This window comes from Astyanax mexicanus, chromosome 7 (genome assembly GCF_023375975.1).
Source record: "Astyanax mexicanus isolate ESR-SI-001 chromosome 7, AstMex3_surface, whole genome shotgun sequence".
NCBI classification, from domain to species: Eukaryota; Metazoa; Chordata; class Actinopteri; order Characiformes; family Acestrorhamphidae; genus Astyanax; species Astyanax mexicanus.
This window is the reverse complement of record NC_064414.1, coordinates 46,804,549-46,876,637: the sequence shown is the minus strand read 5'-3', so window position 1 is coordinate 46,876,637 and position 72,089 is coordinate 46,804,549. Positions and strand designations below refer to the sequence as shown.

Sequence of the window (72,089 nt, the reverse complement as noted above, 5' to 3'; positions counted from 1 at the left end):
CTAACAAAAATGTATGTTTCTTACATGTAGGTCTGTAATAATAATTATCAACTTATTGCACAATATATGGCTGTATTCTCAATGCTGCCTCAATAGAACCTCAGTATTTCTCATTGTGTTAGCAAGTAGAGTCCATTGATAAACCAGTAAGATGACTGTGGATTTGATTTATTTAATACATATATATTAAATAGCATACATAATATTAGAATAATTATATTATATTAACATTATATTAGTGGAATAAAATGGTTTTAATTGACAATAATATTCTTTATCCCAATTGTTTCTAGGACAATATATTTTCCATAAAAATGTGTATACTATTATTTAATTGCTGACCGTTTTAATCCAAGATATTTCATATTTTATCTACTTATTTGATTTAATTTATTGACATACATGCTTTTTTGCATTTTAGCAACACATGTTGTTTATTTGTGAGTTCTTTATGTGCTGTTAATTAACACTGATAATTAATTAGCTAGGTTGTTACTGGAACACCATCTCACTAGGCCTGTCACAATAATAACAGACCTACATCTCACTCTAACTCTTAAGACTTGCTTTTGGAAAAAAGAAATACTGGAAATGAGTAATATATGATGATATATACTGTGCATAATATCATTTAACCCAATTAAAAATTGGAGAAATGTCAGTGCATAACGGACAGAAGCACAAGCCTTCCTCCACTCCCTCAGCTGGCATTGCACCAAGATCTGTCCTTTAGCACTACAATGCAGAGTCAAACCTACTTAAAACTTTATTTTAACTGCTTCCAAAAGCAGTGTCAGGTTTGTTGGGCTCATAGGCATTCGGGATAGACCATCACACAGTGAAAATGTGTGTTGTGGGTGGAAGATTCAGTATTCCACACCTTTTTTGAAAGAAACGGACGATGAAGAGGACCATCCAGACTGTTCTCAGCAAACAAGCCCAAAAGCCAGGGTCTGTCATGGAATGGTATGGTACACAGAGTTTTTACAGTAACATATATGCTGTCTTAAGACAATGTTTTGCATAGATGTTCATGCATTTTTTAACAAGACAGTGCACAGCCACATGCTGCACGCATTACAAAGACATGACTGTGGAAGAAGCGAGTTTGAGTACTGGGCTGACCAAACATCAGTCCTGACCTGTCCCCTGTAGAGAATGTGTGGAGAAATTTGAAACTAAAAATGTGACAACATGGACTTGTGTATTTGAAGAATGGGACAAAATAGCATCTAAATCACTTCCATGCTTTGTATTCTCAGTGCCAAAATATCTTTTGAGTTTTGTGAATTTACTCTATGCTGTCAATACACTACACCACTGTGAAAAGACTCTGAAAAGACTTTTAATAGACTAAAATCAGACACCCTCTCACATCTTAAGACAAGTCACAGACTTTTTACTCACATACTTTTTAATCACTGGCCTTTTACTCACAGACTTTTTCCTTACAGACTTTTTACTCGCAGACTTTTTACTCACAGATGTTTTACTCACAGACTTTTTACTCACATATTTATACTCGCAGAATTTTTACTCACAGACTTTTTACTCACATATTTATACTCGCAGAATTTTTACTCACAGACTTTTTACTGGCAGAACTTTTTCCTTATAGACTTTTTACTCACAGACTTTTTACTCACAGACTTTTTACTCACAGACTTTTTACTCACAGACTTTTTGCTCACAGACTTTTTACTCACAGACTTTTTACTCAGATTTTTTACTCAGATTTTTTACTCACAGACTTTTTAATCAAAGGCTTTTTACTAGGGCTGGGGCGACGCGTCGACATAATCGACGTCATCGATTACAAAAATACATCGATTTGCATAACGTGCGTCGGCGCGTCGTAAACATGGCGGCGCCTGTGGAGAGCATTAGAGGTTAGATCGGGCCCAAAAATTCCAACTGGCTGTTTTCGGGCTGTTTTAATGAGCGAAATATGATCAGAATTATGTTAATTAACACGGTAACATAGAAGCATAGAACTATTATTTAATTAAAATGATTTTTAAGAACAGCTAAACACAGTTCTGCAAGTCAAACGCGGAGGAGTTCACGTGCGAGAGACACAGAGAGAGAGACACAGAGAGAGAGAGAGAGAGAGAGAGAGAGAGAGAGAGAGAAAGAGAGAGAGAGCTACTCACAGGTGAAGGTTCTCTTTGATCTCCTCGTGCTCATATTCTAGTCCCATTCATAATTCTGCAGCTCCCTCAGTGTTTTCTGCCGTATTTTGCGGCTAGCGCGAGCGCTTACAACTGACACCGCGGACCGCGAGGTGCCGCCGCGTTTGTGCCGAATCCGACTCTCTGCTGAATCTGACTCCCGCTTCGCGGACAGAATCGGCACAACACCCCCGCTGTAGAACTGCGGTAGTGAAAACAGCGCTTATAAATAAATTAGTTTAGTTTCACTTTCAGTTTTCGTTATTTTTTAAAAAACAGACGCCTACATCTCGGACTATTTTCTGGAGCCCGGGTCGGATTTACGGGCGGGCCTCGGGTCATGTCGGGTTCGGGCAGAGAATCTAAGCTCTAGAGAGCTTGGACTCCGGAGAGCAATCTCCAGCTACAAAAAAACGCCAGCGGGCATCTAAAGTTTGGGAGCATTTCACGCAAAAGGGCAACAATGTGGTCCTCTGCCATATGTGCAAAAGGAGCACTTGAAGCGCAAACATCCAGGAGCACTATGTCAACAGGGTCACACAGTAAGTTACCTTTTACATCAGGGTCTCCGCGGGTGTCCTTAAAAAGACTTAAGGCTGTCTACCAAAGGTTTTAAACCTGCCACAGGCAGAAATTATACATTTTTGGTTTATATTTGTGCATGGCATTTCGCAGTTTCCAGAAATGTAGCATTATTCATAAGTTCAGGTGTTTAGCTAAGCTAGCTGCCTTAAGTTATTTTAGCTAGCGCCGTCGGCGCTGCGGTGTCACACCGTTTTCTGTCACCGTCGGAATTTTGTGACCAGTGCTCACGGTTATGAGCGTTCATTGGCAAAACGGAAGCTTTCTATACCTACACCTCACCCTCAGCCCTAAGCTTAACCGTTTTGGCCAGTTGGGGTAAACATTAGAAACGAACACGTTTCGAATCGGCCAGTGCACCGGTCTGCTGAGAACTACTTGCCAGTGGTCACAAAATCTAGCGGTCACAGAAAACAGTGCAACACACGGTTGTGGTGTATGGGAGCTTATCCATTTTTAGCGTTATAGATCTAAACAACGTGCTGTACATGTAAGTGATTATAAGTGTGGGGTTTGGTTTAGTAGGCTTGTGTTGTTGTTGTTGTTATTATATATAAATATAGTAATTTATCGTTTGCTTTAAAACGTAAAATAATAATTATTTAAATATGTTTCTCAATGAATAGATTAGTCGACTAATCGAAAAAAATAATCGTTAGAATAATCGTTTAAAAAATAATCGTTAGGGACAGCCCTACTTTTTACTCACAGATATTTTACTCACAGACTTTTTACTCACAGACATTTTACTCACAGACATTTTACTCACAGACATTTTAATCACAGACTTTTTACTCACAGACTTTTTGCTCACATATTTATACTCGCAGAATTTTTACTCACAGATTTTTTACTGGCAGAACTTTTTCCTTATAGACTTTTTACTCACAGACTTTTTACTCACAGGCCTTTAGTCATAGACTTTTAACTTGCAGACTATTTACTCGCAGACTTTTTACTCACATTCTTTTTACTCACAGACTTTTTACTCACAGACTTTTTGCTCACAGACTTTTTACTCACAGACTTTTTACTCAGATTTTTTACTCAGATTTTTTACTCACAGACTTTTTAATCAAAGGCTTTTTACTCACAGATATTTTACTCACAGCTTTTTTACTCACAGGCCTTTTACCCACATACTTTTTACTCACAGACATTTTACTCACAGACATTTTACTCACAGACATTTTAATCACAGACTTTTTACTCACAGACTTTTTGCTCACATACTTTTTACTCACATATTTATACTCGCAGAATTTTTACTCACAGACTTTTTACTGGCAGAACTTTTTCCTTATAGACTTTTTACTCACAGACTTTTTACTCACAGACTTTTTACTCACAGGCCTTTAGTCATAGACTTTTAACTTGCAGACTATTTACTCGCAGACTTTTTACTCACATTCTTTTTACTCACAGACTTTTTACTCACAGACATTTTACTCACATTCTTTTTACTCACAGACATTTTACTCACAGACATTTTACTCACAGACTTTTTACTCACAGACTTTTTAATCACAGATTTTTTACTCACAGACATTTTAGTCCAAGCTAAGATTTTGCAAAGACTAGGGATCACTAACTGCAAGACTGCAACTACATTCTTTCTGAGATTATTTCCCATCATGCTTCTGGTGAAGTTTGCATACAATACATTGGCTGTTGTCATTGTTCACATCACTATTTGCGTGAGCCAAGTCTAAAGACTTACAATAATATTAAACACCGTTTATTTTATCTGAATGCCAGGACGCAAAAAAATGCTGACTAAAACCCACCCTACACGGAACGATTGAGATGATGCGACGCTTGAAAATCGTAAGGTGTAAGGTTGGCATTGGAATGGAATGTTAATAAATAAAATTTAAGTTAAATTTAAAATAAGTTGACCAAATAAAACATGAAATAGTTGGAATTAATTCTGTTTGCAATCAAATAAAAGTCAAAGTAAATGTAAGAAACACTGTCTTTTCATCCATTACACTCTCACTGTTCACACTGTCCCAATCTTTTTTTATATTTGGGGCTGTTGATGTGAAATGGTTGAGTATAATTTTCTTATAGCTGTATGCTTAGTTTTTACTTGAGCAAGATTTTTTGCTGTTTTCTGACTTTATCACATTAGTATATTTTATACTATACTATTCTATATTTATACTATTCTGAGTGGACTTTAAACCTTCTTTATTTCTTCATTTGAAAAAAGAAAAGAATGATTATGGATGGAAAAGGAGTGCCTGGATTCTTTAGAAAGTAAGCGGATAGCCATGATTTGAATACTGCAGTGCATTTGAAATGTTAAATAAGTTTCTCTGTTTTAGATTTGGTGGACTTTGCATTGGCCAGCGTACTGCGTGCATGCTTTTCTGTATTAGGACTAAGTCATCCCAGTAATCGAAACCAATACACCAGTGGATTTATATCCAGCATGGTTTTATTTAGCAACTTGTAGTAATAGAAACTTTTAGAGATCTCATATATTAGTAGTTTCAGTGCATTCAGTGTGGCTTTCTTGTAAACCTTGGCAGCTTGCTCAGTGCTGGAGTGCTCATGCACAACTAGCAGCTTGCTTGTGAATGGCAATGCGGCAGTGACATTAAGAACTTTTCCAGGGAGGTTCATGCATTTTTCATCAAGACTGTGCAAAAGCACATGCTGCACATGTTACAAAGGCATGGCTTTAGAATAGTATGATATGGGCACTGGACCTGTTCCACCTGCATTCCTGAACTGTGCCCAATAAAGATTGTGTGTAGAAATCTGAAATTACTGTACTGTTGCACACATGCTTAACCTGTGTTTGCAGAAAGAATTTGATGCAGTGAGCACTGAACCAAGTACAAAAAGGACCATGCGGACTGTTATCAGCCACGAGTCCAAAAACCATGGTCTGTCATGGTATTGGATTGTGTTGGAATGCTTCTGTGATTGAGAGCTTTGAGGAACGTGTGATACGTTCAAGATTACCCTATTTTTTACACTATACGGCACATTTTGTTATAGGGCGCACTATCAATGAAAGTCTATTTTCTGCTTTATATTTATACATAAGGCACACCGAATTATAAGGCGCATTTAAGAGACATTATAAGGAACTATAGAGACACTAATTCAGCAGTGGTGGGGATAGCTAACTAAATTAAGTAAAAAAAAAAAATAGATATTTTTTTTAAGTCAAACGAGTGCTGCATGTAAATCTGCACTTTTTTTCTTCTGAAAACTGTTTATTTGGCTGAATAAAGTGCTTCCATTTATTTACAGTAAGCTCAGATTTTCAATTTTTTTTAAACCACCAGTGGTTAGCGGTTAATGCCGCCTGACAGAGCTACACTGTGGAACCCTGAGTGTTTAGGAAAGCCAGGACGAAATTAGCTAGTGGTTCGGCCCACATAGCTTGTTTTAACACTGTAAACATGTAGACTACAGTCTGATATACTCAACTCTAAACAGTGAAAGAGCTAGCACAGTTACCAGGTAATGCTAACGCTATTACAGCAGTACTAGCTGGGGTTAGAAGCAGGCTATAGGCAGATAATACTCACCTTTGAATGGGGAAGTAGCGGTTAGCAGCTAACGCTAATGCTACTCCAGCCCTGGGGCTGGAGAACTAAACTGAAACTCCTGTATACCAGTGCACTTCAGCTAGCATTTTCTGCTACTTACAACCTGACTGGTAAAATGCATACATAAAGCCCACTGGATTAAAAGCCACACTGGCGATTTTTGGGAAAATGAAAGGATTTTAAGTATGACATATAGTGCGAAAATACGGTACAGCTTTTCCTGGGATGTGCATTCATTTTTAACAAGACAATGCACAGCCACATGCTACACACATTAAATAGGCATGTCCCCAATGCATTTTGTGTGGAGAATTTTAAAGATAAAAATGGAGCTTTTCAGGGATGTCCATTTATTGCATTTCTGTTCAGAAACTTGCAGTACTAGAAACTCTTAAGAAACCCATAAATGAGTAGTTTCAGTCTGTTCGGTGTGGTTTTCTTTTTTTATCCTGGCTTCAGCAGTGTTACAGCATGTTAGATGCTGGAGTAGTCACGCACAGCTCGCGAATGGGCAATGTGGCGGTGTCCGTTTCCGAGCTGCCTCCGCTGAGGTGAGCAGAGGTGTCAGTTTAAAGGAAAGTGACGGGACCACATCCCTCTCTCTGCTTCTCTCTCTCTTTCTCTCTCATTCCCTTTCTCTTTCTCACTCACTCTCTCTCTCTGTGCTCCAGGCTCTCTCGGCCTGTGTCAGCCTTTGCGAGATCCCATTTCCCCAGCCAGCCTCTCCGCCAGACGCTCAAATCAGTCACAGATTGGCATGAAGAAGAGCAGAAAGAGGGAAAGAGAGAGGGAGACGCAAAAAAAAGAGGAAAGGGGAGGGAGGAGTGTGGAGTGAATGAGAGGAGATCCTAATGAATAGCACTTGGCCGTCCACACCTTGCTTGTCCAAACCCCCCCTCAGCCGGACGGCCTCTTTAGCTTTGATCACGGCTTCAATTTGTAAATGTTACCAATGACCTTTATCCCTTTTTATTTCCCTCCGTCTCTCTGTACCTCTTTTCTCCTGCCCCCGTTTGCCCACGCTCTGCCCTCGGGCCATCGAGTCAGTTTCAAAGTGTTGATCACCATCTGAAGTCTGCTGCTGTTATTAAGTAGAGGAGTCAGCGTACGTCCCCGCTCATGTCATTTACAATCTGTGATTGGCCGGCTGTTGGAATACGATAGCTCTGGGTTGCACTCTGTGGCATCCTATATACTATATATGGCTGTACCTGCCAGCTTTTCCAGAACATACTCAAGGCCATTCGTTTTGTCTTTGAATTGTGGTTTTGAGAAAGAAACGAAAACTTAAGATGTAAAGTGACCCTAATTGTAGTCAAAGCAGCTTAGCAAGTCTGTCTCTCAACTAAATGGTCATGTATACCCTGTACTCAGATAGCATATAGAATTTGACTGAGCTCAGCTGATGTATGACTGTGTCAGCTGAGACTTCGTCCATGCAGAATTGGGCCAAATGTAGCTTATACGCAACAATTTCTATACTATACTCAGTAACCGGGGTGTTGGCACAGGCATCACTCAGCCTTATGGTGCATTTGGGCCAGAATTGGACCAGGATTCAAACCAAAGTACTGGGCAGATGTAGCTTAGACTCGACATGTGGCATTTGAATAAAAAAAAAAAGATATCTGGCTGCTGTTTGGCTTTTAGGATAAAAGTATTGTACTCGAACTGAATTGGAAAACAGCATTTTTATCAGTTTTCCCAAAATTCAAAATCATTATTTTTGCCTTTCAAATATTGTTTTGAAAAAAAAAAAACAAAAGAACAAATTTATATGTATAGTGACCCTAATTGTAGTCAAAGCTGCTTCATCACATCTGTCAAATGTCTGGTCATTTAGACCAAAATGTTATGTTCTGATTTGGGTATTAAGTTTTGAGTGACGCACTGGCACTGCATTTTTTTAGCATTATTGTTGTTTTTATATTAAAGTTGATGACTCTGGTGAGCCTCTTTAGAATTAAGGAAGCTCACATTTGGAATAAAATAGGATTTAAGATTTGGGACAATGGGAAAGTCCTCTTCTTTTACACTTCTTTTAAAGTTTCACCAAAGTTTAAAGTATGGCTTCCTAGTTTGTTGTTTTAACATCATCATTGCAATCACGATAGTCACATTGCTGGACAATTTTTTTTTTTTATATTTATAAAACATTTTTTAGCATTTTCAGTAACATCGATTGCATCTGCCCAGTTTGATTAATTTCACAATAGTCTTGGATATACAGATTAAGTTAATTTTTTGTATCATTGGAAATATATGGAAAAGTCATTTTTTCCAGTGTCATGAAGCCTTACTTTGAAGTGCTGATGGTATATGGAAGTGCTGAGAGCGTTAAAGAACCTCATTATAGGCTACAGTAGGTTTGAAATATTAAAAGTATTACATAAAATTACCAAGAATGTTAATTAACCTTATTACAGCCAACAAAAAGCTCAGTTTGTATTCTGCTTTTAGGAGAAAATTTAGGAATTTTGGATTTTGGAATGGTGAAAAGTCTTTTTGCTCTGGTATTGGACCTCATGATATGCTTTTTTCTTAACTTTGAAGTATTGTAGTATTTGAGGCTGTAATGATGAAATTGAGTTTGAGAATTGATGAATCAATGAGAAGATGGTCATTTTTCTCTTCTATTATAGAAGATGTATGTTATCTGTGTGTGCGGTGGCTGAGTCCTGCTCACTGATATGAGTGTAATTTGGGCTGTGGGAGAACACAGGCCATGTTGAGGATCTTCTTCATGTTCCAGCGGCACAAAAGGCCGATAACAGGAATATTACCGTCATCCCTCGACACTTCCAATAGAGAAATTCCTGAGTAATTGTCGGAGCGGGGCCGCTGTGATTTTCACTTGATTACGCCTTCCTGCTTATCCCCATTTAGATATTCTTTCATGAATTTAGTTATTTCCAAGTGCTGACACAAAGCGTGGATGTTGTCAGTATGGTATTAAGAGTTTAGCTCATGTTCTTTATGATTCTTCTGCTCTTTTGTAAAATTCATCCATGTTTCTCAATAATGCTGAAGATTTATTTAATAAGAAATCAGTTTTTCATAACATGAAAATATAATCAGCATATTATTTAATTAATATAATAGGAGGTATATAGATGTAGAGTATATTTATGTAGGTATAATTGTATCTGTGCGTTTGAGTTAAGTCTGATCGGTGTATAAACTTGCTCAGTGCCGGCTTTGACTCTGTCAGGACTGCGATCACGTCGCCGAGTGCTGAAAGAGAAGCAGAGACGCGGGTTTGTACCGGCTTTATCTTCATCTGACCTCTGACCTCTACCATATTTCAGCCCCACAGAGCAGCTCACATATTTCAGCAGTGGAGCTGCATGGGAAATCCAGCGCTTTCCCATTCGCCTGGAAGAATGCTGCATTTCAGGAGCTTTACAGTGGGTTAAAAATGTAATGGTGCAAAAATGTTTTAAATGTATGAATTAATGAGAATTGGTCATTGATAATAGTGAAATTTGTATAATATATAGTATTAATCACTTAAATAACAAAATGTGTTTTTTCCACTATGACAAAGTTTAACTGCAAAACTAAATTAATTTAAATTAATGTAGAGAAGACTTTTGGCCACCCCTAGTATCTCAACCTCAATATTTTCCCACTCTAAAGCTGCCTGATGTTAAAAATGCTTTTCAAATAAATCTGAATTGAATAAAAATATTTTTTAGAGCACACAGATAAGAAGTAAACCCCAAATAAGGCATTTGCTATTTTTTAAACCTCAATATTTTTGTTATATCTTATTTTTACTGATAAACAAAAGGACCTCCTGCTAATATAGGAATACAATTTTGAAATAATTTATATTGTCATATGTAGATATTTTGTTACTTGTAAGTAAAAAGAGAAACATATTATGTGTAGTATTAAAATGCAGAAATAGAAATGTGGTAGTATTTGATTTTATTTTAAGTTTTTATCATTTATTTGTATTTTCTATCCAAGAAATAAAACTAAAAACTAAAAAAGCATTGCATTGTTTTTATAAAAATAGGAGATGATTACAACTAAGCCAATTGCTTTTACCACTTATAAGTGTGTTAGTTTTCAAAATATAGGGTGTTTAAAGTATGGAGTATAAACTGGAGGGTGAATTAATGTACACATGGATCACTAACATTGTTTTTTATTACAAAATTATTCCTAAAATTTGTTGAGAAAATGTACTTTTAATGTTTAATGTCTGTAATCTCTACTATTTCTTTGAAACACTGAATACAATTAATTCAAAATTAAATATTTTGACCTTAGGACAGGGTTACAAGGTCCATCTATCGAAGTTTTAGCATCTGCATGGATGTAAAAGGTTGGAATTTAATAGAATAACAGGTCAATCTTATGTTAACCGCATATTTTATCACAGTAAAAATCAGGGCAAGTTTAGATTATTGTTGTTATTGTTATTGATGAACCTTGAATCTAAGTCCTATGTAAGGTAAAACGTGAACATAGACACACACATGTATACACACACACACACATACACACACAAACACTTAAAAACTGAGGCAGTAAATGTATTCGGGGACATCCATGTGTTTCTGCGTCTGCAATATTGATCAGATCTCGCTGTGGGGTCGGCAGTTTGAAAGCTTTTACAGCGGCGGAAGCTAAAAACACCTCGTGGGCTCCTTAAGGTGAAATGCAGCGCGGCGCTTCGGCAACGAGAGTTTCCCATCTCGGAGGCCCCCTGAGCCGCGCGAGCGATGCCACATCAACCGCTCAATTAAAGGAGCACATCCAATATTTATCCAGTACACTGCCAAAGTCCTAGCTCAAATTACCAGACAAGAGATTTGACAAGCTGCGTTCCGTCACCGCTATTGCTGAGAATTTGACAAAAACAGAGACTTTTTTTTTTTTCTCTCCATGAATAGTGCATCTCGCTGGCACTGCTCTCTAACTGATGTTGGTAAATATGATCCAGGTGTCTGCTGGAGCTGCGCAACACGCCACAAGGCTGAGGGTCCGGAGTATTGGCACCATTAATAGTTTAGAGCATTCTTCAGCACTCTTCAGCTTCCTCACTTTCCCTCCCATAGTCTCCCATATATTCTCTCACTCTCTCTTTCTTTCTTTCTTTTTTTACTCTCTTTTTCGCAATCTCTTCCCTCATCTTACTCGTGTGATATCTTCCCTCGCCCGGCCCGGAATTCCACCTTTGTCCAATAAATGTTGCAGAGAGAGGAGGGGAGTAATTAGTTCCTTTAATGAGCAATAATTCATAGCTCACTCTGCACCCTGTCAGACGCGGAGATGGGCCTGGCTGCTATTCCGCCCCAGGCACTGAAGGCAGTCTCATTAAAAGTGCATTAAGCACGCACACACACACACTCTCACACACACACACATCAACACGCACCCCACACACACACACACACTTGACTCCTGTGAATACGGTCCTGTTTAGTATTTAATGCTTTCTCTCACAGACACTAATAAAAACTTCCCTAAAGATGAGATAGACAGGATCTCGTAGATGTGTGTAATTGTGTGTATGCTTATGATTTCATTTGTGTGTGTGTATTCAGTTGTGTGTGTGTGTGTGTGTGTGTGTGTGTGTGTGTGAACAAAGCACATCCTGTACCTGCTGAAGACAGAGACAGGTGTCTGGGATTGAATGGAAATTTGTCGTTTGTTCTGATGATACTATCACGGATTTCATAGTATTTCGTCACTGAATCGGAGGGGGTTTGATCCCACCTGTGCCAAATAAAGAACTGTGGCAAATCTTACAGGATCTAGATAACTGGTAAGGTTTCTTTGATGACTTTAGCTTCCTTCCAGAGCTTAGGGTGCAGCCAAGGTAAACTGAATCTGTTGTTGTAGATGTAAAGTGCAGCAAATAGATCAGATGCTTGCAGATTTAAAACAAAGGAGAGGAGAGTATTTATTCACCAACAAGGCGACAATTCTTCACAAGAGAGTATTTATACATACTGTTTGTTTATATAGAATTTTATACTAATAGTTTTACACCATTACTGACTTATTACAAAAGATAGTCCTGCAACTTCATCAAAGTTCCCTAGTAGCAGCACTCATAGTTTTTATATACACTGAGAAGCAGTATAGTACATGACACCATCCAAATCCATCCAAACCATCACTGATTGTGGAAACTTCCTCCTAGACCTCGAGCAGCTTGGACTGTGTGTCTCTCCACTCTTCCTCCAGACTCTGCTCCCTTGGTTTCCAAATGAAATGTAAAATTTACTGATGATCAGTGATGGTTTGGAAAGTCATGTCATCTGCTGGTGTTGATCCACTGTGTTTTATTATCAAGTCTAAAGTCAGTGCAGTTTTGTTTTTCCACAAAATCTTACAGCCACTTCATGCTCTGCTGACAACTTTTAAAGAGATGTAGATTTTATTTTCCAGCAGGACTTGGCACTCTGCCCACACTGTCAAAAGTAACAGTTCGTCTTATGTAATGTTCTAATTTTCTGAGATGCTGATTTTTGGGTTATAAATGGTTCATTCTGTGTTTAATACATCTATATAATATATAAAAAGTTTCACATTTTGAACTGAAATACTGAAATAAAGTAACTTTTCAATAATATATGTTTAGTTTTTTCTGCATTAAACGGATTCTACTGCCAAAGCAAGGTTAAAAGATTTATAACTGGAGAGTAAAATTGTCTGCAGTGCTGAAACATTTGATATTGTTTTGTGTTGAGGAAATAAACACAGGTTTCAGTATAAAAAAACTGTGGGTTAAAAAAAATAATAATAAAATTTGGATTTTATTTATTTATTTATTTTTTAATATGATCCTTGAACTAGTGTATTTTAAATTGTGAAGTGGCACTACGCTGCTGAGGAGTGATGTGTACACTATAGGGACAAAGGAATGGGGACCTACTGGAGCTTTTATAACATCCCATTCTATATTCAAGCAAGATTGAATTGAAAATATGTTTTTTTTCAAAACATATTTTCATATCTTCCTTGATTTGGCACTATTATGTAGTGCATTGCACATTATATCTCTTCATAAACCTCAGTAAAGCTTTTCTACACACTGTGAAAATGCTTTTCAAGGACAGTGATGATACATTTTTGCTATATTAACCATGCTTACACACACTAAAGGGGAATCCTAACTCTCTCCTCTCTCCCAGTTGAGCAGAGAAGAGCCCCTTTTGGATGATTTCACACTCTGTGGCTCTCACACACACACACACACACACACACACACACACACACGGTGAGAGGATGCAGCAGGCCCAGTGAGCAGGCCCCTGATGAGAGAGGAAAAGACAGGCCAAAGCAGTAAGCCCTCAAGTCATGCAAAATGCAACACAAACGCTGCTCCATGAAAGCCTTCTGATGGCATACATGCCAGCACACACACACACACACACACACACACACACACACACACACTCTCTCTTTTTCCTTTTCCCTGCCATCTCTCCTTCTCTGTATACAAGCCAGGACACTTTGTGCCACCTACATATATAGAGTCTTTGGAGCAAAACTACTGATCACTGATCAGTGTTTCTTGGGCCAATTTTGATGGTTGATCACCAATATCAATTTAGAGCAGGGTTAGATGCCACATTACCTTTCCTGGAAAACTAGGTAATGCATCATCATGAATCAGGCTTCTGCTCTTTTGATACTCAATTTTCTGGACTGAATGATGAACTCTCAAGTGCGGTATCCAGTTAGTGTTCGGTGGAGGGGTGGGGTTATGAATAAACATGAGGTAACTGCATGGCCTCCATCCACATGGTTGGGCACGTGCTTGTAACAGTTCTGCACAGATATTTCCAGTTACAGCTGAATTCACACTTTTAATTCCAGAAAAAATGCTCTTATTTACCTTTTGAAAAGTCATTTAAATGCCTGATTAAAGGGCTGATTACTGTTGTTTTGCTGTTTTCCTCGGGGTTTGAGTGCTTGGTGTTAACTTAGCTCTTGAGCGGTGGGGCTGGTGACATCATGGGCCCTGCATTGTTTAATATTGCTATATATATATATTTGCAATGTAACATTTTTCCAATATCATGCAGCCCTAGTTAGGAGCATTACTAGTGATGGAGTTCTAATGAGTGGGTTGAGTAATTGACATTCCAAACTGGGGAGAAAATGAGACAAAATCAATCAATGCAGCAATGAAGTTAGGAAGCTATATCTGGAACTTTCAAGTTTATGTAGTTAAACTCTAAACATTTACCCAACTAAGCTTTTGAGAACTTCTTCTCCTGACTATAGAACCACCCCAAATTACTTTTTTTACCCAAAATGACTTCTGTCCATTCTTTATCTAACCATCTCTCTCTGCCTCTCATAGACACACTCCTCCCACTGCACTGTGTGCTCTCCAAACTATCCGAGGGAGTGTGTTTGTGCCTCCTAAGGTGTTTAAAGATATGCCCGCTGTGAGTGGTAATGGAGCGCATTACTAATTCAGAACGAGGAAGAGAAAGAGAGATTGTGGTGTTATGGCTCTATAGTTAGGCCTGCCACACACTGGGACAGCCATAATCTCTATTGTATATTTTGGTCAACTGATTGCGCTGAATAATGCATGCCTAAAAGCCTCCTGCCTCTACAATAAATCTGCCCTTTTTCTGTTGTTGTTCTTGCTAAAAGTCTGCACTTGCTACAGACGTCCCCCCCTGAGTCCCTGAATGCAAACATATGAGCTTTGTTTTTTACTTTGCTCTTTCAATTCCATCACTTTCTCACTCACTTTTTCACTCACTCACTCATTCACTCACTCAGTAGTGCATTGTTTTCCACACAAACTCACACAGTTCTACAGAAGAACAACAAACACAAAAACAATTGCAATTGTCATTTTTAGGATGTTAGACATAAGCACTATTTTAATGGAATTAGTGTTACCTGGGGAGGCATGGTAATTATCATATACTGATTATTAAGGATTGTGAACTCCAGTGATAGTAAACATTCTGGAGCATTTCACCTTCTGTAAAACGAGCCAAAAAAAATAACCTCAGTTTATATTAAATATTTTTGAATGGGAATGTGGGTAAACATTTCATCAAAATTTGTGAAAAATATGTTTTTTTTTTTGCTCCTTTATAAGTAGGGTGGTGTGAGGATGTGTGGTTGGTGGGGGCATTGGATAACACCACCACTTGCTAGTGAGCTACCATGTGGGAGACTGGGGTTCAGTTCCAGGTCTGTGTGACTGTTTGCTGTGCTGCACCAATAAGAGTCCTTGGGCAAGACTCCTAACACTACATTAGCCCACCTCTGTAAATAATAGGAATAATAATAAATGTATAAAATAATAATTAATGTAACGTAGTTTAATTTTGCATGCATTCAATCTCATTCATTCACACTGAGAAAATGTAGGCTTATGTGAGTGTTCCAGTAGACTAGGATCGAGGATCAGTGGTATAAATCCCAGGAAATGATCAGCACCCCTCACCATCAGCAGCCGGAGTCTGAGAGAGCACAATTGATCATGCTCTCTCTGGGTGGGTTAAGTGAGTTGGGTAAATGGCTAGATTTCTTATCCTGTGCAAGTTATTCATACATTTTACATGCAATATGTAGAAAAAATATGTTAGTCCACCTCCCCAGTTTCAACCAATCCTGCTCAAATGGGGCTTGCTACAGGATCAAGCCTGTTAAAGAACTGTGACATCAAATAATCAAATCTTTGGACCTTTAAAAGGTTCTTTATATCCACATGCCTTGTCCTTTATTGATCCAAAAGTTCTCTTGTGGCTTATGGCATCACTCAAATATAAAACCATTCGAAGCACTTTTAATTTTAAGAATCTTGTAACCATTTGGACCATTTGAACAGTAATGATGTTTCACTGCCAATGTGGTAATACTCAAGTTGCCAGTCTACATGATCATAATCAGCCATTCAAGAGGAGCTGTTGAGTGCCCGGGGGGAGGGGGTGGTAGCTTATGTTGAAGAACATGGACGTGTTTAATTAGTAATTAATTTTGAGTGACTGCAGATGTTATACTTCTCTCTCTATATTGTAATTATTTCTTTTACATGTTCAGACTGGACCACACCAATCATAAGCTGTATAACACTCTATAACTGGCCATTGATAATCAAGAACTTGGAGGATGGTTGCTCTTCTTCACTTAGGGTAAATCATTATTATTAGTATTGCAGACTAAACACCTAGACAAAGACCTGGAGGTATGGAACAATGTGTGTGGAACAGGAGAATATTATATTCTACCTTCTAAGTGCTGTACTTTGGCTTCACCAGTTGTAATCGCTACCTCTAGGTCCTGCTATAATATTTTGGGATTGTTGGAGAGTTCTTTACATATTTTCTGGTCTGCTCTTGGGCTGAAATTGCTAGGACAGCTTGATCTGGCCGTATTGGCAGTTGATTCACATTTGCACACATCTGAATAATGAGTGGAACTGCTGATTTTTAATAGTTCTAAGATCCTTTTAAGCCCAGTCCTAGACTCATCTGGATTTACACTCTTATTTCTTAAGGTCTAAAGCCCTATCTGGATGGGATTAGTTTTTCAGGGGGTCCTGGGATACTGGGATTCTCTTTCATGTGGGAAGTTCTCTGAATTATCTACTGTTTTTCGCTGAACTCTGTGGTCCTCCGGTAATTTTAGTCCTGTCAGAACGCACATCACATAAGTTTTGTCACCTGGTATAAAAAAAAAATAGCTATTTGTCCTGAACACGATGTCATGTGACCAAGAAAGCCTAAAAACTCACTGTTCCTTCTGTTTTTTTAATTGCAGTGAGTACAAGCGTGAAATATTTTTCTCAGACGTCCCCCTGAGAAACTAATCCCGTCCAGATAGGGCTTAAGAAACTCTTTATAAAGGAGCCTTATTTTAAAGTGCTACTGACGTATGTTCACATGTACATGTAACTTCAGTGTTGTACCTAAAAGTGCTGTATCTCAGCTGCTTTTTACATGGTATAAACATTTTTTGACGAAACGTTTTTTTTTTTGCTAAACTAAATGTATCTTAAAGGTTAATTTCAGGTTAAGAGTAACAGATGTTAAGAAAGTACATAATTTCCTTCTTGTGTAATTTGACTGATCAGTTGAAGTCTTTTTATTCACTGTCAGCCCAACATCCTCCTTGTTGCTGGCAGCGCATCCAGCCTGACCGCAGCACAGTGTCCGCATTCGGAACAGCACATTCAGTTCCGAGTCTGCAGCACTTTGCTGACGTCACGGATCGCCTGGTGGGCCACAGGGGGAGAGGGTTAGTCTTAACTCTCCACTCTGAACAGAACCATTTAACAGGCCACTTCTCCTCACACCTCATCAATATTTCAGCCCCTCAATCTATATTCATTATGGAACATGCTCTGTCCCGACCGGCTACGCGCTTGTGCTTTTATTTATTCATCTTATATATTTATTTCTCCCCCCACGGCAAGCCGACGAGCCGCAATTATTCCCTGCCATTAGAGGAGCCTCAGAGCCCGGGCCGCTGCGGATCGGCCCGCGCCGAATGAAAGATTGCCTTTAGGCTGGAATGGGCTGCTTGTGATGCGAAGTGACAGGCAGAAGTGGAGAGGCCGATGAAGTGAAGTGGGATGCTCTGAATCTGTCACCATGCTTACCTGACACAGTCGTTTAAAAAGCTGCTGCGAGGTTGACTGGGGATACGGGTTTGGTTTGGAGGCTTTGCCTTTTTGTGGCAGCTGCCTGCTCCACTGAGGTGAGAGCAAAGCGGTTAGATGTTGAAAAGAGGTGTATCTTAGCTTTTCAGCTCATTATCTCTGATCTGTGTGATGGCACGTGGATGATGCTGACATAAGGTAGATGGATGTGCTCCAGTATAGTGCTGTTGTAACACAAAAGCACACAACAGGCTGGATTGTTGTTTGTGCTATTGAAAAAAGACTTACTATATTAAGTGATACCATGTATCAATATATATATATATCAATTTAATCAATGCTTTTGCCATTGCCACTCTGGGCACTGCTACTGCGGTAGAGCTACAAAAAGAGTTATAATCATGTTTTAGTGTAAAATCCTGTAATATTATTTTGTGTATGTGCTTCTATTAGTTGCAGTGATGGTTCTGTTGATTTTAGCTTGCCAACAAAGCGCTGCCACTATGATCAGGAGATCCCTGGTTCAAATGCCATTCATGTAGCTTGCCATCAGCTGCCAGAACCCTGAGACAGCACAATTGGCTTTGCTCTCTCTGAGTGGGTAGATGACTAGATGGCGCTCTCTCCCCACATCACTCCAAAAGGTGATGTCAATCAATACTAGGCATCTGTGAGCTGATGTATGGGAACTAAGTCACTGCACTTTCCTCCGAGTGCGCTGTGATGTTGCTTGGCAATGCTGCGTCAGCAAGCAGGCGGTGGCTGACTTCATGAGTGTTGGAGGAGGCATGTGCTAGTCTTCACCATTCTTGTCTTGGGGCATCACTAGTGATAGGGGGAGTTCTAATGACTGGGTTGGGAAATTGGCCTTGTAAAAATGCATGTGTAAAGAGTGGCCTTCAGGGGGAAGTCAAAGCATAATTTATATGTGAAAGCATACACAGTGGCTAAAAATTCTCTAACAATTACATTAATATTAATATGTCTTTTTGGAAATCTGGTTTCTGTCTAGTCAACTCTGCTGAAGGTTTTACATGCATTTTTTTTTTCTTGAAGCTCCAGATGCCTTGTTCTTGTGCTGATATTGGTTTCAGAGACGAATTGAAGCAATTTAGTTGTTCTGTAGAGGCTACACAGAATATATTATTATCACCTAAAATCCTTTAATTGTGGCCAAAATCATCACTGCACCTTTTAATCTGCTGCGCCTTAGGTACAGTATGTATTTTACAAGGTTTATCAGGTTGTAAGGAGAAGTAAAGTCACTTCGCTCAAGTGCAGCGTAAGACAGGAGTTTCAGTTTAGTTCTCCAGCACCGAGACTGGAGTAGTGTTAGCATTAGTCGCTAACCAATATTTCCCCTATTCAGAGGTGAGTATTATCGACCTGTAGCCTGCTGCTAACCATGGCTAGCACTGCTGGAGCAGCATTAGCATTAGCCACTAACCGCGCTAAGCGCTAGCTGTTTCGCCGTTCAGAAGTGAGTATTATCGGACTGTAGCCTGTGCGTTTTCTGTGTTAAAACAAGCTATGTCAGATGAACTGCTAGATAATATGGCCCTGGCTCAGGGTTCCTTAGTGTAGCACTGTTGGGCATTATTAGTTTCTAACCACTAGCGGTTAGCACCTAATGCTCCAGCCTTGGTGCTAGAGAAATTTATGAATCTAAGCTTGCTGTAAAAAGCGCTTTTCTCACCCAAATAAACTGAGTAAATTGAGTTTTTTTATTACAGTTTTGTTTACTTAGCTTAGCTTTACTTAACCCCTCATAAAATTTGCCTTATAGTCCGGTGCGCCTTATGTATAAATAGACCAGAAAATACAGGTAGACGTCCATTGATGTGATTGTGCGAAAAATACTGCGAAAAATATGGTACAGTTGGCTAAGGATACTCTATCTGGTCAGAAATATCAGGAACAAACTTTTAGCAAATATGTCACCTATGACTGTACGCATATGTTTAGACATATAATGTTAATAGATGGATGGATTGATTGGTTGTAAAATCCTGTGGCAGCTGTCAGAAAACACTAGCTGTATTTAAATGGTGAATTAAATCTGTGAACTGATTTGGAACAGTGCCGGATGTTAAGTTGACGTTTAGCTGTAGTTTAGATCAGTCTGGCTGTACAGGAGTTAAGTTAGTTATGGTTGCTGCAGCTGATTGTAGGTCAGTGTGTCTGTGCAGCGAATGCTGTAAAAGTGCACAGTTCTGCATGCCAGCTGTGTTTAAGCTGATTCTGGGTCAGCCAGTTTGTGTGGTAGATAGGGGACTGTGTGCAGAGCATGGCGTCTCTGGGGCCTGTTTCTGCTGCCTGTCGCTGCTCTAGCATTTAGGTCACCTTTGCTACGCGTACATTTGCTTTGGCCATCATTTCTGCATCAGCGCCCACTGCAGTACAAGCCATGGCAAGCTGACGTGCAGATCCCCCAGGTTTCTGCTTTGTGTGTGTGTGTGTTTGTCAGTGTGTGTTAAGTCGTTTTAATGTAGCTCATCTCTGAATGTCAGTGATATGGTATCGTTTCTTCAATCTTATATTGCAGAAATCTGAACAGTTGGTGGGTGAATGCTGAATTAATAGGCTTGTTAAAGGATTAGTTCAGTGAAGAAACAAATAAGCATGATGGATCACAGTCCCTAGTTGCAATTGATCAGCCAAGGTATTTTTGGTATGTGATGTTGCTTACAAATACTGGATGTAGAGCAACAGTGACATCATTAGACATCCCATCCTACAAGAACTTCTTTTAGAAAACTTTCATCGATTCGCAACCCTATATTTACATATTTCTTAAGCAGTCTTCCATCCTCCCACCTATTGATGTCACTAAATGAAATAAAAGCCTATGGTTGTGAATGCTTTTATATTTTTTGTTGTCATACTTTTATATATTTTATTTGTATATATCTGTAAATACGTAAACAAATGTTGCAATAAAATATGTTCTTACATAATGCATGTGTTTTATTTAGTGATGTCAATCGATTTAAACATTCAATCAGATTAATCCAAACAATATTCTGTGATTAACTGCGCTTTATGGCACTTGTTCTTCTTAAGATGCGAGTTTTTATAGTGGATATTTGAATGTGGGGTGTTGGGAGAAATTGGATAGAGAATTGTTGTTTACATTATTGTAATCATCTCAGCTTGGTTGTAAGGATTTCTGAATTAGAACTTAATTTGCTAAGTATAAAAGTATAAAAGTATAATCAGTTGATGAGTTTGTTTATTTGGAGCATTTCTCCCTCTGTTTGGTTTGTTTTCACACAGGCATAAACCTAAACGCTCCAAAATGTGCACCAATAAACCACATGAGCATGTTGTCTCCTCTGATTGGTCAGAGCTGTCTGGCGTGTGAGCGAGAAAGTAAATATAGCAAGAAGATTCTGTGTTTCAGTGGGATATATATGTGTAGTTTGAAGCTGCTTCAACACAGAACTCCGATAATTTAACACTTTTTTTAAAAGAACGTGCAGCGCTGCAGATGGCCGCATATGGCTGCGAGGAGTTAATGCTCAGCAGAGACACTGTTCGTTCATAGCAGTTTATTATCTGACTAATATATGAGATTAAACTGCACCTTATCAGCAGTTTATCTCAATTAAAAAGAAGTATGTTTGAGGGCATCAATAGAGCAGCACAGCTAGCAACTAGTATATATATAATATTAGCTTGTGGTCTTACCGCAACTATTTTTAAACTTCCTGCCATGTAGCTGCAGAACTAACCTTATACACTCACAAGAAAAATGTCAATTGTAAATCCTGCCAACAGAGAAAACTTTTAGCACAGTGAAGACAGTTAAAGACAAATCAAGATGTATATTACACCCACAGAGCATACTGATACTGAGCACACAGACGGAGCAGTCAGAATGTCTAAGCACAAGGAGAGACCAATCAGAGTGCTCGCTCTGCTCTGCTTGATTGTTTCTGAAAAAGTGTATGCAATTTGTAGGACAATGTACAGTACATATGATCTGCAGGTGTGAGAATCAATGTAGTTGCTGGAGAGGTGGGGTGTCTGCATTATGATTAATTAGTAATTATATGGGGCGTATAACAGGTTAAACTGCACAGCATTTAGTTTAAATCTCACAGGGGAGATCACATTCACTACAGACAATCCACTTCATGAAGTCTTCATGTGGTTGTTTTGGTCCAGATCTGAGTGTGATCACTGTGTTCACATCTACCCAAACAAACCAATTTAGTTCAATTTAATTGGCCTAAAAAGTGCAGGTGTAAAAAAAAATTCCCTGTATAAGTGCTGGTGCTTTTTGTCTGCATCTCAAAAATAGTGTGATAACCTCTCGTGTATCATAAAAAAATGCCTTTAAATATTGCAATTTAATATTTTTCCGGATCGCCCACTGCTTTCTGTTGTTTAATATTCATCGTCTGGTTCGTATGATGATAGCAGCAGCTTTTTATTTCAGTATGAGAGGCTCTGTTAAATGGCTTTTTATTATAAGAGTTAATAAACATTTGGAAGGTTACAGTTTGTGCGTGCCGCTGTACATAAACCGCTTTATGGCCTTGTTCATTGTTTATCAATTATGGAGCCTCGGTTAGATCCCTCCACACACACACACACACGCACACACACACAGGCAGCAGCAGCAGCTCAAACACTGTGTTAATGTAAGCGATAATGATCTACTAAAAGCAGGCTATTGATCAATTAGCAGGGCCAGGAGAGAAGGAGATGGAGGAAGTAGTGAAGGGATGAGAGGACATGGATTGAAAGGTCAGAGAATGGAGAATATGAAAGAGGGGATAATGAGAGAGTGAGGGTGAGAGTGAGGGTGAGAGAGAGAGAAAATGATGGACACTTACCAACACAGGATCTCCTGCTTAGAGTGAGACTAGCTGCACAAATCGCTCACAGGAGACTTGCCTGTGCTACCTGTGGTGGTGTAATATTCTATAATACTCACTTAGTGATTGGACCCTGTCAATAGGCTTCCATTAAGAATGGACAACTGGGTGTCTTCTTTTTTCTGCTTTTTTTTTCTATAAGCGGAGCTTCTTTCTGTCTGCCCCCAGATATGTTTCATCCCTCTCTGTCCGACTGCTTTCACACACATACACACACTCTGGTCACTCTAATTCGTTGCCCATTAGTCTCAGGTTTCAGCACCCTACCCCCATGTTTGGATCATTGATTTGGTCTTTTCTGTCACTCTGCTTTAAATGGCCAGCGGACAGCAGTGGTGTGATGGGTCTGAGTATTCTGTTTGTGTGTCTGTGTGAGCTCACTGGAGCCACTAGGTTTCATGTTGGCAGCATAGCCGTATTTTTTACAATATAAGGCTAATTTAAAATCCTGTAATTCTCACAAAAATCATTAGTGCAGCTTATAATTCAGTGCGCCTTATGTATGAATTTTACCAGTCAGGTTGTAGAAAGCAGTAAAGCCACTCTTCTGAAGTACAGCGTTATACAGGAGTTTCAGTTTAGTTCTCCAGCACAGACGCTAAAGCAGTATTAGCATTAGCCGCTAACTGCGCTAAGCGCTAGCTCTTTCGCCATTCAAAGATGAGTAATGTTGAACTGTAGCTTGCTGCTAACCCTGATCGCACCCAGCATTTGCTTGCCTCACTCAGGGTTCCTCAGTGTAGCACTGTCTGAATTAGAAGGAAAACATGGCAACAACCCTGTTCCTTACTAGTGTCGCCTTACTTCCAATAATGCACCTTATAATCAAGTGTGCCTTATGTATAAAACTAGACCAGAACATAGATTATTGATAGTGTGCCTTATAGTGCAAAAAATATGGTATATTGAAATATGTTTTTTGTTTTCCAGACAGGGATTTTCCTTTCAGTTCAAAATCTCAATTCAAAATGCTGTCTAATCAAGGGCTAGACTAAATCCCTGTCTGGGAAACTGCTTTATAAAGTCTGGACTAATTACATTGTCTAATGACAGCAGGGACCAAGTTGTAAAAATTCAGACATATTGACTAGAAATTCTAACATTTCCATAAAACAGTTAAGCTAAGACTTTAGAGGATGCCACATCTGGTTTGACAGTCATATATCAGTGTTTTATGGTGAATCCCATCTAGGTGTTCCCCACTTGTAGCATGTTATTATTGATAGCAATGTCCCAGGTTAGCATTGTTAGCAATACCAGTATTTTGCACATACAAATACCATGGAATCAAGAATAGAAGTTGGTTAGTATTGTGTTTACAACTGATTCAATGTTACACAAACAGACAGAATGGTAATACACTGTGCAATAGTGCTGATATTACTGCTGTTGGTGTGAAGTGCAGCCACATTGTATTCTAAAATCAAAGTTGGTAAAGCTCACCCAACTTTTCAAGTAGGTATTCTGAGTTGGGGGCATTGCAGCTGAGTTGAAATCTCTGACATCTGAGTTCAAATCAAATGCAATATAAGCTCTGGAACAAGATTATGGTTAAGTTTTTTTTATTTTTTTTTTTACATTCAGTTCAGTTAGTTTTGCAATTTCAAATCGCAAATACCTACGTCCCAATGTTGGCAGGTAATTTTTCCCAATAAAAAAATGAACTAATTAATTTGTTTCAACTAAACTGATAATATTACAGAATTGCTACCAGTAGAACAAACTTCAAGCAAGGAACACGAGACTACCTCCACTTGCCCAAATGACCATGATTATCATATAACTTCATGTGCTCGTACTGCTCATTTTTATTTATTTTCTTTCTTTACTTTGTCTTCCTGTATTCTTTAATGGGTGCCAAAAGCTTTCCTCAGCTTCCTGCAATTAGTGCAAAAATCTGAACCATTTGGGGGAAAAAAAAGTATTTTTACATTATAAACCAACTGTATCATTGTTTGGTTTGTTTCGGACCGAGTCCACTTTATTTGGTTGGACCAAATATTGGTATTTGGTCTGGGCAATGGTCTGAGAGAGCTTCCACCCCGTTGGGTGTTTTTTATACCTGCACTTTATAGTGAGGTTTAATCTGACTGTGATTTGGTTTCACCACTAGTGTGATTTATTTTGGGGGGGCTGTTTTAAATACAGAAATCAAACTCTTTTGTATTCAGAAACAATCACAATAAGACCCTTGAGAGGATTGTGAAAGCAAACCAAGAGGAAAATGCAAAAGGAAAGTTTGTGAACTCGTAAACTGATTTGGACCAAAGTAAACCAACTATAAGTGTAAAAATATACCCCTCTCTCTCTCTCTCTTTCTCTTTTAAAAACTTGCGCACATATGTGCACACTTTGCCCCCTTTGCCATGTCCCGTTTCTAAAGATTCCTTGTTGTCCCTTAACCCCCATTCAATTTCCTTAAGCACAATGCACCGCCCCGACCACAGAAGTGGACTAAATTAGTGGATCAATAGGCTATCTGAAACTCTTTAGGGGGTATTGAAAAGCCCTGTTCACTTCTCCAGTTGCTCGTGCTAACGAATAGGATGTTGTTTACGTTGTAATGTGCTGTGTCATGGAGTTCTAGTTACAAATGTCCCCACGGACCACTGGCCACTTCAGGGACGTGCGAGAGGTCGCACGCACAGTCATCTGGTGACATGGCCTCATTTCATTATGCTTTTCATTCCGTCTGTTACGTCCACTGAGTGCATCACCTGTTTTGTCAGTTGGCTGCAGCAGTAGGAAGCAGTTATTTAGAGTGTAGCAGAATTTTTTATGGGATATTTTAGCTTTAATATCATCCAGAATGTATTTTGCAGTGTATAACATAAAACTTTGGTGTGGATTACATTTTGATCTGAATGGTATCGGCTTGATGTGATTCATTTAGAAACTTTATCAATAAAAATGACAAGTTTTTAACAAGTTTGGTCCCAATTTAATGCCATAATTCACTTTTTTTCTACAGAACCTAGTAAATATTATTGGTTTTACTCATTTACTGCTGAGTTCTGAAAGTAGATTACATTGATTAATTTTTTTAATGCTGAATTATAGATTAAAACTTTAAATTAACTCTCACTCTATTACATGCCTTTCCTCTCTCTGTCTTTCTCTCTCATTGATGTGACTTTTGAAATTCAGTAAGTACTTCAATTACTACATTATGTGTTTAAAAAATGTGTTTAATAATATACAATTAAAAAACTTATTTAAATACAATTAAAATCCCATTGTGACATTTTTCATAGATTTTTTTAAAAAGATGAATTATTTAAATGTTTTAGTGTTAAAAAGAAAAAATGTGTTTAATTGCGATTTTATTAGTTTAAATTAATCGACAGCCTTAGTTATGATTTTCTTCAACTCTATTTGTATTCACTCACTGGTGATAAATGTAAATGATGCCCCCCATTGTTTCCTATTGCTGGACACACACATGTCCCCTCACTTCCCCCAAAACACTGACATCTGTCTTTCTCTCTCATTGATGATGTGACTTTTGAAATTCAATTAGTGCTTCATTTACTACATTCTGTGTTTAAAGTTAATAATATACAATTCAACAATCATATTTAAATGCAATTAAAATCCCATTGTGACATTTTTAAATAGAAATTATGAAGAAGAAATGTGTTTAACTGCCATTCTATTAGTTCTATTTTTAATCAATCGACAGCCCAAATTATGATTTTCTTCAACTCTATTTGTATTCACTCACTGGTGATAAATGTAAATGATGCCCCCCATTGTTTCCTATAGCTGGACACACACATGTCCCCTCACTTCCCCCAAAACACTGACATCTGGGTCTCCCTTCTACTCTCATTAGTGTTCTTGCCCTGAGGCCAAAGTCGCGTCCTAACCACTTTAGACTCACACACACATATGTGTGCGCACACACACACACACACACACACACACACACACACACACACACACACACACACACAAACACACACAGCTTCTTTTGAGAAGATATTGAAATATTGACCATTTGCTGTAGGCAAACAAAGAGGAGCATCTACTGACCTTAAGTAAAAGCTTCATATCTTTCTGTATCAAAAGTATTTTCCCATAAATTTAACTGTTTTTCAGTGTGTAAAAAAAATATTTTTCTAACCTATTCAAAGTGAATACAGTCTGAAGTAGCTAATTATTATCTAGTTTTTCTAACCCAACATTAGATTTTAACTCTATTTAGAGCTATTTGAAGAAACATTAATTAACTGGCTCTTAGGCTAACATAATCCCTGACATCCTCACAAGCACACAAAAGCATCTGCTTCTCTGGAACTTCATACAGTAACAAAGCTGTATCTCTGGGTAAAGATGTTCTGGTTTTGCCTACACACTAGTGTAAGTATGAATGTTTGGTACCTGCAACCAAAAGCCTTATTCAGACCTGATTCAATTATTATATAAAGTTCCTTGGGTTACTTTCACAGGGGATGCTCTGTGAGAAGTTATTCCTGTCCAGATCGACAGTTGTTCGTGTTTTATTCTTATTTTACAGTCGGGCTGCACAATACTGAAAACATTTTACATTGTAAATGTTTTTTCGACAATATATATATATATATATATATATATATATATATATATATATATATATATATATATATATATATATATATATATATTGTGATATTAAACAATCCAGGGCCCATGACATCACCAACCCCACCCCACCCTTGCACTGTCTCGTATCCGGACCGATCAGAGACCTTTAAAAAGGTTAAAAAGAGCGTTTTTCTGGGATTAAAATCGTGAATTCAGCTGTAACTGGAAATATCTGCCCAAAACTGTGCTGGACTGAGGTGCACAGCTTTCAACACATGCGTTTACAAGCACGTGCCCAACCATGTGGATGGAGGCAATGCAGTTACCTCATGTTTACTCCTGCCCCCAGTTCTATCTAAACTTTTATTCTGTCAAGTTTTCTGAATGTTCTTAGAACATTTGTATTTAAACCTTGTGGTAAGGTTATAACACTTTTTTTTATTTTTTAGCTTTAGAAATGTTACCTTTAATGTTTCCGTAATGTTAGTATTTATCTAGCTGGGAACTTTATGTGAGAAACATTCTAATAAGGTTGTGATGCAAACCATTATTATAACATTACATTACATTCTTAGAACATTGTTGGAACATTATTTCTGTAAAGTTACATACTAACCTTCCTGGAACTTTTCAAAAGTTGCTCAACTTATATGGTTCTATAACAATTTCTGTTTCTGCTGGAAACATACACAAAGAGGCTGACACTTTAGGAGGCTTTTACCTAAGATAAGACATTTAAATCCTTTTTTTCCTGTATTATCTTATTAGTACTGTCTTTGTTTGTGTGTCTCTATATACAGCTCTGGAAAAATGATAAGAAACCACTTAAAATGAAAACCTTTAAAATATAATCAAGAGGAAGATGGATGATCACAATCCATTAAACCAAGTTGAACTGCTTGAATTGTTGCACCAGGAGTAAAGGCATAAAGTTTTCCAAAAGCAGTGTGTAAGACTGGTGGAGGAGAACATGCCAAGATGCATGAAAACTGTGGTTAAAAACCAACCAGGGTTATTCCATCAAATGTTGATTTCTGAACTCTAAAAACTTTATGAATATGAACTTGTTTTCTTTGCATTATTTGTTTTTTGTTATTTCAGTCATTTGTCATTTTCTGCAAATAAATGCTCTAAATGAAAATATTTTTATTTGGAATTTGGGAGAAAAGTTGTTTGTAGTTTATAGAAACTTTCGTCAGTATTTATCAGCATATTGTCTCTCTTAAGTAGCTGTGCAGAAACAGTGAAGACTTTATTGTGGTGTAATTGACACTGAAGAGGATCAGTCAATAAAGGCAGTTCATCTGTGTGTCTCTCAGCTCTCTTAAGCTGCTGGCTCGGCCTCTGTCTGGTTGCCAATAACAACAACCTCTGTCAGAGGACTGAGAAAGGTCAAGAGGTCAAACTAATGGGAGGACCCCAGCTACAGAGGCCCCATTTAATCATGCAGAACAACACACACACACACACACACACACACACACAGAGTAGTCTCACATTTACACAGACAGATACAGAATCAGAAACTGTTTAAGACTATATCAAATTATTAGTCTACACACCTCCACCTGTCTTAAACACACACTTATACACACTCACACTCACACACAGAAACACACACTTTTCTCAGAATGTGTGTGGATGTGTGTGGTATGCAGAACTGGGGCTCAGTGAGCAGGAGCTGGTGATGAGCTCTGACAAGGCGTGGGGTGGAGAACAGGTTGTTCAGCCTGACACACACACACACACACACACACACACATGTAAATAGCAGAGTAGATGTACTGTATGAGTCATTTAGCTCCAAAATGTCCCACACTTTTTAAATGGGACACATAAAACAGTGTTATATTAAAATATTAAAAACTCAAAATGTAAAAGTACATACAATAAATATTTCTGGAATCAGTAAGACTGTTCTATGTTCTATGTACTCAATTCTTCAAATCAAAACGTTGATGTCACAAAGCAGCTTTACAGAAATGTGGTAGCAACACCGAGAACCAGACAAAACATAAAATATAGAAACCCCAGTGATCAACACAGGCAAGGAAGAACTCCCTCAGAACTGGATGAAAAATCTGTGGGAGGAACCATTTCTCATATAAACCTTAGACAGAACCAAGGCTCAAACAGCTCTAGAAAAAATAAAGGGACCACTTCAGTTTCTGAATCAGTTTATCTGATTTTGGTATTTATAGTTATATGTTTGAGTAAAATGAACATTGTTGTTTTATTCTATAAACTACAGACAACATTCTCTCAATTTTCAAATAAAAATATTGTCATTTAGAGCATTTATTTGCAGAAAATGAGAAATGGCGGAAATACCAAAAAAGATGCAGAGCTTTCAGATCTCAAATAATGCAAAGAAAACAAGTTCATATTCATAAAGTTTTAAGAGTTCAGAAATCAATATTTGGTGGAATAACCCTGCTTTTAAAGCACAGTTCATTCATCTTGGCATGTTCTCCTCCACCAGTTTTACACACTGCTTTTGGATAACTTTATGTCACTCCTGGTGCAACAGTTCAAGCAGTTCAGTTTGGTTTGATGGCTTGTGATCATCCATCTTCCTCTTGATTATATTCCAGAGGTTTTCAATTTGTTAAAATCAAAGGAATTGAGTAGTCTGATTTTTTTTTTCCAAAGTTGTACGTAAGTGGGAACCCATGCTCCTCTCCAGATTAGACTGCATATATTACTGTATATATTCAGGTGAATATGCAACATTATAAGTATGGCTTATCATATCTGACTACAGCAGATCTGAATGTAACAGCTTAAATAGATTTAAAAAAAGAGAGGGCCAGATGGTAACATAGACACGGAGGCATCCAAAAACTGTGCCATCCACCCACTCCACCGTCTATAAACTTAAGTGGGTTGTTGTGGACAACAGCACCAGCATCCCAGTTTTCCGCTATTCCCTATGTCTATGAACCCCTGGATCTGCAGCCTTATCTAAGGGGAAACATTAATTACCAAAAGCTAAATTAAACTAGTAAGATTTTAGTCTAGACCGAAAATAGGAAATCTCTTCTGCCTGCTGAGCTCTTTTGAATTTTGGTAACCAATAGGAAACAAGCACCTTGTAATTTGAGTAATTGTGACTGTTCATAATAGATTGCGAGATAAGGTCTCGCAAATACTTAAGAGCGAGTCCATATAGGGCTTTATACGTTAACAGAAGAATTTTATAGTTTATGGAGAATTTGTTTTAGTTTTAGAATCTAGTTTTAGTAAGGACCCTGGCTGCAGCATTTCGAACTAGCTGAAGTTTATTTAAGTTACTGCAGGAAGATCCTGACAGTAGCACATTACAATAATCTAGCCCTGAGGTAATTTATTTTTATTTTATTTTATTTTTTTTTTATTTATTCAAGAGGGACAGTGCACATCAATCAACATTTCAGTTTCGACATCAATGTAAATGTGCCAGAGTTAGCTAATAAGCTAATTTTCATCTGTAGTCCCTGGGCAGGTTGTTGGAGAGAAAAAGAAAAGAAAAGAAGAACAGTGTCAGCAGCTCAATGAAAATTACAAAACCTCATACCTAAACCTATCCTGGCAATGTTACGGAGGTGTAGAAAAGCTGTTCTAGTAACATTAGATATGTGTTTATCGAATCCTGGATCTAAATCTATGATTATACCAAGATTTTTAGTTGCTGAACCAGGTGTGACGGAAAATATTTAATATTTAAATCTGATCATTTATTTCTATCAGCTTTTGGGGGCCTAATATGATATCTCCATATCTCATATATGATAAATTCCATATCTCAGCTTTGTGTAGTTGGAAGCTGTATCATTCTTGGCACAAACCAATATTTAGGATGCAAACAAATCATTGTTACACCTGTTTCAGAGTTTCAGAGTAAATAAACACGTTGTGCCTAGTAAACAAGTGTTTTCATGTTAAATGTCACATTTAAAAAATGTATTGTATTTCGATTTTTAATTTATTTTATTAAATGTGAATCTGGCAGTTTTAGTTTATTGCATGGTTTAAACATTTGATGATAAAGGAACCAATAAAAATGTGCCATGCTTTTACATCACTGTGTTTATTAAAACATACACAGTCCACAGATCTCCTCATATGAGTGTAGTCTTTTATTTATAGTTCTCATCATATCAGCAGCTGGTTTGGTGAGTCAGAGCTTAATGCTGGTAAATCAGGTGAGCTGCTGATGAAATTGAGCACATCCACTGGAAGGCTGTCTGGGGGCATAGAGGAAACATTGAGGGAAACTTAGCTTTGTACTTGTACAGCCTAGCTCATGACATCTCAACTACTTTCTTTAGAATCATAAATTCTTTTTTTTTAGTTTACATTGATCTCTCTGTATACAGTCTCTGTATATAATGTATACATTAAACCCATTAAACCCTGCTTGATTTAGTGTGCAAGTCTATGAGTGGTGTGTAATTGTGACTAATTGCTTAGACACGCCTCTTCCTGGATCAGCTGTCAATCATGCAGACAGCATGTCTGCCTCCGAGGCTCGGGGGTATTATGGGCTGCCGTCGCCAGGGCGTTTGCGAGCAGAGCTCTTGGAAACTTGAGAGTCTCCAGTGGCTGGCAGGAGGCCACTGTAGGAGATGCTATCTCCAGCATCCAAACACCCTGACACACTTACGAACGCACGCGCACACACACACACAGACACACACACACAGACACACACACACACACTCATACATGCACTTACAGTTACACAGGCACTTTTGACTGATGAGAAAATTACATTTTAATCTAAATACATAACACAAGTTTGGCTGAGCTTTCCCACCCAATTTATAATAGGGTCATTTAGAGCTAATATTTTCCACAGTGTAAACAGTTTTCACATTATTATTTTTTTTTATTAGATTTTAGTTTGCTGCCTTCTTGCTTTTCATGATGCAGAAATTCGATGTCGTAAATATAACGTAATGCTGACTCTTATATCTGACATTTGTGTGTGTTTAAAGATCCCGGCTGGAAAATGGATGTTCATAAGCTGTAATTGAAAGCATACTCCCAATAATGGGCATGAATTTATCAGTATTGGAGAGTGCTGAGTGAGTCTGAGTTTGGGAAGGATCACAGGAGGAACAGAGGAGAAACCGGGGAGGGCGAAGGGCAGCAAAGCGTGACTTATGAAACCCAAAACTGTCATTTATTCCATAACCAACAGCGCCATCAATCAATACAGCAGTATAGGGACATGCGTTACGCGCCTTCAGTCACTGATACTCATGCGGCAGTACATATGGCATGTTTGCATTGTGGCCTCTTTGATCAGGCTCTGCTTCTAATGGCTTTTTCTCCCCCTTTCTGTCGGCCGAGCTGCAGCCGGGCCGGAGTGCTGGCCTGGAACAGGGCGGGGGGTCATTTGAACCTTGCGGTTTTGGAGCAAAGTGCAGGACGACAGAAGGTGTTCTCTCTGTTTTCAAACGTCGCTCTTTCACAGAGACAGGAAGTCTGGTGTCCCCCCGACACGCACACACACCACACCGCACCATTAGCAGATCGCATGCATTAATGGGATGTAGTGCAGAGATAGATGGGAGGCTGGAGGAAATCCAATATGGAGGCACAGCGACAAGTCCACCACCTCAGCACCAATCAAAACCTCTGTCTCGCACTGTCCAAACTGGAGGAAACCCAATCCGGGAGGTGTGCCGACATCACAACTCTCCTTCGGCTCTTTCAGTAAAGGCTGGAGGGGTTTAGTTACCGTGAATGCCCATGAAAATGTGCCAGTGTGATCAAAGAATAGTAGAATACGTACATTACAGTGTTTACTCCACATTTAACTTTGAGTTGTTTCCTTTACTACTTTTATACTATTTTATTATTTAACATTTTACATAGGTAAATAAATGATACTACTAACTATTGCATATTTTATTGTAATAAGCTCTAATTGCTATTTATTAACTTATGACTTGTTCACCTTTACAAAAAACCTACTACCCCTCCCTATATTATACTCTTCTATATTTTATCATCCTTATATATTGTCTCATGTATTACCCATCCCAATATTTCACACTGTTACATTTCTTCTGTTGAATCTAGTGAATTTAGTGTAGGTATCTATTTATATTTTAGTGATTATTGCTGCATGCCTACTATCCCACATTTTAGTGCTATTTGACAATTATTGCTGTAGATTTGTATTATTTGAATTTTATATTTTATTGTTTGGTGTGATCTGGCCGTCATCGCAGAATTTCTATTACTTTTATTACTATTAAGTATTATTAAAACTTATTGAACTTTTAACTTTAACATTTAAATGTCAGTATCTTCATTTTCAGTCTAATATTAATATACATTGAATGTATATTTATTAAAAAGTTAATCAGACAGTTTGGGAAACCTTTGTAAAATGTGCTTTTTCCTAAATGTAGACCTTTATTAATTAACAAATCTTTGTACACATGCTTTTCTTTTTTATTTATTAAAGAAAAAAAAAATCTTTTTTAATATTTATTTTTTAATTCTTTGCAAAATGTACCATATTTGTAAAAACACACACATGTAAAATGTATCATAAATTGCATTATTTGTGTATTACTTTTTCAACATGTAAGTGTACTTATGTGTGCGGTAAAGTGTGCAGAAGTGTGTCTCTGCTGAGAAAGTTGTATGTATGTATTCACACTATAATCAAGAATATCAAAAACAGATGTTAATTGAGGGGTGCCCAAACTTTTCCATGCAACATTATGCAACATTAAGTTTCAATAGTAGTGTTTGTTTGAACTGAAACTAAAACTATATTTATGTTAATTGTATAAAAAAAAGCTAAACACACCTGATGGTCTGGATAAACTTTTGTATATAACTGTATACGAAAGCACTTTAACGTAGCATTAAAAATAAAATGTAATACATCCACAGGTGAGCTTTATATATACATTACACAGGGTTCGTATGGTCCAGGAAAACCTGGAAAAGTCATTGAATTGTAAAAAAGCAGGCTGGGATACGGAAAAGTCATGGAAGTGTGTTTTACAATTTTTTTTTTTTTTTTGATGGAGAAACTATTTTGCTAACAAATACATCAGATCACTTAGTTAAGTAATTTAGCCCTACACAGTGAATCTCAGAATTTGACACATTTTATTGTTGAATTTTATTGTTCTGTGTCAAGATTAATTGTAGGCCTATTATCAGTTTTATTTATAGTTTATGATATTGTTTGTCCATGAGATTTTTTGTATACTTTTTTTTTTTGTTAACTAAATATGTCATCAAACTATAGTAGTATAGGAAAGATACACATTAGTGTCTAATTAATAGAAAAAATGGAAAATTTGCAAAACTTTGTAAACTTTTAAAAAATTCACTTTTTTTTAATTATTATTATTTATTAGCACAGGGGTGCGAGAGCCCAGTTAAGTCATCCAACAAATAATAAGCATTTTAAAGCCGTAAATAAAGCCTAAAAAAACCTCAGAACGAGGAGTTCAAGACGTCTGTGCTTTTAATGATCCTCAGAACAGATTGATTGGATTTTATGGCTCAGCTCTGCGATCGTGATTGGATATAAAACGGGTCACAGCGGGTTACAGAGCAATAACAGCATGTCCGTACAAACAAACCTGGATTACCCACCTATAGTCTCCTTATTCTCTACTGGACCTGCTTTCACCCACAGCTCTAAGTCTGCGTAAATAGAATAAAGCAGAACAGCCAGTGCTGCTTTGAACACTTTGTAATAAGTCAGAATTAAGCTGATTAAAACAGTACAACAGAGCTAACAAACTCAACCAACTTTACAGCCTCTTAGTGACTGACTACAGCAGTCATGCAGTCTTACAGCTGTGTTACAGTCACTGGGCATCATCTCTTCTAGCTAAACTAATTCTGATTTTAATAATAAACTTAAGTAAAGCAGAGAAAAATAAAAATAAAGTAAAGTTTTGACTGATATTCCTTTACAGTAGTAGGTAAATTTAATTATTGAAGCTTTGTTTGAAATAGAGAGATCTGCAGTAGGTGGGACAATGGACAAGACACCCCATTGGTCCGTTTGTGGCCCGTCAGCGTCCCCAGCATGGCTACTACGTGCCACAGTAAGAGTTCATGTAGGTCACAGGACAGTGCAGAACAGTACAATACAAATGAGCTTAAGGGGCCCAAGATACCTCCAGTTCTTTCTACAAAAAAAAAAAAAAGTGAATAAGGGCATTAAAATATATTATTTACATGTATAATTGAGTTATATATTGACTTATATACTTAAAATGGGTTCTTCAGTCGCTCTTTGGCAAAGACGCACATTATATTTAGAACTAGAGAAACCAAAACAACTGTATAAATGATTAAATGGGAAAAGGAAATAATAAATGGAATAAAGTTCTTCATACAAATGTTTAAAAATATATACTACCGCAAAGGGTTCAGAGTATATACGTTTATATGTTTTTTAATTGTAAAGGTTTTACAGTTTAAATATACTGTAAATAGAGTATAAAGTATCTAAACTAATTATATATCTTTTTTAACATATATATAGTTATATGTTTTTATTCTTAATTAAACACAGCACCTTTATCTATATTTTGTATTTAACAAATCATACATAATTTGACCATGCTAACACATTTTAAATCTTAAACCACTCTGAAATCAACTTAAGAGTGTAGCTTTATTTATTTATTTATTTTTTAATTATTTATTTGTTCTTGGCTGTTCATATTTGGCACTATGTATAGGCTCTTAACGTGGCCTGGTCTGTTAACAGTGAGTACATAAATGGACTATTATTAAATGGTCATCAAATAGAAATCACTGTATAGTTATTTAGTTAGTTAAATCCAAGCTAATGAATAATTTCAGATTCAGAGTATGTCTAAAATACATTAAAAATACAGTTTGTAAAGATATTTTGGCTAATATCTAAGAACAGATCATGCACCTTGTAATGAACGTCAAAGACAAATGTTGTATATCATGCATAGTAAAATATTGGAAATGTGCTTAAAAATCATATTAACATTATTAAAATATTTTATATCACTTTATATACTAATATAGAGTTCTAAATGTCCAACAGGCATTTAACTGACTCACTACAAAAAAAAGAAACACTACTCCTGTAGTGAGTGAGTGAATCTGAATCTGACTCATTTAACTCGTGTAGCTCTGCTGATTTCTTGGCCTGCTGTCTTTTCTGAGGTGCTCTCAGTCCCTCATGAGATCTCTAGCCTACTTTCCCAGCCTTACCAGGATTTGTCACAGGAATGCACATTGTTTTCAGGTGAATGTTTAGAAGGCCTTTCTATCAGTCAACCCCAGCTCTGCTAAGCACACTCACGAGTTCAATCAACATGATTCAGACCTGTTTAGGATTAAGGAGATTCACATTACACTGTTAAAAATAAAAAAAGTGCTTCAAAAAGATCCTTCAAGCCACTTTTGGTTTGGAACTGTGTTTATAATAGAGGTTCATGATATTATCTACATATGTAAAATGCTCTGTGCACTCATACATCTCCCTTACAAACATAGAACCAATTCCTTGTGTTTTATGGCTCAAATAATCCTTTGAAATACCATTTTTTAAATGTAGCCAAAAAATATTTCTCAAAAACAGTCCAGAAATACAGGAGACAACAGGAGTGCTTTGGAGTCAAGTGTAAAATAGGACATTTTAATAACACTTAGTTAAAAGGTGTGAAGAGGCCTATAACGGGTAGCTACTTCTCTGGTAAGAAACGCTGATGATAAAACATAAAAACATGCTGTGAACAAAAAAATAGAGTAAGAGTTACATTCATTTAAATAGGTTTTAATTGAGCTCAGTGGGGGAGTAGGCCTGTATGAGGCTGTAGAAAAGCATGCAAACGATCAATCTTTGGCAAAATTGTAGGATGAGATCAGGTACTGTGGGACAGAAGGTCATACGAGACCTTTTTATTAGTTGTGAAAAAAATAAAGGTGCTTTTTTTTGTAAGATTTTATAGGCCATAATAGAATGACAAAAAAAATCACAATAAAATATGAGAGAACTGTAAGAGTTGTGAGAGATTGCTTAGAGAACCTTTAGTAGCACCTTCTTTATTATTAGAGGACAGTGTGTTTAGTAGTAATATGAGACACTCAGGGACAGGCCCTGAATGGATTTTTAAATTTCCTACTTATTTCATTATTGAATTTATTCAATCTACTTGGACATAACACTGTTAATAAAAAAAAAACATTATAATAAAAAAAACAGCTTACAGGTCCCATATCACCTGATGTCCCAAAATACACGAATCCATCCTAATAATAATAATAATAATAATAATAATAATAATAATAATAATAATAATAATAATAATAATAATATTGTAAACGTTCATGTCAGGTTATTATTTTTCTGTCACGTGAGGAAGCCAACACGACTGGCAGTGTGCATAAATTATTAAATTATGGCTGCTGCTCAATCTGATGCTGCTGCACACGAAAAAGTACCGTTAGAGAGTATAAAACATGGTCAGTTCGGTTATATCAAAATAGGTACAGTTTATAATAAATAACATCAACTTTTGCATAGAAATTGAAGCGCGTTCCTCGCCGCGGATATGTCCCGATCTCACCGTTCCCATTGCACATCAGAAAAAAATAAGAATAGAAGAAGAGAAAATATGAGTTTATAGTTAATAAAGGAGACCGGGATAAAGTGGGGTGGGGTATATAGTCCGTTTTGGTGGTCCCAAGTGCACGGAAAGCGGTGAGTTTTTCTTTCTTTTGTTTTTAAGTTTAGTTTTTTTGCTGTGGCAGTGAGGAAAGTCACATGTCCCCTTCGAAAAAACCGAAGTATTTGGTGCCGTTTGAGAGGCATAAATAGGGCGCGCTGCCTCCGGGGTAAACCACCGGCAACGGCATCGGTAACAAACACCGCCCCAGCAGACTGTTCTCTTTATACATGCCGGGGAAGGGCACCGCCTTCCCGCCGTCGCCGAAGTCCCCGTTGGGTCCGTCCATCTCGGTGGACAACTGCCGTTTCAACTTATTCCTCCGGTTCTGAAACCAGATTTTCACCTGAGTCTCGGTGAGCTGTAGCGAGCTGGCCAGGCACGCTCTCTCCGCGCTGCTCAGGTAGCGCTTCATGTCGAAGGTGGACTCCAGCTGGAAGATCTGGCGCTTGGAGAAGATAGTGCGGGTCTTCTTCTTGGCGGCGGGTTTGCTCTTCTTGGCGCCTCCACCGTCCTGAAGAGATTCGTCCGCATCCTTCTGAGAGTCTTCCGCTGGAGCATCCTCACCTGTGAGGTGAACTCGCTCTGGAAAGTGCATGGACACAGTTAATAAATATATTGGATAACCTGGAACAGGTGTTAAACGAAGTGATTTCTATCATTTCTATAATTTATAAACTTTATTGATATTCTCTGTAAAAAAAAAAAAATAATAATAATAAAAATAGTAGAATTACCGTGTCCGGCCTCGTGCAGTCGGTTCTCGGGCAGAGGGAACTCCTCCTCCCGGCGCACCGCCGCGAGCGGCGCCTTCGACGCGCCACCGTCAGCCGCCCTGCCGCTCGACTTTAGGTTGAGGATGTTATCGATGGTGAACTTCAACGACGCGGGTCGACATTGCGGATCCTCCTTGCTCATATTCTCCGGTAACACAACGTAAACACGGTGCTGTCGTTGTTTGAGAGTTCTCAGCTCCGTGCGTCTCCGTGTTCCCGTGCTAACCCTGGCGACTTCAGCCTCCTCCGAGCACCATCGCTCCGCTACGAGTAGTGCGCCCGAGTCTACAGCGGCCGATACTCCACCGACACGCTTCCCTGGCGCACCATTGGTCCGCAGAATTACACAGAGCGACTCGACAGCCAATCACAAAAGAGGGCGGGAACTGGGAATGGTTCTGTTTGGATTCACTTGATGGAACCGATTCTTTCGAAACGACCGTTTAAATGAATCGAACTTTGCAACCGACGCATTCGTTCCCATTTTTTCCTTTTTATTTATTTTGCTGCATATTATATATTTTATCTGTGGAAACGTGGAATTACGTGAATTTTTTAATACGTTTAATAAAAATGAGGTAAAACTTATTTAAAAGTAAAATAAAAAAAACAACAACAATAACGAAGTAGCCTATTAGAAATCGCCTCAAAAAATAAATAAATAAATAAAAACTCGATTCAAGTGATGATTCAAAGAACCGATTCGAAAGAAAGAACCATTTATTCCTCGCATCTGGTTGGCTGCGGTTGTTTTTAATAAATTACCTTATAGAGGTGAAGTGACAGTGAAACACAGACGGACTGTGTTTCAGTGCTGGACTATTCCCATTATGATATGGTAATTGCTTGGCATATTCTGGATAATGATCAGGATAATAGTCACAGAGTTGTTTTTATATAGAGAATTAAAATAGATTCATGGAACTTTTCCACCTTAAAAGAACTTGTTGATCTCATTGATCCCAACCGTTCTGAAACTGTGGATTGCAGTTAAACGTATTTTGGTTTGGCAATACCGGCAACTAATGTTATTACTGGCTGTTTTTTCCGCGTTAAGTATATTTAAACAAATAGCTATGTAGGTAAATCAGTCTGTTAGCCAAATTCACGACAAAGGCTAAAAATCGGCAAATAAGCTGCCATTCTGCAGGATTATTATTATTATTATTATTATTATTATTATTATTATTATTATTATTATTATTATTGTTGTTGTTGTTGTATCCTAAAATAAACAAGTTAAAATATCTTACATAAAAAAAGATACAATATATTAAACCCAGCGTCTATTTAATACTCAGGTTTGCATACGCAGGTTTGGCTACATTTCTATTAATTTATTTATTACACAATGTTTTCTTTTATAGAACAAACAATGTTAAAACTATTGTGGAAAATATACAATAATTTATTTTGTATGACTCTTGTTTATTCTACTTTATTCTTAGTTATGCTGTAAAATGAAGGTCATATGCATTTTAGTTATATTGACTTCCATTGAAAGTTTTATTTTTCCTTCTCCTGTAAAGTTACTGTTTTGGAAATCTTATATGATGCAAAGGAATGATGCACATGGCAAGAATAAGTTCTAAAAATATATGAATTTGTTTTATATGGAGTTTTTAGGATTTTGCTTCCTTTGGAATATACCTCTTTATGTACAACTGGCCCCAGTAAACCATTGCTTTACTGCAGTTTAAGGAAGAAAACAGAAGTCTGACATCAACAGCCATAATTTTGTGATTCATTTATTAACTATTTAAATTCATTGAGTGAAAAAAGTGTCAAACATTTTAATTGTGTATCTGAATAAAAATATATTTTACACAAAACAAGTGCAGCCCTCAAATATACACTCAGGCCTATAGAAGGGCCTCCATCTCCCATGCATGTAAGACTAGCTATTGGAAAATAACACTGATATGAAACACAAACAGAGATATATTTCTGTCCTGCTGTAGAATCATCTTTGTAAGTGACTTCTTTGGATGCAGCAAAACATGATTGTAGTTTTTCCTGCGGCCATGTGGATTATTGCACGGTAGAAAATCAGTATGACATTCCATGATATTTCACTGGATTCGGGTGTTCTGGGCCATCAGGTCATAGGCACTCTAGGAAATAAACATTTGTTTCAGACTGGATTCTTTCATATGGTGTGAAAATAAAAAGCTAATGATGTGAACAGACCGTTATTTATAACAGTTACTGAAAGAAAGAAAGATATGTCCATCATACTGGCGTATAACAGTGTATAGCACAGTGTGTTGGGTACAGAAGGACAATGTGTGAGGTATAATGGGACAGTGTCTTTGGTAATACATAATATATAAATAATATGTGATAATATATAGGTTCACACATGATGGATGAATTATAAAACCTTTATGTTTTTTAATTTCTTACAAACTACTGTAAATTAATATATTGCTGAACAGACTTACATATATAAACCCACTCACCCATTTTCCTGTATATACACTCTACTATTTTACAAAACAAACTCATCCATGTTAGCAAACATACTGTCCCATAATCCCATTCACACACTCTAATATATTATGAAACATACTCGCCCATTTTAGCAAACAAACTTGCCTATATTCCCATATACACACTCTACTATATTACTAAACACACTCATCCGTTACCAAACACACTGTCCCATAATCCCATTCACGCACACTACTATACACTCACCCATGTTACCAAACACGCTTGTCCATATTCCCATATACACACTCTACTATATTACTAAACACACTCATCCGTTACCAAACACACTGTCCCATAATCCCATTCACACAATCTACTATACACTCACCCATGTTACCAAACACACTTGTCCATATTCCCATATACATATATCTACTATATTACCAAACACACTACACACTCTACTATATTACCAAACACACTCGCCTATATTCGCTTTTACACACTCTTCTATATTACTGAACACACTCGCCCATATACCCATAAACACGCTCTACTATATTTATAAACACACACACTCCTATATTAACTAACACACTGTCCAATATTACCAAACACGCATTCCCATACACACTCTACTTTATAACTAAACACACCCTCCTATGCTATCAAACACACTGTCTGATATTCCCAAACGACTCTCTAGTATCATACATACACACTCCCATAAAAACCTACACACTGTTCAATACTATACCAAACACACTCGCCCATGTTATCAAACGCACTGTTCCATATTATCAAACACACATGTCACCCCACACTTTGTCCTGCACACTTTACACATTTACACACCCATAATACTGAATAATAATAATACTGAAACAGTTTGTACTATATTTCTGATGGCCCATTTCACCTGAATGTTCTCTTGTATAGTAGTATAATGACAATATTGTATGCTGTGTTTGGTAGTGTGACATAAAAGCACTGTTTATTCAGTTACCTACTAAACATACTTTAATACTTGAGTTGCAGTTAGGGCTGGATGTAAATTGATATCATAATATATTTTTTAATTTGGTTGATACAATATACTTCTGAAATGGATAGCTTATATATAAAAAGACTTTTGAAAAACAAATTGGCCAGATCGTGTAATGCAAATTATATCATGATTATTGAAACATTTGATATTGATATATATTTTGATATTGAATTATTGTCCAGCCCTATTGCCAATAATACACACCACACGTTCCTGTATTACCCAATAGTCACATATGTCTATATGTCTCATATTTCCCAACATACTTCACTAATGGCCCATCACCCCTGAATGCATCAGTCCTGTGTGAGTTCCCCCCCGTTTAGTTCAGTTCACACCAGTCCGGTCATCTGTGCCCTCAGAACGTTCATAGAATGCGCGAGGGACGTGAGCGGGAAGCTCACAGCGTCCGCGAGCCCGGTTACCGGCGCCGGATAGCTCTCGCGATACAACACGGGCACGCGCACAACTCGTTGAGGCGCGTGCGAGGCGGCAGCGGCCGCGGCGGCTGCGGCCTCCAGGTCCGCGTGCAGCTGCCGCTTCCACTTGTTCCTGCGGTTCTGGAACCAGATCTTAACCTGGGTCTCGGTGAGGCGGAGCGAGGCGGCGAGGCCCGCGCGCTCTGAGCTGCTCAGGTAGCGCTTGGCGTCGAACGTGGACTCGAGCTGGAACACCTGACTGCGCGAGAACACCGTGCGCGTTTTCTTCCGCCGCGCCAGGCTCGCTTCCCCCGCCTCGGGCTCCGCATCCTCGCGACTCCGCCCGGCCTCCGGGAGCACCGGAGAGTCACAGTCGCTGGACACCGAGTCGGAGTGCTCATCCGAGCTTCGCGTGCCTTCTCTCGGGCCTGAAGGAGAAACACATAGTGTTAAACATCTTAAATTCAAACTGGTATGTCCTGAAGGTCACACTGAAAACCACACTCAACTACATTCACCAAACAAGCCTGTCACGATAATTGTCTTCAATTTATCGTACAGTATATGGAAATGAGCTCAATCATTTTTGCTGACCTCCGTATTGGCCATCACGTTTTTCTTAGGGGCCTAGAAAAACGAACCGGTGTGGCGACTTTATTTTTTATGATTAATTTATATAGGATATTTAAAAAAAAAAACTTTATTTTAATGCCTAAACTATAATTATTTACTGATTATTATTTATTACTCATTATTATTGCCTTTTGATCTTACTGCACAATGTTGCCCTGCAGCAAATAAAATCCTGTCTTAGGAGGATACTTATTTTTAAAGAATTAATTACAAAAAAACTATACTCATTTCCCTGTTAACAAATTTATGGGACAGTGTAATAATAAAACCATGCCATAATGGGTTAAAATCTAAAAGTTAATTGCTCTTTAAAAGTAATGTGTAAATGCATTATGATCCTCTATTATTAGTTTATCAGTGATAATTAAATTGCCTTAAAGTGACAATTATATTGTTTTTCACAAGTATTGTATCATGAAAAAAAATATTTATTGCTCACTATGCAAACAAATAAACAATAAAAAAACAAAACAGGTTTTCCTACAATCTATATTTTCCTTTCCTTGTGCTCTTTAACTCTTTAAAACTTTTCATGTAGACCCACACCGCATTACTATAAAAATGAAATCACTTAATACTATAGTCATTATGTGGCACTCTACAAGGTCTGACAAACTAAATATCTGTACAGTAATTGTTGTTTTAGGTTTAATAATGTAAATGAGTCATTAATCGAGGGTTTTAAAACATCTGACTGCTTTTGTAGTCCTAATTTTAACCCTACTGTATGACAGTATTAGGATAAAGTCAGTGTGTTGGATACATCTGGGTTGTTTATTTAATGGGAGTTGACTATATACCAGACTATAGCTGCAGATCCATTATGGGAAAGTTATTCCATTCTCTGTGGGACATTGTGTTGTAACAGTTGTTGGTCATAAGATATCTTAATATGCTGACCAGCCTTACATCTTGCATTGCAACTTTACAGGAGAATAAAACAACTTTATAAACTTAAAAATTTGGGGAATTTCTTTTGGCTTATTCATCAAGGTTTTTTTTGTTTAATTTAGAAATAATCCATTAGCCAGCAACTAACATGACTTTTAATAATTGTTAAAATGCCCCTTGTTACTTGATGGACCAAAGTACATGATATGTTCAACCAGCCTCTAAACTAAATGAATAAAAAATAATAATAATTATAATAGTTAACTCGAACAGTAACGGCTTATTTGTTTTCATGTCAATTACAGAACAATATCAAAACAATTATATTGATCTTAGGCCGCAGCCTGAATGCATTTACACCAATCCAGTTTTGGACTGCTTATTATTATATATTTTTATTTAAACCTAATATGGCCCTTCCTGAAGCATTTCAGCTAACAGAGAACTGTTGCACCAGCCACCACACCATTATCACTCAATTTATGATAACACCATTTCACCACGCCAGCTTAAAAGATCACTGCTGCCCACAAATAGTTGGTCACAGGGTGATAATGGCAGATCACTTCATCGCGTCACGCTAGGATTTCCCAGTCCCTTTGGAGACCCCCAGCACATGCAGTACACTGTAGCAGCAAGCAAAGCTAACGTCACTGTCTCTGTAGCTTAAGGCCGTAAACAGAGCTGCTGACCGTGCACGGTTTACAGTACAAAATTCCATGTACAAATATTTTAAATGTATTAAAAAAGCAAAACAAACGGTAAACACATAATGGGTGACTAAAATACTTGGTGTTTTTTTTAACCAAGATTTAACCAAGATTAATTTAAAGTGTGTGTGTAGACACTGGGAACTCCTCAACTCAACAACTTTTTTTCTTGCTTAACAAGGAGACTTTACAGTGTAAAGAACATAGATAACGCTAGCTTATATATAGGGTTATCAGTTACACAGTTTGGCTGTCTCGTGCGACGCACTGTAGACAATATTGTTAAATGTTTGCATTCCCTGCGTTATTAGACAGTATATTAAATATTTTGAGATATTGGCATGGCCAAGACCTTTTCAAGAAATTCGGTTTCGAAGACAAATAAGTCATATACAAAGATCCAATACTGACCATATTTATTTATTTAATATATTTATTCCACATAATTTTCGAGCATTTCTATTGGCGCATTACTCATTAAATATTGAAACGTGTGCAAAAATAATATAGAAATAATCCTTAACAATCTAATGACTTTATCCACGTTCTTTCTTTTACTCGTATTCATTTAGAATGTACTGAGCGTTACTTTTATTTTAAGACAAGATGAGACATATCAAATGGCTTAGGCCCAGAAAAAAAGCTAAAATCGCGGTTTTATGTAAATTGCTCTAAATAAATGTATTATATTATTTTATAATGTCTGTTTGTAGTAGTCCAATTCTGTCTGAGATCGTCCTAAATTGTCACCAATTAAAAATAAACACCTCAGATCAGAAACCACCACAGTGTTTACATAGTCATTTGAAAAAAACAAATGCGCTGGACTCGTTTTACCGAGGAAGAGAGGATAAAACTCACTGTCAGATCGCTGCAGAGCACCGAGGCTCGCGGGCTGCCAGCACGAGGATGAGCCGGAGCTCGTATTCGCCTCTCCGCGTGGATGTACCGATGTCCAGCTGCCCCGTAGAACCGTCCCTCTCAATCCCCGCTCGGTATCGATGTCCCGGCTATGCGGCTCGTCGCGACCGGAGCCCAGAAGATTTTCAATGAAGAACGAGGAACTTCTCGGGGGCGTCGGGGTCCGACTCTCTGGAATTTTCTCGTGCATCTTTTTTTTTTTTTTGCTCTCAAATCCAGCTCTTTTGTAATTCCCACTAACGAGGTCGCACGCAGGTTGTGCGTGTTTATCTCACACGAAAAGCAACGCGGCCGGGATCGTCCGCACAACATGCATGGCTTTTCGACGAGGATCGAGCGCTGCTACTGCACGAGGAAAACCGACGTCGAGTCAAGATCCTAACCCCTAAACGGGTGTAGGGTATTACTGCTATTGGACGGTGTTTAGACTGATCGAGCAAGGGGGTATTAGTGGCCGTGAATTACCCCCCTCTCGGTGTGTGTGTTTGATAGTGCCTCGGGGTCGGAGGAAACCCTGGCAGTGAACGATTTATTTGGGTCAATTAGGGAGCGAATCAAAATTAAGTGGAGCGGTGTTTTGTTTTTCCACCTGTTTTCGTGCAAGCCACGCCCACTGGCACTAGGATTCGGCAGGTAGATTGCGAGTGGCAACTGCCACCCAATTACACTGTAGGTCTGGCTAAGGTCCTATCCAATCATAGCACAGGGAGGCGTGTATTTACGGAATATTGGCGGAGAGCAAAACCAAAACAGAGCCAGCCCGACGTTTATCTTTCTTTTTTTTTGTACTGGAAGCGCGTGAGTGAACGGGCTCTCGCGGAACAAGACACTCGAACCCTATTGGCTTACGGAGTTTCCACGTGAACAGAACGTCGGTGAATGGGACATTGGGACGTTTTATCGGTCTAAATGAATCATTTCGAATGAATCGTGATATTTGATTCACATGGATTCTACTGATCATTTTATAATAAAGCTGCTATACAATAGCGTGCAGAGATTTTAGACACTAAAGCACACAATCTTATACGTTTATCTGGGCAATAACAGCGTGTTTGCTTGTAAAAAAAAAACTTAAAAAAGAAAAATAACACGACGTCCAACAGAACAGAAGCAAGTAAACATACATGCAGTAAAAAGAAGCAAGATTTTTTTCAATGTAGAAAAAAATAAAAAATAATAAGTATTACATAAATAAGTATATAGTTGATATTGTGAGCTAGTCTGAAAAACAAAGCCCTGTTCTTAATTTCTTCTGGGTGCCCCTACACCATGGATGTGCTCAAATCCACCAATGAGGCCTTTTTTATACTGAACATTGATTTACCTGACCGGTTATTGGATGTTGACTATAAATAATAATAATGCTAGACTTTAGAGGTGTTTAAATTAACAACTACTTTTTATATTTTCTGTACTTTGTATGTATTCAATTTCTTGTGTTGTACTAAGCAATCAAACACTTCCTACCCAGATAGGGAACCTTAATATTAAGGTTAAATTTCCAAGGTGTCTAAATGTTTTGCATAGTACTGCGCACACATTTTTTGTAGTATTATAATAATTTTAAAAGTTACATAAAACAAATCTAAATTGTATTGTATAGCCTATAGGTTAGTTATACTCTTTCTAACATTTAAGATGATCCTAATGCTATGGAATTAAAAAACTGGGTCCAGAACCATTCCGCCGTAAAGGTTCTTGGTAATTAAAAAAAAACAAATCTCTTTGTGCATGGGTTATTTTAATAAACGTATGTCTATAATGTCATGTGACGTTTGCTTTGCGTTTGGTTTGCATGCCAGAAGTCGGTTCAGCTTTTGTCTAATTTACTCAAAACCCTGGAGACGACGGCTCGTTAGAAGTAGCTTTGGCGTACATAGGTTTAGACTGAATAGATAATAGATTCGCCATGTTGTCTTAATGCTTAACTACCACTATTACTACGTAGCATTTGTTGGATGTATTTGCAAAGTAGTCCTTTTCAATTTTTTCAAGATTAGTAGTCTCTATGTCAGGATTTTCCAGTATAGGATGAAGTAAGTATGATATTTTAAGCAAACACACATATAACTAAATGGCTGCCGATGCTAAAATGAACCGAAGTATTTTTTATTTTATATAGATTAGTTTTTATGTTTTTTTTTACTCATCCTTTGAAATGATGTTTTGCTGTATATCCTGTTTTTTTATGGGAACACATAATAATAAAATACACAAAGTAGTAGACTACCTAATATAGGTATTGTTTAAAAACTACAGACAGATTATTTTAATTACTTGCTTATATATTTAAAGTGTGTATATTGTTGTTTAACAACGGCAACTGTTTTTTTACAGTGAGTTTTTAGTGATTTCTGACCGATTTGTAACTTCAAAGTTTTGTTTGTGTTGTGATAGTTTTATGTCAGCATAATTTAAAGGTAAATTAATTTTATGCATTCATTTCACAATTAGAAATGAAGAAATTAACTAGTACTTCTGAGTTTTCCCGTTTTCATTGACGGTCTGAAATGTCTGTGTAGCCGAGCCAAGGGTCACGTTGCTGGATTAAGCTACAGGGTCTCAAAAAGCGAAATCAAGTATCTTTAAGAACTGAAGTGGACTTTCATCAAGCAACCTGCCCCTCGGCTTAGCAAAACAGAAAACTCAGACCATCCAAGTTTAGCGCTACAAAACTTGAATGCAACCAAGATTAAATGTGCGCAGTAAAAAATAAAAATATATAAGGTGCAGGTCTACAACTTTTTTGAACTTTGTATACGGATTTTATTTTGGTGCTAGACGTGACAAACCTTCGGGAGTCAAAATCTGTAGTTTAAAATCTACGTAGCATAATCCAATCTGAGCAAATACTAAATATTTTTTGTATTTTAATAAAAAATATATTATTATGGTATTATATATAAATAAATTAATGATTAGTAAAAATGTAGGCTAACGCATGTAAGGTTGTTTCTGTATTTATTATAAAAGGTGTACAATTCTTCTAGGCCTTATACGCACTATTTTTTTTTACCTAAACTTTCTGTAGGTTAAATCAACGAATAACTCAAATGCACAGAAACGATGAATTGCATCAAAAGAATAGCACTAAGAAATCCGTAGTAATGGAAATCGTTTATTAAATGCGCGTGTGTGCGTGCGCTTAGGCGCATACAGCTCTGGGGAAAAAAATGAAGACCACTTCAGTTTCATTCTATAAACTACGGACAACATGTCTTCCAAAATCCAAATAAAAATATTGTCATTTAGAAATTGCTGAATTAACAAAAAAGATGCAGAGCTTTCGAACCTTAAATAATGCAAAGAAAACAAGTTCATATTCATAAAGTTTTAAGAGTTCAGAAATCAATTTTTGGTGGAATGACTGGTTTTTAATCACAGTTTTCAAACATCTTGGCATGTTCTCCTCCACCAGTCTTACACACTGCTTTTGGAAAACTTTGTCACTCCTGGTAAATTATTCAGGCAGTTTAGCTTGGTTTGATGAATTGTGATCATCCATCTTCTTCTTGAGTACATTCCAGAGGTTTTTAATTTGGTAAAATCGAAGAAACTCATTATTTTTAAGTGGTCTCTCTTTTTTTGCCAGAGCTGCATGTGGCAAATTGAATTAACACTTTAAACTTTTCGAAAATTAATATCATTAGTTCTGAAAGAGTGCTGTATTGTTACAGTAAATGAGACTGTTATTTATTTATTTTTTTTTTTAACATACCCTGGAGAGTTTAGCTACAACTACATACAACTCCATACAAAAATAGCCACTATTAAAGATCTCTAGGCTTGCTGCGGTATTTAAACTCTGTTTTATCTTAATCCACCCCTGCAGATGTGGCTATAGCAGACCTAGACTATAATCTCTCCACGTCCTAATCCCAGAGCAGTGATTTGGTGGCTATTGATACCACCCTCTCTCCCTGGCACAGGAGCTGGCATCAAACACCGTTAATCCTAAACCTGAGGCAAGTTAGCTCTGGAAAACTGAAAAGTGAATAAATTTTTATATGAAAGTCAAGCAGGGGCCATATTTCTAATCACACCACGGTTTATTTGGCCAAATCAGTGAGGAATTAAACTGGCAGTGAATTGATCTACACCTTTTTTAGGACTCCATAGTAAATACTAAAGTTCTATCTATACACCTCTTTTACCTTCACTCTCAAAAAAATAAAAATAAAAATACTAAACTGTCTATGGGATGGTACTCTCAAGTTGGTATGTATCAAGTACCTTAAGTTAAGGGATATACAGTGTGTTGTGCTGTATTCGTTTGTAGTTGTTTTTACTACTTTTAAGGGACACATCTGGACTTAAAGGATCATGTTGCATTTTGAGAATACTTTTGCACTGTTTATACTGTTTAAACAAAACATTATCTGTACCCTACCTTTTTCTGACAGTAGAAAAAGTTAGCTGACCATGAAGATTTCTTAATTTTTCATGAGCAAATGTTTCTTTGTTGTTCCTCCAACAGTACTTTGTTAAAATTTTAAGATCTCAGGGGGCCTTTTAGAGGTTATTCAGATTGAAATGGTAACAGAACCCCCTAAGCTGCCTTAAAGGAGAACTCCGGTGTAAAAAGGACTTTTGGTGTAGTAAAACGTGATAAAAAGTACTTACCTTTAATTAATAGCACACCTCCGTCCTCCCACAGCGTTCCGAGATCCAGAAATGTTAACAGTTTGTTCAAACACCCTTAGACTGGGTGACACAGAGGCATAATTTGCCCCGATAAATCTATTTTTCCACTGTTATCCAGCTCAAAGTAGCTCCACACCTCCTTGCGAGAATCCGGAGGGCTCTGACATTTAAAATGAGGCATTAATAACTTAAAAAGTGCGCAAGAAGCTTATTAAAAACACTGTTTACATCACGTGATGCTAGCTTCAGCTCCATGCGCCTCCATATTTGTATTGATAATGTCATAGACAAGTGTATATATATATATATATATATATATATATATATATATATATATATATATATATATATATATATATATATACATATACATATATACACATACACATATACATAGACTCCGCATAGAGTAGCAGCCGGCGCCAGGAGGCAGGCTATGTGGAGTCTATGTATATGTGTGTATATATATATATATATATATATATATATATATATATATATATATATATATATATATATATATATATATATTTATATTAGTTCTTATATATTATATTATATTATATATCATAGTCCTTGTGCACTTTTTATGTCAGGGCTCTCCAGATCCTAGCAAAGAGGTATGGAGCTACTTTAAGCCTGGATAACGGTGGAAAAAGCAATATATATGGGGGCAAATTATGCCCTGTGTCACCCAGTCTGAAGGGTGTTTGGACAAACTTAAAGGGATAGTTCGGGATTTTTGACATGAATCTGTATGGCATCAACATGACCAGTGTCGTGCATTCTCACTGACTTACCCCCGACCATGTCCGGTGAGCGGAGTTCTTGTCCAGTATTGTCCGAGCTGAAAGTAGTCCGGCATGTTTGCTGGGGTCACGAAACGAAAGCGTTTTTCTTCCCAAAACAGTACGAGTGCAAAAGAGTGATTTATTTGCATAACAAAAAACGGTGTCTGCAAAAGTCACGCCTCATTATCACTGGGGCACTACTTTCATTTTGGATCAGTGCGCATGTCATTCTAACTGCGAGCAGCGCACTAGTCTTTCAGATCATTGGCTGCGCTCAGCTTCAACCAGCAACGCAAAGAGCAAGCTTTAGAGAGAAGTTTATCGGCTTTTATAAGCTTCTTGAACACAGATTTATACATTTGTATGTGTGTGTGTAAAAATGGTGCGGACTTGTGATTATCCAGGCTGTAGCAACAAAGATGTGGCTGATTCTCCGCACAGTTTCCATCGTATCCCCGTGACTGACATTGCTCTCAGGCAACTTTGGATACTTGCAATGGGCTTCCATGTGGACACCAAAGTGGTGAAAATGAAGAAGCTTCGTGTTTGCGGTGCGCACTTCAGCGAGGATGACTATGTTTCTCCATGCCCGCTGTTGTTTGTGATGCAGGCAGCAGGCCCGCCGACGTCCTCATCAATTGACAGGTTCTGTATCTCGGGCGTAACTAAATCCCACTCCTGGCAGCAGTAACATTCCACCTCTGTCGGCATTAGTTCGCACTTCAAACAAGTGCACCAGGATTTGTCGGCCACCCTTGGTATCGCAGCAGCAGCAGCAGCGGCTCCAGCTTCGGTCTCAATCATTTCTCTGTCCACCCTCTCTCTTTCTGCACGATCCAATTCGATTTGGGCAAGTTCCTCCTCAGTATACTCAGGCTCATAAAGATACCCCCCTTGGCTCTGAGCGGAAATCAATATATTCCTCGTCGCTCTCGTAGTCCGACATGTTCCCGAACAGTAAACAGTGAAATCGAAACCGTAGGCTAGCTGCCAGGTTGCGCAATCGCGCGCACTGATCCAAAATGAAAGTAGTGCCCCAGTGATAATGAGGCGTGACTTTTGCAGACACCGTTTTTTGTTATGCAAATAAATCACTCTTTTGCACTCGTACTGTTTTGGGAAGAAAAACACTTTCGTTTCGTGACCCCAGCAAACATGCCGGACTACTTTCGGCTCGGACAATACTGGACAAGAACTCCGCTCACCGGACATGGTCGGGGGTAAGTCAGTGAGAATGCACGAAACTGGTCATGTTGATGCCATACAGATTCATGTCAAAAATCCCGAACTATCCCTTTAAAGTCTCTTAAAGTCTTTGGATCTTGCAATGCTGTTGTGGGAGAACAGAGGTGTGCTATTCATTGAAGGTAATTACTTTTTTATAATGTTTAGCTACACCAGAAGTCCATTTTACACCGGAGTTCTCCTTTAAAGAACCTTCAGAAAACATTTTTCTTCTCAAATTATTTACTTGGAGGTTTCAAAGGGTTCCTCCACAGTTTCAGATTGAGGAACCCCTAACTTTTACCTTTGAACTTTTAACAGTGTAGATCATAGTTGAGGAACTTCCAAGCGTGTGTTTTCTCTCACTCCTCTTTCTGCCTGTGGTGTGTGTAGGGATTTGAGAGCGATTACTTAGCTCATATTTCTGTGTGCATATCAGCGCTCTCTCTGGTATGGCACTTACTCCGACCCCTGGATGAGAGGGCAGACTGCTCCTGGCCTTGTTGGCATGCAGCCCCGCTGATCTTTATCCAGACTGGCATGGCCTTTTCACACCGCCGACCAGCATTCAGACCTTTTCAGACCTTTAATACTCTCTCTCTCTGTATCTCTGTATCTCTGTATCTCTGTATCTCTCTCTCTCTCTCTCTCTCTCTCTCTTTGACCCATTTCACCCGCTCTTCCCCTCTCTGCCTTTTATTCTGTTTGAACTCTGGCCCTCACTCTCATCCTCCATTTGCCCCCTCTCACTTCAGGAGGCTTTCTCAGATTAGCTTTTGGGTGCACTAAAACCTCTATCCACTGTACCTACACTCACACGTACAGTAGTTTACAGTACCTCACATTCCCTCACAGTAAAAACAGTGCTGTGCTGTATACACTTACATTTGATTGTGTACATCACTTACACACAAGAGATACACATCACAACAAGAAATGAGGTACATGAGGTACAAGGTTTTTTATTGCCTTTTTTTCTTTTCTTTTCATGTACTCTTTTCTTCTCTCTTTTTCTCATCTTGTGCCTTTGCGTCTCATTTAAGTTTGAAGACAGGTTACACTTTCTTCTGTTCTGTTACCTTTTTTTAATCTTGTTTCTCATCATGTCATCTCATATTATCTTCTGTTTTATTTTGTTTTCTCATCTCCACTCACTCTTTTCTATTCTCATCTCACCTTTTTGCTGTCTTCTCATTTTACCACTTCTCTTTTCATATCTTCTTCTCTTTTTGTCTCATCTTCTCTCACCTCTTCTCTTTTTATCTCATCTCTTTCTTCTCACTCTTATCTTTTCATTTCTTCTCCTCTCTTCTCATCTTTTCAGTTTTGTTACCTTATAATCTTATATAATCTCTTCTCTTTTCCTCTTTTTTCATCTATTTTGATATTATACCTTCTTTTATATATTTGTCATCGGTTACTTTTCCTTTTGTTTTGTTACCTTCTATTTCCAGTTTATTTGATCTCTTCTCTTCTCTTCTCTTGTCTTGTCTTGTCTTCTCTTGTCTTCTATTGTCTTCTCTCCTCTTCTCTTCTCTTCCCTGCTCTTCTCTTCTCTTCTCACAGTATCAGACTTATTTTTTGAAACTCAACACACATTTACTACAGTATTAAGTGCAGTATATGAATGTGCTGCAGAATTATTAGACAGTGCAACATATGACCCAGTTCACTATCTCACTACCCCCCCTCCCCCACCACCATCCTCACCACACTGCTCTTCAAGCGACATCTGAGGACACAGAGAGAGAGAGGGAGGGAGGGAGGGAGGGAGGGAGGGAGGGAGGGAGAAAGAGGGAGAAAGGAAGAGCGAGGATGCTGTAACACTTTATAATCATCACCGCCGGGACCCTGGCTCTGTCTGTTATGCCTAATCCAGTCTTAATGGCTGAATATCTCCATGAGGGTTAGCTATATTACTACTGTCTCTACCAGTCCTTCTTTAAATACAACAGTGAGAAATTCTGCAGTGTGTCCTGCTAAGGGCCTTAAAAAATATCTTTGTAAAAGAATCATTGCTACTATTACTGAACAGCAGTCAGTCATATAAAGTTAATTTTTAAGTTTAAAATAATTAAAAATATATATTTATAAATCATCATGTTTAAAAGGTGCTTAAACTGGTTTGAGTGTATTGCACCATCTGTTGGTGAAGTTCTTAAACTGCAGTTAGTTGTGTTCATTTTAGGACCACCTTGACTGACCGAGAGATTGTTAATTTATTATTCCCTAAAGAAATTGCAGGCTTACATCAGCAATAAGAGGAGATGTGCGAGATTTAGATATTTCATCATTAGATTTTATTTCATCATTTCAATTTTAGTATATCGTTATGGCCCAGTCTAGACACTCACAAGACCAGGCATGCTTACAGTGATTTATTGCCATTGAAATACACCTCACATTCAAGTACAAGCCTGCAGTATTTTATATATAAGACATTGTTTAACAATAATTTGACTATAAACTTAAAAATTAAAATAACAAATTTTAAAATTTAAGTAATAAAATATAGAAACATTTACAATACGCTGTATTTCTCACAGAAAGTGACATATAAGGCATTATTATGTAATATTGTCCTCTAATAAAACACATATATTGTATTCATTGGAAGATATATGGTTAAAGTTTCGTTCTCTGAAAACAATTGCAAATATTTTTCCTGTATTTTTTAACTTTAAAACAGAATAATCTCAGGCAAAAGTTTCTACAGCCAGTCCAGACAGAAATATGGGCCGGGCAAAAATATTCATCTGATTCAGTTTTTTTTGGCTAAATTTTGTTTTTGTACTAATTGGGTCCTTTTGATCCTAAATAGCAAGGGTAATGTTTTAATGTTAAAATAAACTACTGTCCACATATGTGGACATTGTTTTTTTTCACCCCCAAAAACGATATCCTGTACAAAGATAACATTTTGTTTTTATACTTATTAGGTCCTACTAAACCCAAAAAATAGCTAGGAGAAATGAAAAGAATGCACACCAAGCAATAGTCCGGGTCTCAGGAGGTAATGCTTGGTCTTTAATGAACAGTTGTGTTTAGCATTAGTTCACTAAAAAAAGTTCACTTATTTTATTAGACTCATGCTTATGTGATGCACTTATTTACTGTCATTTACAGACTGTGAGCACTTCAGCGCACAATATCGTCCTCTCAGTTTAAAGCATCTGCGTGGCAGTAGACTGTATCTCAGCCACTCCTACAAAAGCACAGTGTTATTCACCCAGGAAGAAGAAGTCGGTTAAAAGAATGCAGCTCCATCCAGGCATTGATGTTACTCTGCTTACTAGTGCGGAACACACCCTAGGCTGTAAGGAAGCCGCCAGAGCATCTTAGTTTAGCCGTGTGGAGTGAAGTGTGTGCAGCAGCCTTGAATAACACGGCCTTCTGTGATGAGGCGAGCGTCGACTCCCATTGATAGCATTAGAGGCCTTTAACGTCGGTGAGCAGACTCGGCGACGCCGGCGCGGGAGATAAAATGAGGCTGTAATTGAATGTAAGCTGTCTTGGCTCTGTAAGAACCTGTAGTAGCCTTTTTACAGGGGCTGCTGTGCGTCAGGTATTGCTGACAGTCTGAAAAAAGCCTGACTGTCTGATTGATTGACTGGCTGACCTGTTCATAATGTGTCTCAAAGCAAGCAAAATTTCTTCTGTGAGGTTTGTGGGTATATGGGACTTGATATCTTCTGGCTATATTCACTCTTAACCCTTTAACCTTCTGCTCTTGGTAACTTCTTAGTCTCTAAACCACTGTATTGTACAGTAGACTCCATAATCAAGATACAGTACATTTGAGCAGTGATACTACTAGACATGAGCACAATTTTTAATTTTCTTTAAGATGCAGGGCAGGCCAAAAGTTTAGCCACATCTTCGTATTCAATGTCGTTTTCTTTATTTTCATGATTATTTACATTGTAGATTATCACTGAAGGCATCAAAACTATGAATGAACACATGTGGAGTTTTATGTACTTAACCAAAAAGAAAAATGAGCTGTCCTCCACAGTCACCGGACCTGAACCCAATCCAGATGGTTTGGGGTGAGCTGGAGCACAGAGCGAAGAAGGCAAAGGGGCAACAAGTGCTAATAAACACCTCTGGGAACTCCTTCCTTCAAGACTGTTGGAAAACCATTTCAGGTGACCACCTCTTGAAGCTCATTGAGAGAATGATGCCAAGAGTGTGCAAAGCAGTAATCAGAGCAAAGGGTGGCTATTTTAAAGAAACTAGAATATAAAACATGTTTTTAGTTATTTATTCTTTTTTTGTTAAGTACATAAAACTCCACATGTGTTCATTCATAAATTTGATGCCTTCAGTGAGAATCTACAATGTAAATATTCATGAAAATAAAGAAAACGTGTTGAAAACGAGGAAGGTGTGTCCAAACTTCATCCATGCCTCATCCATAACTCCCAACTCAACCCAAAGGTACTGGATGGCTCACCATCATTCCAGGGTTCCCGAGGGTCATTAAAAAGTCTTAAAATGTCTTAAATTAAAATCCTGGTAATTAAGGTCTTAAATTGTCTGACATTTACTGGAAATTTGCTGTAGGTATTACATTTTCAGACAATGCGTTTAATGCCGGTGGGAAAACACAGTAGCCCATCGTATACATCTAATCTGGGGAGAGAACTAACGTTAGCAGAGAGCTAGCTAACATTAGTGGTGAGTTAGCTATGTTACTGAGGAGAGAACTAACGTTACGGAGAGCTAGCTAATATACTAACCTTACCCGACCAGTTAGCTAAGCTACCAGGAAGAGAACTAAGGTTAGCGGCAAACTAGCTACCATACTAACCTTACCGAGAGTTAGCTAAGCTACCGGGAAGAGAACTAAAGATAGCGGCGAGCTAGCTATCATACTGACCTTACTGGCAAGTTAGCTAAGCTACTGGGAAGGGAACTAAGGTGAGCGCAGGGCTAGCTATCATACTAACCTTACCAGCAAGTTAGCTAAGCTACCAGGAAGAGAACTAAGGTTAGCAGAGAGCTAGCTAACTATGAACGATAGCGGCGAGCTAGTTAACTGGAAGGTCTAAATAAGTCTTGACTAAGATTAAGATAAATAAATAGTTTTAGGCTGCATTTTAAAACTGTGGTTCTGGAACGTGTCAGTTGGAGACCCTTTTGTGCATGGTAAATGCTACTAGGGCCTAATTTTGCGGTCTTCAATTATATTTTTCGAAGTCTTAAAAGGTCTCAAACTTGCATTAAAGCATTTAATCTGACTTTTTAAATGGTGTAAGAACAACTGTCATTCTAGAGAACATAGTTTCCTTGCTCCCCAGCTCAGTGTTGGGAAACTAAATACCCTATTATACCAAAGTTAGTTCTGAAGCTGCAATGTGATTGGCTGAAAGGCGTTCTATGAGCACCATTATCAGCCAGTAATGCTCTGTAACCGAAGCTGTCCATGTATTACTCCGCCACATACAGGTAACCAAGCAACAATGCAGCGCTTACAAACCAAACAGCACAGCTACAAACAGAGCAGCAAGGGAACTATTTTAACTCGTGGAGTTTTTATAACCAAACAGATCATATTTTCTCTTCCTCTTTAACTCAAAATCTTTCAATAAACAGTGACAATGGAACTTTGGTATAATCGCAATAATACACTCGAGGTTTGTGCTATAATGTGTAATATTGGCACTGCTTTGCTGATCTAGAGCTTAGAGTTTCTGCCTGAACCCAGCCTGACCCGAGATTTCCAACCACATTCCTTGGGCCTGGTTGTTTTTTAATGCTATTTTTATTTTATATGATGCTATGGCGTGATAATCACAATAAAGTAAAAAAAAATCACACTGGGTTTTAAAAAAAAAAGTTGCACAAATTAGAATGTTAAAATCACACAGCTCTGGGACTGTGCAGAGAGCACTGCTTATATAGGCTATATGTGTAAAAAAATGTTTATTTAGAAAGTATTTTATTTATATGATGTTTTACTATAGTAGACGGGGAGCTTTTTAAGACTCTTCTTACTCCAAAAATGTCAAGTTTAATTCGGGTTTGGGCTCAAAAGGACAGGTTTTGGACAAAAGGACAGAACGTGCACGGGCTCGGGCTGGGCCGGGCTGAATTTTTTGGGCCTGATCTAAGCTCTAGGTGGACCTACAGCCTCAGCGCAGCAGTGCCAATATTACACTTTATGGCACGAACCTCGAGTGTATTATTTATTGCCCAAGTAACGTCATGTCTGGCATTGGGGTTAGTGTTCCAGAGAGTCCTATTCTATTGGTGATAAATGGCTTTTTTTTTATCAGGAACTGTTTTCTCAGAAGAGTTGTCTATTTCTCTTTTTGAGGTCAGTGGTGTGCTAAATGACCCAGATGACCTGAACTACAGACTCTTTTCCTTTTATTTACAGAGTAAAGATCCTTTTTTTTTTAAACCAAAGAGCATTGCCGCATGGCCATATCTAGTATTCATCATTATTAACATGGGCCGATTACAGACTGACCAAGTGTAGACGCGGTACACTGGCCTGTATGCCTGGCTGCACTTTGCTGAAGATATGGCATGTCCACTGTTTGTGTGCAGACAGAAGTGCAGTCAGATGTGACTTCTTCAGGATCATTAATGGCTGTGTACAGTTCTGAATCCACGTCTGCAGCTGGGGTCAGGGTCACGGCACCACACTGTAACTATGTTTTGGGGACCTCAGCCTTTACTGAGCCATCCTGAACCGAGAGACACGGAGGTCCGAGCATCTGCTCTCGCTGTTTAGAGCTGCAGTCAGGCTGAACGCACCCACAGTAACGCACTTTAGTCTCGGCCACGCCTGAACCGCCACCGTGAAATTGGACTGGGTCAGAGCGGAAAGTGTCAGAGGTTCTGCTGTCAAAACTCTACTGTCAAAACTCTGCTCTCAGCTTTGTGTTAAAGTTTCTTTATTGTACAGAGACATCCTACAGAGGCCATGGGTCGGAAACCCTGTCTAAATGAATCAGTTACAGTGGCAGTACATTATAACCAGACTGTGCTAAAGTTAGTTTCCTGAGGAAAATGCTTATTTTAGCTTTTAATATATATTACATTTACATGGATTTTAATTAGCAGATACCCTTTAATGTAGAGTTAGTGTCAGTAGACCCCAAATTCCCCAATTTTCCAAGATAAATTAAATTTTGTTTAAATAGAATTTAAGCACTAATACTTATAGAAGTGAGCCACATACAGATGCATCTCAAAAAATGTTTGAATATCATTAAAAACTTACTTTATGTCAGTAATTCAGTTCAAAATGTGAAACTTGTATACTATATAAATGTAATACACACAAAGTGATCTATTTTTAGCGTTTATTTTTTTATTTTTTTATTTTATTTTATTGATGATTATGGCATACAGCCAATAAAAACCATAAAAATCAAAATCTCAAAAAAAATTTAAATATTATATAAAACCAATTGGTACTTTTGGCAGTGTGGGCAGTGTGCCAAGTCCTGCTGGAAAATGAAATCTGCAACTCCATAAAGGTTTCAGGTTTTAGACGTGTGTCTGTAAGATCTGAATTGTTCCTTTAAAGAAAAGGAAATGGCAGCGTTTAAGACTGGTGGAGGAGAACATGCCGAGATGCCTGAAAACTGTGATTAAAAACCAGGGTTATTCTACCAAATACTGATTTCTAAACTCTTAAAACTTTATCAATACAAACTTGTTTTCTTTGCATTATTTGAGGTCTGAAAGCTCAAAATAAATGCTCTAAATTAAAATATTTTTATTTGGAATTTAGGAGAAAGGTTGTCCGTTGTTTATAGAATAAAACAACAATGTTTATTTTACTCAAACATATACCTATAAATAGCAAAATCAGATAAACTGATTTAGAAACATTTTTATATATAGTATGTTGGTAACCTTTTCACAGCCATGTTGTGTTTTTCAGTGTTTAATATACAACTGACATTATTTTAACCAGCATTAAAAATTTTATTTTTATTAAAGCAACTTTGAATTTACTTTGGGGGTCTGTGTAACTTCGGGTTATCTTGAAAAGCCAGATCACAGCTCTAGATTACTCAGTTTTAAATTAAAAGCAGGAGAGTTCATGAGTAGGGCGGGAACACAACAATAGGGAGTGGTCTGGTAGGTTTCTATGGGTGATTTTTTGCCATGACAGCTTTTGCTGTTGACATTAGTAACTGTGGAGCTGTTAATGCTGCTGATACAAGAACTACTGCGATCATAGAGCTATCTGCTTATGCAAGCATTATTAAACAAAAAAAACTCAAATTACAACTGAAAAAATAAAAAAAAAATCACAGCAGTTTTAAAATCATTAAGCATGCAGAGATTTTCTTTTTAAAAGTGTGTTTTAGTGTTGTCTCATTCGCTTTGGAGGGAGACAACACTAAAACACACTTTTAAAAAGAAAATCTCTGCATGCTTAGTATAAATTATATATTGATGTCAGAGAGGTCTCTAAATCCCCAAAACGTACACACTTTTTTTTTTACAGCTCTTACAAACGATGCCGGCAGTTGTATTTTTATGGCTCATGCACAACTATATTCTTCCTGACATATTTAGTTTTTTTTATTTTATTCATTGTGAGAAATAAAGCAGAATATGTGCTGGGTAGCGTGCGCTCAAGGCATGTGCTCAACGGTCTGAATCATTCTGACAGCTTTTTATACTAAGCTTTCAGACTCAGTAGCAGCAGTGACAGGACTGTTTGTGCAGATTTCAGACCACATCAGTTCATATATACTACCAGGCAATAGTTTGGACATCCTCATTCTTATTCAATTTTCTTTATTCTTAGTATTTTCTACGTTGCAGATTTAATTAGAAAACTATGAAGCAACATGCAGCTTTGGAAAAAAAATAGAGACCACATAAAAAGAGTTTCTTTGATTTTACTGAATTAAAAACCTCTAAATATAATCAAGAGGAAGATGGATGATCACAAGCCATCAAACCAAACTGAACTGCTTGAATCTTTGCACCAGAAGTGTAAAGCATAAAGTTATCCAAAAGCAGTGTGTAAGACTGGTGGAGGAAAACATGCCAAGATGCATAAAACTGTGATTAAAAACCAGGGTTATTCCACCAAATACTGATTTCTGAACTCTTAAAACTTTATGAATATGAACTTGTTTTCTTTGCATTATTTGAGGTCTGAAAGCTCTGCATCTTTTTTGTTATTTCAGCCATTTCCCATTTTCTGCAAATAAATGCTCTAAATGACAATATTTTTATTTGTCTCTTAATTTTTGTATGGAATCATGTAGTAAAAAGTGTTAAAAAGTCTTTAAAAATGAACTATAAAGATGTTTACATCAGTTTTAGTTTTCAAAAGAGCACCTTTTGCTTTTATGGCAGCTTTGAACACTCTTGACTGATTCTCTCAGTGGATTTCATGGGGTAGAACTTGGATTGGATCTCCAACAGGCTTAAATAATTTCCCAGAGGTTCTAAGCCCTTGTTGGCTAACTAATCCCAAATCAGCTATCAGCACAGTTGGGTTTTGGCCAAACACATTTTGTTTCCTATTAAATATATTTAGTGTTCCTTTATAGTTTAGATGCTAAATTTCAAGCCTCGCCATTTTTTTTTATTGTTAGATTTTGTTTTTGCTGTTTTTGTTGGGTTTTACTGTTTCTTAATTTTTGCACTTTAATCTTTTTGAATTATTATATGTTCCAGGGTTAAATGTTCAGTTGTATTAGGGTTTTTGTAAAGTAGTTCACTTTTAACAGTCTTGTGTTGTGTTTTTTAATTATACAAATATACAGCTCTGAAAAAATAGAGACCACTTCAGTTTCTAAATAAGTTTCTCTGATTTTGCTATTTATAGTTATATGTTTGAGTAAAATGAACATTGTTGTTTTAGTCTATAAACTACAGACAACATTTCTCTCAAATTCCAAATAAAAATATTGGCATTTATTTGCAGAAATGAGAAATGGCTAAAATAACAAAAGCAATGCAGATATTTTAGAACTCAAATAATTTTTGGTGGAATAAGCCTGGTTTTTAATCACAGTTTTTATGCATCTTGGCATGTACTCCACCAGTCTTTCACACTGCTTTTGGATAACTTTATGCCTCTTCAGCTTGGTTTGATGGCTGTGATCATCCATCTTCCTCTTGATTAAATTCCAGAGATTTTTAATTTGTTAAAATCAAATAGTTGTCTCTTAGCTTTTTCTTCTAGAGTACATACAAATTTTGAACACATTATTAATTCTTTCTTTCACTGTTTTTTTTTTTACTTTTTGCAACTTTTTTGCACTTTTTTTTTATATGTTCCAGATTTAAATGTTCAGTAGATTTTTCTGAGATGCATTTCTAGACAGTTCTCAATGAATCATAAAATAAAAAATAAATAAATAAATGATACATTTGTTAATATGTTTCTTATTTAAATAGTACACATATGAATTAATGCTTAAACACTTAGGAATCTTTATCTGTTTTTGTTCTGTTCTGATGGGGACAACTTTTTTCCATATTTTTATTATTTAAATCCTCCTGTTATGTTCATTTGTCAGGAACAGTGTTTAATGTTTAATGTTTAATTATCTAAAAGATGTCTGAAACCACAAAAATACTAACAAGCAGTGTAAATATTTCATTATTAACTTCATTACTTATTATTAAGTAATGAATAATAAGTAATATGAATAATATATTATTAACAGGTTATGCTTCAATTAGGTTAATTCACTATTTTTTTTTTATTAAAAAAAATACATTTTCAAACTTTTTTTTTAATGTTTCACTACTTTATTACTTTTGAAAGATCAACAGTTTTACAGTAGTTTTACATAACATTTGTTATTTTTTTGCAGTTTTGTTTTAGTTTTAGTTTTTGCAGGGGGTGGTTGTAAATATGTAAGATGGATCATTTTGTCATTGTATGTTGATTACAGTAATTAAGGCAAGCAGAAGAAGTTTCATACTGATTTTTTTTTTTATTCCTAGATCTTCAAACTTAAAAACGGGTCAATCTGACCCAGAATATAACAGGAGGGTTAAAAATATTTCATGATTCTTTAGGTGATCTAAAAGTTGTGTTTAAAAAGTCTAATGATCAGTCTTACTATTCTCTTCATTATCAGAGTGCCTCTGGTTCCCACACTGCTGTTTCCTCTCTCTTTAGGGCTTTTCTAGGGTGAGGATTTTCTCTCAGAAGAGGAAGAGAAAAGCTGAGAGTTTAGTCTTTAATCTGAGACTTACACCTCGGTTTATCTTCTTTATCAGCTGGAGCTTATTCAGGAAGAATGGCAGTTTGTTTAACCTCTTCACGCTACGTTAACCCCTGTCAACCCCAGTCCGTCACCGCACCTCATTTGGGGCTTTTAAACAGGAGTCCAAACCAAACCCCAAACTACAGAGTGCAAAACCCTCGACCCCAACACGGTGAGTACAGCCAGCCCTTACTAACATACTGCTTACAGTCACTCCACTAACTTACAGTACAGTTAAACTGCAATTATACTGCTTTACTGATTCATCCGGAGTGCTGAATTAGGATATCTGGGTCTCCTGTAGATATGCACTGACATTAGATATGCATTATAATTATTAAAATGAATAATTAATAATATTCAAATATGTGTCAGAAAGCATTGTGCAATGGTTTAACCTGAAAACAGCATTTTATATACCATTTAATAGATTAATATAAAAAATGTGCTCAGAATTTCTTCTATAATGATGAAGAAATGTGTTAGGAATTTGTTATTTGCTGTGATTTTTTTTTTTTTTTAAAGCTTGAACTTCTATTTGCTATTCATAATAGTTCATTTTTTTGATTTAGCAAAAAATGTATTATACACACACATATACAAATATAAAAAAGAAATAAATAAATAAAAAAGAAAATGAAACAATAAATATTGAATGTAAACTTAATCTTAATTCATGGCATGTAGGCCTTGTTGATATTTATGAGTAAAACTAAAAAAAAAAAATAGAAGAATTATTTGGATTATTTTTATTATACCATATTAAACATATTGTGCCATTTATTACTTTGGCTACTTTGTGTCTGAGTGTTTAGCATCAAAACATAAAACTTTAAAATCATTAAAATTAATACATTATTAAACAATAATAAGATTTTATTACACTTTAAAACTCAATCATACAATATAATTTCTTACCAAACTGCAAAATAAATGGACAACACATTACAAACAACAGCAAAAACTAGAAAAGTGCATTTTCTGAAAAGCAGAATGATGCAGATTAATGATTAATGATTATTAGTGATTGCCGTTGGTTGCTATGCAGTTGCTATGCTACATTCACAAAAAAAGGAACTGTTTTTTTTTACTCAAATAAATACTTTGAATACATTTGAATAATTGTTTGATTCAATTAATGTGAATTTGAGTGTGGGAATAAACCCAGTTCAGTTGCTTGTCATCCCTGTATTTGTACAGTGTATGTTGTGTCCGTTGGTTACTGAGGTATTGGTAAGTTGTTGCCGTGGTGTTTCTCTATGATCACACAGAAATGTGAGTTATTTGCTGTGATATTTTCAAAAGGGACAGCAATCCCCTTCTGAACTCATACGTAGAAAGATTACAGCCGCAGCTTTTAAGCTTTTCAATTTGAAATAATAGGTTTATTTCAAATTAGATCACTTGACATGATTTGCTTATCCGTCTTCCTAAAAGCGGTTTGAAACCCTGCGTTAATTACCTGGAATTCAGGTCAAGTAGTGCATTAGTGGTCAGAGAGTTAATTAAGGAAGGAAAACTCTCAGAATTAAGGTTTTAATTCCGAAAGCGCTTTTCCCAAGAAAAAACGAGAAACGGAACAAATCTACAAAGCTATTTGATCTAAGCATGTGTTTAGTGTTTGAATGCATGACTGTGCAAGTGTGTGTAAGTGTGTGTAAGTGTGTGTATGTGTATTTACAGTACTCTGTAAGTTTTTGGCCATCTGAGAAATTGTATATATTTAAAGCTACCAGTACTTATCTGATATATATGTATTTGTTAGAAATTAAAATCAGATTATAGCAATTATACTTTTATTTTATTTTACATTTTAATGAGTGTTTAAATGTGTTTTTTGACCATGACCAAAAAAAAAAAACTTTGACTCAGATTCAGAGAAACCTTGGGAGGAATCAAGACTCAAAAGTAGATTCCATCCTCCTCTGATCAATACTGGGCAGCACAATTAATAACAGAATAACAGGTATAAATTTAGAGCAAGATAAGTGAGATAATAAAGAGCTATAGCAAATATAACCACAAGCCATGGATTCTGATCAAATCCATACAGTACCTGGAGTTCTCAGAGAAGATGGGCACTCAAACTTGTGTTCTACTATATAGCACTTTTTCAAACCGAAGTCATAAAACAAGCTTTACAAATGAATGAAAGTTATCAGTAAAAATGCAAAGAAATACAAACAATACATTAATACATTCATACATAACCATACACTCCTAAAAATTAAGGAATAAATAAATTGACTATTTATTTGTTATTTATTTACTATCAGCATAAGTGCAAGATCACTGGTCACTGCATACCACAACAGCACACTACGTACATACTGGGCAACCATGTTTCTTGTAATCTCTGTAGTCTTCTAGGTTCATGTATGTTTTAGTATTTTTATATTCTCTTGGAGATTTTTTTATATACAGAAACATTGTAAGTATGCCTCTGTTGGATTAAAAAAACATTATCCTATCTTATATCTTAATATTTCTTTGTTCAAAATGATAAAATAACCTCTTGTAGTTGTTCAAACAGGAACTGAGATGTGTGATTGGGAAATAACCTTTACACTGATGAGGAATATTAAGAGCATTTACATCCCTTGAAGTTTTTCAGACCCTAAAACAGTTCTCTTAATTTACAGCTCTGGAAAAAATGAAGACCACTTCAGTTTCTGAATCAGTTTCTCTGATTTTGCTATTTATAGGTTTATGTTTGAGTAAAATGAACATTGTTGTTTTATTCAACTAAACTACGAATAAACTTTCTCCTAAATTTAAATAAAAATATTGGGATTTAAAGCATTTACTTGCAGTAAATGAGAAATGGCTGAAATATCAAAAAAGATGCAGAGCTTTTAGACCTCAAATAATGCAAAGAAAACAAGTTCATATTCATATCAATATCAAAATCAATATTTGGTGGAATAACCCTGGATTTTAATCACAGTTTTCATGTATCTTGGCATGCTTTCCTCCGCCAGTCTTACACACTGCTTATGAATAACTTTGTCACTCCTGCGAAAATTCAAGCAGTTCAGTTTGGTTTGATGGCTTGTGATCATCCGTCTTCCTCTTGATTATATTCCAGAGATTTTTAATTTGATAAAATCAAGGAAACTCAATTTTTAAGTGATCTCTTATTTTTTTTCCAGAGCTGTATATCACATTAAAAATAATAATAATAAAAATATTTCAATACGTTTTTTTTTTACATTGTTTGCAGCATCTGTCACTGATTCATAATTTTAGGGCTCATTAAATGAATTGGTGAATTCATTTTTCAGAAGTTTGTAGGTACTGATATCTGTTGTGGCCATTATTTGCAGTTTTTCTTTTTACTTGCTTAGTTTTTGTTCACATCAGTATCAGAATTACATTTTGATTGAAGCAAATTAAGAATTATTAGCTTCAGAATTCTTTTTTACACCCTTTTCTTCTTGTTGTTCTACAAACAAACCCAAAATGTGTTTCTCCTTTGGAACTGCTTAAAAATATTACAATTATTTTTAAGATTTTTTTTTTTTTTTTTTTTACAGTCCCAGAAACACTATGCTCTGCTGAAATCAATAGTTTTAAACCTGTCTGTACACTCCTGTACGTGTGGGTATGTGTGTGTGTGTGTGTCTGTGTGTGTTATAGAGAGAGACAGCCAGCATTCCTAACCCTATTCGTGCAATCATATCCATAGAATGTTCCCACTAATACACAAACCTCTTAATCAAACAGAAGCAATGTTCTTATAGGCTTACAGCTCTCCCTAATCGCCTCTACAGTCACTGCTCTAATTGGTTTTATGAATTCGGAGCATTATAAGTTGGCTGCTCCTTCCAGCTCACACAACTTAGCCATAATTGCCCACATTTTATGAAGTGGAAAAGAGGAGGCTGAGAGCGGTTTCTGTTGGAGAAACGCGTGGAGTGTTGTCGCTCTTTCCCTTCCCGGTTAAATTCCTCTGATTTGAGTTCATCTCCACTGAGCGAGCTCATTTAGTGTGACACTTAACTGGTTGTTGCATGGGGAAATGTTGTGCACGCTTTGCTGAGCTGCTGTCGGATGAAGGGATTGCGTGAGAAAGAGAGTGAGTTTGGAGAGAGAGAGAGTAAGAGAGCGAGAGAGAGAGAGAGAGAGAGATGTTGTGAGTGTGCACTATGCTGAAGAAGGAGAAAAATGAGGAGGAGGAGGAGGAGGAGGATGCCTTTGAAAGCAAACTGCCCCCAAGGTTAAAGCTACAACTCTCATGGTTAATTAACCCACACCAATTTACTTAGATAATGTGCCTTGCCCTTAATTTCTCACATAGAATAAAGCTGATTCACTGGTGGATCTTCACAGGAACTGTGCAATATCCTCTAACCTCCAGCATTACTCCACTTGATTATCACCAAAATCTGGTGCATTTACTTATGGTAGAGTGAGATTTTCTAAGAACACAACAATAAAACAGTACTAGGTCAGTGGATCCATTCTTCTAAAAAGAAAAGTGGCATGAAGACTTCTTTTTATGATGCCCTAGAACACGGGTTGAATATGGGACTGGACTCCAGCACAATCTGCTGATTTTCTCTGCTCTAACAGACCTATCAAACCTGATAATTAACAGGCGAGTAGAATCAGGAGAGCTTGAGCAGCAATTCAGTCCTCTATCATTGGAATTACCCACTTCTGCCATAGAATAACTACTAGTGCATCTCAAAAATGTAGATTACTATTGAAAAAAAGATAATTCAATTCAAAATGTGAAGCTCATATATTATATAGATGTATTACACCCAGTGAAAACTCAAAAATCAGTTTCTTAGAAAATTTGAATATGATATAAGGTCAATTGGTACTTTTGGCAGTGTGGGCAGTGTGCCAAGTCCTGCTGGAAAATGAAATCTGCATCTCCATAAAAGTTGTCAGCAGAGGGAAGCATGAAGTGCTGTAAGATTTTCTGGGAAAACAAAACTGCACTGACTTTGGACTTGATAATAAAACACAGTGGATCAACACCAGCAGATGACATGTCTCTCTAAACCATCACTGATCATCAGTAAATTTTACATTTCATTTGTAAATCAAGGGAGCAAAATCTGGAGGAAGAGTGGAGAGACACACAGTCCAAACTGCTTGAGGTCTAGTGTGACGTTTCCACCAATCAGTGATGGTTTGGAGAGACATGTCATCTGCTGGTATATGTATAAGTATATGTATAAGTATATACAATAATTCTAGCTAGACCTCTTCACAGTCAAAACCAACTTCTGTGCTATCCACCGTGGGTGGTAATGCCATTTATGGCATATGTCTATCAGGCCATGAACACGCTGGCCAGTATTCAACCTCACTCACAAGATAACACCTCACAATGTATACAGGGATAGGCATTTCCAAGCCTTCCACTGAAGTTATACTTCATAATACGTTTCTGTACTGCTCTCCCATGGCTTTTACCATACGCTCAAGATCCTTAATCCATTTTTGGTGAATTTAAAAGCATAGACAGCCCAATTTCACCATCATAGAGTATAGACCTTTAACCATGCTAGAGTTATTTAAGCATTTCACGAAGAACCCTTAAGAATTCAGTTATACGCAATTCATTCATGCAATAAAACTACGATCTCAAAGCAAAGCAAGTTTATTTGTATAGCATGTTTCATATATAGTGGCAAATTTAAAAAGCTTTACATGGGATAAAATACAAAGACATGTGAAACACAGTAAAAACAAAAAAGCACTGCAAAATCATTGTAAAATAAAATAAAATAAAAAATTATAGATGCATAGTGATATATAAATTATTTCTCTATTAGTCAATAATTGCTTTTTCAGAATCATCGGCATCTGCCATTTTGCCTGTTAGTTAAATACAGATCTGGAAAAAATTAAGAGACCACTTTAGTTTCTGAATCAGTTTCTCTGATTGTGCTATTATTTATAGGTATATGTTTAAATAAAATAAACATTGCTGTTTTATTCTATAAACTACGGACAACATTTCTCACAAATTTCAAATAAAAATATTGTCATTTAGAGCATTTATTTGCAGAAAATGAGAAATGGCTGAAATAACAAAAAAGATGCAGAGCTTTCAGACCTCAAATAATGCAAAAAAAAAAAAAATTGTTCACAGCCATAAAGTTTTATGAGTTTAGAAATCAACATTTGGTGGAGTAACCCTGTTTTTTTATTACAATTTTCATGCATCTTGGCATGTTCTTTAACAGTTGGTTAAAGGCTAAAATGTAAAGTATAGAAATGTTACATTTGTTTCTAAAGTTATACCAGGGTGTGTAGTCTTTCTGTTAGTTATAAATGTGTATATCAGCATCGGCAGATGTGTATACATGTGTAATATTGCGAATTGGCATTTGTCTGCCCAAAAGGAACCATGTTTGTAATAGACACTTGTATGATGTTTAAAAAAAACATTTAAAGGTTTAAAGAACCTTTACATTTATCATCCGATCGCTCATCAAACTGTTGGTTCTGCTGGTGTTTTTTTTTTCTGTTAGCATCGATCAAAAATAACCCTTTGTAGCACCTTTATTTTTAGGAGTGTATTACAGTGTCTCACAAATATTTACGCCATTAATATATATATATATATATATATTTTTGGGTTTGATTGCTTAAGTCCAGCACAGTCCAAGATACATATTGACTGAAGTCCAAACATCTGAAAATAAGAAGGGGGTTCTGCTTTAATGTGAGGTGGGATCTTCTTTCAGCCGCCAAAAGCTAAAACTAATGGGCGTTTTAATTTAAGAAGACGTTGAAGTAACAGCGTAACCTCGGCGCGTCAGTGAGCCTGATGGTGAGTCGGTTCTGCTTACGGGTTGGTCTACTGCCGCCTGGGCTCCGGGGTCTCGGGGATGGGTTGCTCTGGCCTGGCTGGGGTAATTGGTGGGGCTTTCTGGGGGAGTGCTGATTAAAGATGGATGCAGGGAGTGGAGGCAGTGCTGGGTTAACCAAAAGCGACATGAAAGATGAAAGGCGGTGGTATTAATGCACTGCCCAGAGGAGAGCAGCCGGGCCTGGAGATGCTTGTTTTTCACCCTGGTTGTCACGCAAGTTTCCTGCCCCGCCCATCTCGGACTGTGCCAGGCCCCTCCCACCAGCCCTCCCCCCATCTCTTCCTTTCACTTACTCTGTCTCTCTCACACACGCACTCTCTCTCTCTCTCTCTCTCACACACACACACGTTCTCATTTTAGTTGCTTGTTTATGGTTTCTGCTGTGTATCTGTCTGAGTTTTTGTCTGTCTATCCATACAACACCAGTCAAAAGTTCTTACACATCTCATTAAATGTGTTTTCTTTCTTTTTGTATGACTTTTTTTTTTTTTTATTGTAAATTTAATATAAAAGACTATATTAAAGCTATACAGGAACACATGCTGAATTATTCTGCAAACAAAAAGGGTTAAACAAACCAGAATATGAATAAGCAGCACATTAATCTTCGAGAACAAATCTGCACACTCTTGGTATTTTAATCTCAGTGTCTTCATGAGGGAGAGTCACCTGGAATAGTTTTCTCAGCGTCTTGAAGGAAGAAGTTTCTGGAGGTGCTGAACAATAGTTGCTGCTTTTCCTTTACGCTACGAGGCTCCAGCTCATCCCAATTAAATCACCTCAAATCACCATCTCAGTTCATCAGGTTTAGATCAGAGGGATTAATGTGAAGGACTAACTCTTTTTTACTGTTTACTACATACAGTAAATCCATGTGTGTCTCTTTATTGTTTTTATGTATTTAATATTAATCTACAATGTAGAAAATAAACGTAATAACGGAAACACTGAATGTGTGTCCAAACTTTAGACTGCTACTGTAAATTTGTCAATCTGTCAGTCTACCCATCTGTTTAACTGTGACTCGTTTGATCTTTCAACTAATCTGTCTATCTATGTATCTATCTGTCTGTCTGTCTATCTGTTTCTTGCTCTCTGGTTCTCAGAGTGAGAGAGAGTGTGTGTTGTCTAACAGTGTAAGAGAGTGATTTTTGATCGTCCTTCTCTCCGTCAGAGAAGAGCTTTAGTTGGTGATAATTAATTGATGAGGATGGAAACATTTTTGACCTGACTTCCCATTTCAGCCTCCTCTATTCACTTTCTGGGTAATATGGTTTATGGCTCACCATAAGTGATAAAGTGACTTTTACCACTAAAAGTTAACCCAAAAAACTGTACTGTATACCATTAAAATATGCCTAAAATAAAGCAGTAAAAAAGTGACAAATATCTCTATTTTTATCATTGTGGTGTTCAGCACTGTGTTTTACTGTACAATATAGGGTTCTTTTTGTATAAGCAAAATTAT

General features: G+C 37.2%; 2 protein-coding genes across 2 annotated transcripts; both read right to left on the bottom strand.

Moving 5' to 3' along the window:
* Positions 1-37,019: 37,019 nt before the first annotated feature.
* Positions 37,020-39,159, bottom strand: hmx4 (H6 family homeobox 4). The gene is made up of 2 exons (XM_022686537.2): positions 38,808-39,159; positions 37,020-38,655 (listed from the first exon to the last, which is right to left on the bottom strand). The coding sequence occupies exons 1-2, from the start codon at positions 38,986-38,988 to the stop codon at positions 38,165-38,167; spliced, it is 672 nt and encodes a 223-aa protein (XP_022542258.2). The 5' UTR covers positions 38,989-39,159; the 3' UTR covers positions 37,020-38,164.
* Positions 39,160-40,983: 1,824 nt separating this feature from the next.
* hmx1 (H6 family homeobox 1) lies at positions 40,984-46,499 on the bottom strand. Its single transcript, XM_007235975.4, has 2 exons — positions 45,845-46,499; positions 40,984-43,177 (listed from the first exon to the last, which is right to left on the bottom strand). Exons 1-2 carry the CDS (start codon positions 46,092-46,094, stop codon positions 42,663-42,665), a joined length of 765 nt encoding a protein of 254 aa, XP_007236037.1. The 5' UTR covers positions 46,095-46,499; the 3' UTR covers positions 40,984-42,662.
* Between the last annotated feature and the right edge of the window lie 25,590 nt (positions 46,500-72,089).

Bases quoted from the DNA above. Each gene is read 5' to 3' on its own strand.
- hmx4 (XM_022686537.2), bottom strand. From the start codon at position 38,988: ATGAGCAAGGAGGATCCGCAATGTCGACCCGCGTCGTTGAAGTTCACC. The intron at 38,656-38,807 runs GTAATTCTACTA...TGCACTTTCCAG, and splicing joins ACTGCACGAGGCCGGACACG to AGCGAGTTCACCTCACAGGT.
- hmx1 (XM_007235975.4), bottom strand. From the start codon at position 46,094: ATGCACGAGAAAATTCCAGAGAGTCGGACCCCGACGCCCCCGAGAAGT. The intron at 43,178-45,844 runs GTGAGTTTTATC...TTTCTCCTTCAG, and splicing joins TGCTCTGCAGCGATCTGACA to GCCCGAGAGAAGGCACGCGA.